We start from the raw sequence: 72089 nt of genomic DNA, 5'->3' as shown, positions 1-72089 counted from the left end.
AAAGGATATAAAAAAAATTACAAGTAACACACTGTCCACAATAGCGACTATATTCGTGAAGAACAAAAATCAAAGGACGATAACTGTGGTTTCCGATCACAAACAATATCAAACCAAATGTAATTAAAAAAAAAAGAGGGGTCCGTGAACCCGTTTTGAAGATAAATCATTTTGACTTAATGATTACAGTTTGACGTTGTGAAAATAACAATTTACTTTAGCAGCGTCATAACGTCCTCTGTAAATGTATCGTATGCCCTTAATTAGTTATTAAAGGTACCAGGATTATAATTTAGTACGCCATACGCGCGTTTCGTTTACATAAGACTCATCAGTGACACTCATATCGAAATATTTATAAATCCAAACAAGTACAAAGTTGAAGAGCATTGAGGATCCAAAATTCAAAAAAGTTGTGCCAAATACGGCTAAGGTAATCTATGCCTGGAATAAGAAAATCCTTAGTTTTTCGAAAAATTCAAAGTTTTGTAAACAGGAAATTTATAAAAATGACCGCATTATTAATATTAATGTCAACACCGAAATGTTGACTACTGGGCTGGTGATACCCTCGGGGACAAAACGTCCACCAGCAGTAGCATCGACCCAGTGGTGTAAATAGTTATCAAAGGTACCAGGATTATAATTTAGTACGCCAGACGCGCATTTCGTCTACACAAGACTCATCAGTGACGCTTATATCGAAATATTTATAAATCCAAACAAGAACAAAGTTGAAGAGCACTGAGGACAACTTATCAATGAGAACATTCCTTTTTTAAAAACAAATCCTTAATCTCACAGTAACATTTACAGCGAAGGAAAATGTTAATTCCAAGATCTGTTATTGTATCTTTCTTTTTCGACTGACAGGTACATATGTGTGATAAGTAATGTTCATCATTCCTTTCACAACAACAGCATGGTCTGATTTAATTTCTCTTAAGCAGGGGTCACACATTCACGATTTTTACTGCCGTCCTTGACAGGACCATTCCCGATTAAAATTTGTCAAAAGTCTGATCAAGATCCTGTGAATCGTGGATGGAAATTCAAACTTTAATTAAAATTTAAAAAAAATAAAATTTGAATCACGACAACAATCAGATATTGTTCAGAAAGCGTCGATATTCAACTGGTTCCAAGCGAATTTATCCCGATTATCCCGTTCTCAATCCGCTTTTAATCCGATTTGTATCTTTCGCCTGGTAAAATTCGACCGAGTCTGTCCCGACTGCGTCTCGATTCTACCGAATGTAATCCGACATAGATCAGACAGTTACCAGACAGTGAACCGACGGTGACGGAAGTTATCCGTTCGAAAACAGTCGGCACTCGGGATGATCAGGTACTGTCGGAACGTAATCCTATCACGGTCCGCTCTATCGCATTGCAAACGGCTTTGTCTGATCTCAGTCGTATTGTATTCTGTAATTGTCGGGACTCTGACGTGGGTATCATTGACGAATTTCGTATTAATAACGGGACTGTTCCGGAATGGTTTCGGCAAAAAACGGTTCGCAGTCGACAAGATATGGATGCAATCTGGACTCAATCGGCAGAAAAACAGCAATAAAAAATTTCTCTAGATCATTCCTGTTTCACAGGACACCGTCAAGTATACACAGAACATTGTTAGGATTTTGATCCGACACAACAGAATCTGTCACGACATAGGCACGATTGTATTCCGACTAGACAAAATCGGCTGAGTTTCCCCGAATGTTACGGGACGCACCTAACAGTCGGGGTGCATCGCCGAACTATTTGGATCCCTCCCGACCCGTAGGAATTTGTTACGAACTTATATCATCTTTCCCGCGAAAAATCGAATTGTTTAATATTTACATTTTAGTTGTAGTAAACAGTGAAGAATGTTTCAATAATGTTTCAATAGGAAAATTTAATAATAATCAATATGCTTAACTCGTGGTTTCTTACTTTGTATGTTACCATATGTTATAAATAATCAACATACGTAAATTTCCACAAATTTCTTTTATTTCATAACTCGGTCTATTCGCTCTATCAATTTGAACTTTTTATGGGATGGTGTTATATTATTATTTTACCAAACGGTATTTACCCGTAATGTATTCAGTAGCTTGATTTACTTCACACGATAATAGCTTCACTTTAAATAAACAAAATGCATGCAATTGTATACTTTTCATATGATTATGTTTGTTGAATTATTCATATAACTGTTTTAAACAAAACAAAATATTAATATTCATTTCATGAACTTGAAGCCCATTTTTACACATAGTGATTGTTGCAAAAATAAGTTGGCTAATTATTTGCTTTATAAGTTTGAAGCCCTTACATTATTTTTCACATGATTATGTTTGTTGAATTATTCATATAAATATTTTAAATAAAACAAAACATTAATATTTATTTTTTACACATAGCGATTGTTGCAAAAATAAGTTGGCTAATTATTCGTTTTTGAGTATATAAGAACTTTTTATATCTATCAAACAGAATTCTGTTTTCAACAATATATCAAATTTAAAGGAAAGTCTATGCACTGATAATTTGAGATTTGATGATTTTAAGTCACCTTTAAAAAGTGTTTCGCATATTTTTGAACACAAATAGTCATTGATGTCCGTAGCTGTAAATTTTGGTGCCCATAACTAATAATGCTCTTGTTTGTTACTGGTAACTTTCATATGAAGTTAAAAGTAAAATCAGAACTCAGGGGAAAATTCAAAGCGGAAAGTCTCTTATCAAATATCAAAATACAAATCTCAAACAGTTCAAACGAGTTGATAATAACTATCATATTCCCGACTTGGTGCAAGCATTTTCGTGTGTAAACATTGGTGGATTGACTTGGTTTTAAAGCCAGCTGAACCTCTTTCTTGTATAACAGTTGCTTCGAATTCAATAATAAATTTTGGTGGCTAGAAATGATTTTGCTAATTTTATGATAATAAAGAAATTAGATGAACTTCTTAATAATTAGAGAAAAATTCTGCCGAGTTATTTATAATCTAACTTTCTAGCTATTTTTTAAGCAGAATGAATAAATTGTAAAAGTTCTGAAAATTGCATGAAAACATAATTTGCCCTTTACAAACGAGTTTCTCGCCACGTTGTTTAATATATAGCTCCATGTCCACGTGTTTGTCTAAATTTTTCTATTTTTTTGGTGCGTGCTTTAGCGTGATTGACAGGGTCAATTATAACAGTTTATGATTGATTTCTGTGCGTGATTTATTTGATAGATATTACTCCATGACTTTGTTCTTCGAATTCACAGTTTTGGATCATTACAAGTTTACAAATACCTCCAACGAACCGGTGCTAGAGCCGTTTAAATCTTCGATTTTTAATGAGGCTAGATAAAAAAAAATCAATATTGAAGGTATCACTGTGACTTTGAAATGAAGAAAAGCAACAAAGTGAAGTTCCCTTAATTTTTGTGTCTTTTGTTATTCAAAAACTTATTGTGTGTCATGAATGAATACCCCGTTTCCTTTCTTCTGTATTAAACAAATAAGTGGTTGAGTAAAGCCTATATATGATAAACAGAATTAACTAGGGTAGTAACTGAGTATAAAACAAAAAACGACAAAACAAAGCAATAGTTATTACCGAATGACAATTATGTTATGACCCAAAATTAAATAATCAAATTTATTTAAGCAGACTGTCGGAGATCAGTATAGTTTTGAACACAAACGATATCTGTTTGATAACCTTTATCAACGAAAACTTTTTCATATCTTGTTATTATCTTTCAAAGTGATTTCCGTTTTTACATATGTTTGAACAATCCAGCAAAATCTTCTTTTTTGACTTTTTGATATATTGAGTGATGATTATGTGTTTTTCAAAAAAAATACCTTACTTATTTGGATATATGTGTGCATGCAGTTTTGGATAACCAAAATGCAATGCTATGTAGATATCATACACACAAAAGGAAAATTGTGCCCTTTTGTCTCTAATTAAGGACTACTTTTCAGTGATAACATTTCTAACCTACAAGAAAAATCACGAGTTGCAGACCAATAATCTTTTCGTTTTAAAGTAAAAAGTATATTTATAAGTATACCACAATGGTTTATACATTATCAAGGCCCTAAAAGTTTGACTTCATATGTTCATCGTATGATTTACGATAACAATACTGTCTGATTAAATTTCTCGGTTTTTTTAAACACATAATGCACCGATTTTGTTTCATGATGGAAAAGGATAAAACATACTTTGACCAATGAAATAAATCGTAGCTTATATTAGGTAATTTTGTTTGTAAACTATTAAAAAGATTCCAAATAGAAATAAAAACCAATTGTTCGGAGAACTATTGAAGGTCTTTCCACATCAATATTCACAGTTAAGAATAGAAGTTAGTTCCTGTTTCTCACAGTTAAAATTGTCATTTAATCATAAGTTTCTTTATACTGATGCGATACATAAGTGTTTCTATATACTTTTGAGTGAAATAAGGGAGATAGTTTGCTACTTCCGGTCAAATAAATGTCACTTCCGTTTATATATCATAGCTTCTTACACACTGATTCAAAAAAAATATAGTTTATACTTTTGCTTGTTAACCAGGAGATAATTGGCCACTTCCAGTATTAGTTTATCGAAAGTAATTTTTAGTCTTGAGTGATAGGTTTATGTATCTATCATGTCTATATTACAAAATATATTGGTTACAAGTACTTTTACATAATAAACTGCAAAAATAGCTACTTTCATTTTTCTCAATGTCATTTCCGGTAGTTATTTTTCAGGGTCATATGTGACCTAACCTTTTGTAAAAGGTCATATGGCTTCATAATGAACCAAATTAAAGTTATAATCATATAACCTTATATTAAGACATTTCAGGGGCACTAACTCCTATCAAATGCCATTAAATTGTATCAGACCAATTGTTACATATCTTCATTATCATAAAGCAATAATTTTGGCACTTGTTCTTTTATACATATCTTTTAAAGTGTTGGAGAAAATGCAAAAACAAGGAAAAGTCACAATTGAGAACTTGAAATTGACCTTTGACCTTGATCTCATTTTCTGAGTTAGGACATAGGGGCCTCAAATAAAAACATTCCAGAGTTATAGGGTTATAAGTTAATAACACATACCGAGAAATTTATTTCGTAAAGGTAGATAAATCATATAAAATTTTATAGAACCGCTTCGATCCAAATTAGCCAAAAATTTCTGAGGATGTAATGAACAATTTCTTAAAGAAATTTTGTCGATAGCTTTTTTTGTTACGAAGGAGATGCAAACATATGATAAACAATGAATAGGGAGATAACTCTTACAAAGAAAAGTGTTCGTCTTAGCAGGGTGAAATTTAAAAGTGCATAAACTATACGATACAATATGAGAAATGTCTAAGCGACATATTGCGTAACAAATATTTATCGCAAGAACAAAATTTGGCGACCAAGAATTCCAAATGGTACAGTTGAAATTTTCCCTTCGCAAAGTTTATGGAGACCATCCGGGGTTGGTTTACTGTTATAGAATATCCGTTTCAAAATTAAAGCGGATATGTTCCTTATGTCGTAACTAAAATCCCGTTCCCTTATTACCAATGTGACCTACCAAATTATACTTTTTACCTGGTATGTACTAAAATGAGCAACACGTAGGTGCCACATATAAAGCCGAATCTACTTTTCCTTCCGGAGAACTTGAGATCAGCCCCAGTTGTTAGTGGAATTTGTGTTGCTCCGTCTTTATTTTTCCATGTTGTAATTGGTGTACTATCGTTTGTATGTTTGTCGGTTATTTTTAACCATGTCGTTGTCAGTTTATTTTCGATTCATGAGTTTGAATGTCCATCTGGTATCTTTCGCCCCTCTTTTACACAAAGGGACTATTGCATAGTATATACAACATTGCAAACAAATGTAGATTTATTATTACCTTGTAAAGAATATAAGAACTTCAAAACATTTAAATTGACATATGAGTGTTTATTCTCTTTATGTAGCAGCGCAATATTATATACAGGTCAATATAGATATATCAGAACTTACATGTGCACTTTAAAATGTTCGTTTAATATTTACCCATTGACATCGATTCTTCTCCTTGTGGCTAAAACATTCAGCATTGAAAATACATTTCTAACATAATTCGATAGTATTGACAAAGGTGTGGTACTCCCATGAATTCATCAGATTTCAATCAAGTGAATTGATAAACAAAAGCAATACATCCGAACATTATTTGAAATGGAATGCGTATTTTCTAGATTTTGACACGTTACAGTGTCACCTTGTATATGTATTGAGGCTTTTACTAGACATGTTCGTAAAATATTATACCGCAACAATACTCAACTTAAATCTTAACCTGTTTGACATTAGGGACTTTCCGTTTAGAATTTTTCTCGGAGATCATCGTTTTTTTGTTTTTTTACTTTCAAGCACTAGATTGAGAATTTATAGTCTATCAAACACAATTCAAGTGACTATCAAAACGTTATTCCTTTTATTATAAACATACACTACAACTTATGTCGAAACAAAATAAGGCAACAGGTAATATAGAAGAAAACTAAATCCAATGAAACTTTGAAACGAAAAGTCCTTTATTAAATCACAGAATCAAAAGCTCAAAACGTTTATAGTTAATATAGCGCACACTTTTAATGTTATAGTGGGAGATATTATGGAAATAACTGTGCAAATCGTGATACAAGCATGTAATTTGGTATAAAAGGTTGACTATGATAATTACAAAAAATCAGCTGCTGGCCATCATTTTTTTTTCATTTTTTTCAAGATGGCCACCGATCATTTTGCAAATGGCGTCATATCAAATTGGCTATATTTCGTAAATCTTTGAAGCTGTTTTAGAGGTACAATCCTATGTAAGTTTTAATAATACATTAAATTACTGTTCCTAAAGTACGACAAAACAACACATAAATGAAGAAAAAGCGTGACTTCCGGTTCCAAAATGGCGGCAAACATTTTGAAAATGTTTTTTTTTAATAATTTCCAACAACTTAACCAGTGATATCACTTTCTTTGTTATGTTTAAATGCCTAGTTTGGTTAGAAAGATAGGTTGGTTATCTTATAATTATCTAACAGTTGCCAATACAAAAACATGTACAAGGAGTCAGAACGGTAGCATTTACAGTAACCAACACCATGAAAACATCTGGATTTTTTGCCTCCGAATTTCAAAAGTTGCTTACATTTTGGTTTTCAACTGTCATTGATCTTTCGTTCATCAAACCCATGACTTGGTACATGTACATGTCTAACACATAAATCAGCATGAGAAAAACATGTCCTCCATTGGTATGCTTCTCTTTTGACGTGCTCCGGAATAAAAACCTCTTGTAGGCGGAATTGCATCACAATGCCGCTGCTCCCGTCAAACAATCAACAGTGTGCCTCGTTTACAGCAAATGTTGATGTTGTTCTGTCATACATGATGCAAATAAATGCTTCTATGATGTCCATGTCTGTGTCTTCACACTTAAGTGAAAACAAACGTCCGTTGCATCTGAAAATACTTTCCATGTCTGCCAAGCTGACGTCTTCCCTTTCCCGCAAAAATCCGACAAATTGTCACATCCACTGAATGCATGGACGAAAGGAAGAGCAGCTACAAGAGGACCAAAACGAATGTGATATGTCACGTACAGGAAGCCATTAACAAAGAATATTCCTTCCAAAACCTATCCACAATTTGTTCCACCTAATTTTGCGAGTGCTGCAATTCTTAATACTACTACATCTGTGTCAGTACTACCTAAACTTACTCTTTACAATAATTTTCATATTCAGGCCGAATATGGACAAACATTCGCGTATCTGCTTCTTCATGATTACAATGGGATAGCTGGGACGTATCCTTATTGAAATTGCAAAGAATATTTTCACCATAAGAAACATACACATCTTTATTAGTCTCTTAAGAAGCAATCTGTCGGCAAGAAACTTGAAAAATTTCGTTTTGTTGTCATCTTCACAGAGAACCCTACTCCAAACCCTTTGCGTTCTACGGGAACAAACACCTGTCCTTCTAGCACAAGAACCTTGACTTTGTCTTGTCACAGCCTTTAAACTATTCAGTTAGTAAACATCAAATACAATGTCTACTCTTGAATACTTATCGATGCAAGCTGTTATGTAAGGCAGTATGACACCATTTGTATAATCTTTAAATATGTGTTGCCCAACTTGGTGGCCTGGAATTAACCATTGCTGCCCCAACAACGATAAAAGGCGTCTGAATTTGGATCAACAAATCGAGGAATGTTTCAAGTATACCCATTTGCAGCGATTTACTACCACAAAATGACATCTGAGACAAAGACGGAGGAGTAGTTTTTTTTTAAGGATTAAGAAATAATCCAAGTCAAACTGTCTACTGTGACAAGAAATGAAAAGTCTCGAAAATATATTGCAATCACTTTTAAGGTTCTCTAGACTTGTTTTTGACAAAGACGTTTCCAGTATCATTTTACGGCCATAATAGGAAGTTGTTCTTTTTGATCTGGTTATAAAAAGCAGGTTCTCCTTCGTTTTGCATTTGCTTCAAAAGATCATCGTCTTGTTTGTACCAACATCTTGGAGTTTGTATACCTTGTATATCTTACCTCCTGCTACCGAATCAACAATTTCCTTAAGAGAGTTTTTTTTTACAAATCTAACGACTCTTCTAGAAATGAATTTCCAAACCCGTTCATCAGTTTACAAAGCCTTCAAAGCTTTTCAAAGAAATCCTTTTGTGTTTTCGTAGAGTCTTCATTGTGTCGTTCACCTGTTGTAGAATGACTCAAACCACTAGATCTTCCAAATTTATCTCTTAGTCTACTGACTTCTGGTCTAGCTATCATCCGTTTGTCGAAAAGGTATCTTCTGTTAAACCTATGGCACCAACATCGCCATTCACAATTGCATTATTCTGTTTTTGTGCTATACATTTTTTTTGCAGGTCTTACGTACAGTGAAATTATCATTTTCAAATTCCATTGCCACCTGTGGGTGATGTTCGGGAAGGGAAGCCATATCTCGGAGATGAATGGGTATAACGATCGAGCATATTTTACATGATCATGACCTAAAAAAAAATACGGTATCATGCTTTATATGGACTGTTTGTAAAATACAAAATCTGACTCATGAATTGTGCATACTATCAAAAGCACTAGAAGTTCTTAATTTATAATTGAACGCCAGGAATTAAATTTGTATCGAGATGACTCTATTTCCTTAAACATGTTAAACCAGTCTATTAAATCATTGAATGTCACAAATCGAGTCATGACATAATAATAATTTCTGCGTTTAGCCTTCATAAGCCGACATTAACAATTCAAGCAAAACACATGCAGTTATCTGATGTGCGTGTCTAGTCCTAGATACATTTGAACTTACATAACAATAATCTACCGTTCTAGGTGTTCCAATATCGGCATCAGTGAGGGCACGTGTCCATCCACTATCACGCAATATATCACCCATTATTGTATAACAAGTCATTTCAATGTGCAATCCACCAAACATGACGATAAAGTTATTCTCTCCGTACAAATCAGGCCTTTCCCACTGCATTTGCGTAGCCATTATCAAAAGTGGCGGATCTGCTGTTACAATTGATGTTTCTCAGGGATTAACCACATGTTTCGCCTTATCCGTCGAATACCTGATCATTGAAACTGAATGGGCGTGTTTCCAAATAGTGGCATCATAGAAGTTACCCTTACTTGAACAGCTCTAGAAGAGACTCGATTTTTATAGTAATGAGATGAACTACGGTTTATACAAGTGTGCCCTATAAGTGCATGCAAATTGCTCATTACATGTATGTCTTTAAACATTGTTAAATGGTTTGCGCATACGAAAAATTGTTAAAATGCATGTGTATCATAACCTTGAAAAATGGTTTGCGCATACGAAAAATTGTTAAAATGCATGTGTATCATAACCTTGAAAAATGTTATCAAACCAATTCTTCATATCATTAAAAATCCAAGAACACTAAATATATAGTAAATAGTTCAAATGTGTTTGAATGACATTTGTTACATTTTCGCACATGCACAAACCCTGGATATGTCAAACATTCATTTCTAGTAAATACGTCACATGTAAGGAAGATATCCGTCAAACCTGATAATTGATTTTTTTTACTAAAATAAGGTAAAAGAAATTCAGAAAAATCAGCATTTTTAAACTGATAAAAACAGCAATTTTAGAAAAAGGCATTGGCCACCTTAAATTTTTTTTTTTTTTAATAGCCAGCAGTTTTTTCTTAAAAAGTATATCATAATGATGCTCTGTGCTAATTCTCATGCTTGTATCATCATTTGCACAATTCCCTCGATTTTGCTTGCTAATATCTTCCATTATTATGGGTAATAAAACAACCGAGTACCAACACTGAACCAAATTTGGAAATAACAGATTACTTATATAGTTCAACCGACAGTCGAGACATTAAAAAATAACAAAAGACAGGTATGGATTGCCATTTTGAAGTTTTTATTGATTAATAAATTGATTTGTTTTTGTTTTATGCCGCATCCTTGCAAAACGGCTATATAACGTTGATTGGAACTGAGAGTCAGGACAACAAAACGAATAAAGTAAATATACCTCCCTATTCCAGGTTAGGAGGTAATGAAGCAACAAATTGAAAAACTGATAGCCCAATTACATACACATTCTGTATTTTTATTTTAAAAATAAAAAAACCTGGCAACGAAACGTACTTAATGTATAAAGCGCACACTGAATGATGCAGGGGAATACCGAGAAGCACTAAATTGAGATTACATAGTATATCAAATACATTTCAGCTCACTTTTGATGATCTGTTGACTTTCGTACAAAAGCAATATTTGATTTAGGAACATTATAATAAGAAAATATGAGCAATAAAATTGAGAATGGATATTAGGAAACATGTCAAAAAAGAGACAACAACCCGACCAAAGAGCAGATAGCACCTGAATTTCCTTCAACATGTTCCACGCAGCGTGAAAATCCCGCTTCCGGATATGTGCCACAACTGGACCCCAAAATAAAAATGTGTACCAGTTCAGTGAAAATTAAAGTCATACTTAACTCCAAAACATATAAATGAACTAATATTAAAAAACATACAAGACTAACAAAGGCCAAAAGCTTTGACTCGGAACAGGCGCAAACATGCAGCGGATTTAAACATGTTTTGTGTGATCAACACTCCCTCTATATCTCTAGCCTAGGTAGAATAAAGAAAAAATCCGCATAGTAAAACTCAGTGTAAAAGAAGTCCGAGCCGATGTCAGAATAGGTAACAAAAAAGATAGCAAAATGACAATGATTCAAAAATAAACAAAGGACTACTAGCAGTTCCTTACATGCAAGGTCCAGACCTCAATTAAACTGAATGAACAACTAACTGATCCCATGACTAGTCAATTGTATCGTTTAATTAACAACAAAAAGATTATCAGGTTAATTTTATCTTTTTTTTCAACACAATGCACCGATTTTGTTTCATGATGAATAAGCCTTAATAATTATTTGAACCAATGAAATCGACTGTTGCTTATTTTTTGTGATTTTGTACTTTTCTTGAAAGCATACTGCCGAACTTCATTTTGCTTGTAGGTAAATTTTAAAAGCCTAACTTGTATCATCTTTCCCGTCAAAAAATCAATTTGTTTAATATTTCATCACATTTAGACGTTGTGGGGGACTATCTGATTCTCAGGTTTGTTTAAAATCATTCCCGTACATGTTCGTAGCATACATAAGTTTATCTTTTAGTTGATATCTATACATTTGCCTAACACGTGGGTTGTTTTTCTTCTGCATTTTACCTTATGTTATAAATAATCAACCTACATGTACATAAATTTCCGCAAATTTCTTTTTTTTTAAATCGGTCTATTTGCTCTATCAATTTGAAACTTTTATATTTTACCAAAATATTTTTAACCGTAATGTATTCAGTAACTTGATTTACTTCACCATGCTAATAGCTCCCCTTTTAATAAACATAATGCAAGCAGTTTTATACTTTTCACATGATTATGTTTGTTGAATTATTCATATAAATACTGTAAACAAAACAAAACATTTATATTCATTTCATGAATTTGAAGCCAGTATTTACATATAGCGTTTGGTGCATATTATGTACACCAACTTTGCAAAATTAAGTTTGCTAATTAATCGCGTTTTAAGTATATTCGACCTTGAATTGTATCTATCAAACAGAAATTTATTTTTAACAATATATCAAATTGTGAGAAAATCTATGCATTGATAATTGGAGATTGGATGATTTTAATTCACATTTAAAAAGAGTTTCATAATATATCATGCAGAGGTCAAATCATGATCATGGTTAACATACGTTGCAATTATCTGGATGACGTCAGTAGTGTAAATGAAAACAAATATTTCATTGATGTCCAAAACTGTAAATTTTGAAAACATTTCATAAATAGTAAATAATGTTCGTGGCTAGAAATCATTTTGTGAAGTTTTATGATTATGAAGAAATAAGATTAACGTCATATTAAGAGAAAATTTTAGCAGAGTTATTTATAATATAACTTGCAAAAGTCATTTTTTAAAGCAAATTGAATAATTTGTAATAATTTGTAAATTGAAAAATGTCTTACGATTTCATTCAGACATAACTTGCCCTTTACATACATAATATATAGCCCAATGTGTACCTCGGTAGACAAAATGTTGCTATTTCGTTAAAGCATGCATCAGCGTGATTGTTGGGGTCAATTATGACAGTACCTGATTGATTACTTTACCAGATTTATTTGATAGATATTACTCAAAGACTTTGTTTCTCGAATTCACATTTGATGCATCATTTCAATGTTGCACTGAAGTCCATCAAACCGGTGCCGGAGCCGTCTTTATCTTTAACTTGTAGTGAGGCTTTTATAAAAGAAAAATTTTGAAGGGTCTCACTGCACTCCGAAATGACAAAAGCATTAAAAAGATGTTCCCTTGTTTTTTTTGGTCTTCTGTTGTGCATAATTATACTGATTTTTTGTCATGAATGGATACCCCGTATCATGTTTTCTATATTTAACAAATATGTATAGACTAGGATAAACATAATTTACAATTGAATTTACTGGGTATCAAACGAAAGTAAGACACAACAAAACAATAATAATAATAATAATCGAAGGAAAGTAATGTTGTGACAAAAAATTACAAAATCGAATCGTTTCAGCAGACTGACGGAGATCTGTATAAATTTGCACACAAGCTGTATCTGAACCTTTATCAACGAAAATCTTGTTCATATTATGTTATTAACATTCAAAGATATTTTCTTTTTTAAATAGGTTCGATATATTCAGCAAATTCTGCTGACTTGACTTTTTGATATTTTGAGTGATAATTATGTGGGTTTTTTTCTCAAAAAAGTGTCTTACTTATTTGTATAATATGCATGCAGTTTTAGATTATTAAATGCGATGTGATATAGATCATTCACACAAAATGCAAATGCTACCCTTTTGTCATTAATAAAGGATTCTTTTCGGTGAAAAAAACATTTTTGAACTACAAGAAAAATCACGAATTGAACACCAATAATGTGTTCGTTTAAAACTAAGTTGTCTAAGCATAAGTAAACCAGAATGGTTTATACATTTTCAAGGTCCCAAAGGTTTGACTTCACATGTTCATCGCATTATTCACGATAACAGTATTGTCTGATTAAATGTCTTTTTTTTTAAACACATAATGCACCGATTTTATTTTATGGTGACCAATGAAATCTGCCATTACTTATTCTAGGTGATTTTGTATTTTGTTTAAACACACACTGCCGAACCTATCAATTTCTTTTCATTATATTTAAATGGCCGAGCTAGCATTATCTTTCCCGCAAAATTTGGCATTTTGACGTTTTTCGGGTCCATCGGTTTCTTAGATTTGGTTAAAACATACATGTGCATTCTCATAACATAAATTTAACCATATATAGGTTGAAGTGATGAATGTTTCACTATGGAAGTTTAATATAGTTTATTTGCCTTACTCAAGGCTTTGTTTTTATTTCGGATTGTATGGTACGTAAAACAAAATCGACCTATATAAATTTCCACAAATTGCATTTTCTATAAATCGACCGTTTTGCTCTATTTATTCATTATTTAATGAATAATAGCTCTAAAGAAAACGGTACTATTACAGTTTCCCAGTAATATGTTGGCCTTTTGTGTACCCAGATCAGGTGAGTGAAGTCAACTTCGGAGTGATGTGATTGGATGTAAGGATACAAAATATGTTTTTATTTATCTATTAATAACTGCAATGTGTATATTTACAATATAGATTTTGAAACCTATTAAAAAAAATTCTAGAGAATTATTCGAAAAGACTTCCAAAATTTCATAAATTTGGTGTAATGACGGTAGGCATGGATAACATAAACAAGCTCCTTTGGAAATTGGTCATGATACTATTTGGCTTCAATTTTTAAAACAGAATAGGAAAGTACTCACACTACACATAACTGTTTTACCCAGGTTTTTATTAAAAGTGATAAAATAAGAAAATGTTAGTATTGTCGCCATTGGCAAAATAAATAGTTCCGTTTTCTACGGAGCCCTGTTGGTCTCACACAGATTTTTTTAAAGTCCTGCGCTGAAGATGTGTAAAGTCTAGCGCTGGAGATGAAAAGTCTAGCGCTAGAGATGTAAAGTCTATCGCTTGAGATGTTAAGTCCAGCGCTGAAGATGTAAAGTCTAGCGCTGGGGATGTAAAGTCTAGCGATGGAGATGTGTATAATCTAGCGCTGGAGATATGCAAAGTCTAGCGCTGGAGATGTCAAGTCAAGCGCTGGAGATGTAAAATCAAGCGCCGGAGATGTGTAAAGTCTAGCGCTAAAGATGCAAAATCAAGCGCTGGAGATGTAAAGTCTAGCGCTGGAAATGTAAAGTCCAGCGCTGGAGATCTAAAGTCAAGCGCTGGAGATGTTAATTCAAGCGCTGGAGATGTAAAGTGTGGCGCTGGATATGTAAAGTCAAGCGCTGGAGATGTAAAGTCAAGCGCTGGAGATGTAAAGTCAAGCGCTGGAGATGTAAAGTCTAGCGCTGAAGATGTAAAGTCAAGCGTTGGAGATGTAAAATCAAGCGCTGGAGATGTAAAGACCCGCGCTGAAGATGTAAAGTTTAGCGCTGAAGATATGAAGTGTAGCACTGAAGATGTAAAATCAAGCGCTGGAGATGTAAAGTCTATCGCTAGAAATATGTTTTTAACTTTTTTTTAAGGACATGCAGTTCAAAACTTTGATTTTTTTATAAACACTTATCAAAAAACTTGAAAAAATAATAAAAATGAGGTCAAGGCTATGGGAAAAGCAACTTGCTGACAAGCCATTTCATACCCAATATGGTTGTCCCAGGTGTCTGAGATAATCAAGTTAATAAAACGTTTACATTGTAACCACCGCATTAACACTTGGCATTGCTACATAGTAGCTAAATGTGTCCCCCGCCAGTGGGTATATGTATATATTATCGGGATTTTGACAGCTAGATATAGTAAAATATCATCCCGTGAGCCAGAATGTAAAGTTTGGAGGCTAGTGAGCGTAGCAAACGAGCCACAAAGCTTTATATTCTGTCGAGCGGATTGATATTTTACAATATCTAAGTGTTAAAAATTCAGATAATAATGTGTATCACCCTTCATAGGCGATATTTCTGGGTAAAATCTAACAACGATCAAATTCTCCCAACGTTTTTGCGCGGGAAGCGGCACAATGTTATTTTGCATATCAATACTGGTTTCACCATCTGTATCATCATCCATATTATGACTTTACATTATATAATAAAATTTACCAATGATCTTTCTTTTTTTCATTTTCCACAGGTATTTTACATACTTGTATAGGGAAACGGTAGCGTTCGTTTTGGCAACGTTGAACAGAACTGATAAGAACGACGTCCAGCTAGTTTTTAGAACGTTTCATTCGGGAATTCTAAATAGTTTCGTTTAAATTGAAATCAAAATATGTAAATGAACATTTTTTAAATAACATATATATGTTATCAAAATTTTGACGTAGTAATTACTGTTTAAACGTTTTGAGAATCGCTTGATAAGTTCTGCTCTCGTTCGATAAGTTCTGCTCTCTGCACGTGCCATTTCGAGACAACTTTTACGGTTGCTCTCAGCAAGTAGATATAGCCGTAGGGAAGGGTAATAATTATCATTAGGGAGTTAAAAATGTTGGTTTAAGTAATCCACATAATCCACATAATAACCTACATAAATGCATCAATTATACAATTACTCTGAAAATGTTCTATTCATGAGCACAAACTTGCATACCAATTATCAGACCTATTGGTCAAAGGACTTCAAAGAAGAATCATGCACGGAAACGGTTTGTTTGGCAAAAAAAAACAAGAATCACGACGCAAATGCAATAGATTCTTCTGTTCATTGAGAAATCTTCCATACCAAAATTACCAATCGCCAAAGGACTTCAGAGGAGAAACACAGAAAAGGATGGCGGACAGACGCGTGTTATTGCCTATTAGATCAATAAAATACTGGTACAATTCAAAATCAATCCCTTTGTCTCGCCTTAAGAGACTTTGATCCAGGCCAGACAAATCATAAAACAGGAATTTAATCCTCCATTTTACACAAAGAATTGGGGATTGGACGTTTACAGACTCACGAAGATGTCTCGCTTTAATATGGACGTGGACACAGATGTAAGCTTATTACAAATCCAAAACTGGATCATTATATGCATCAAAATAAGAAGACTTGACCAAAATAAATGGATTGTGAGAATGAGGTCATTATCAGTTGACACCTGTCAAACTGCGACATGTACACTTTACAAGGAATTAACACACCACATAGTATTGACCTACCATACCTGATTACTTAGAAACTGACTTATTCACGGACACTTGATCCTTGTCACTGGACGATGACAATGACCTTAAGGTCAGTACCTTACAACACATTCGCAAACCACATATTATGGACCTATCATATCTAGTTACTAAGAGTCTAACCTTACCACGAAAACTTGACCCCGGTCACCGACAATATGGTCAAACTGACATAGTCGACACATGTTAGACAGACATGTACACCTTATGACAAATTCATACAGCAAATATTGACCTACCATACCTAGTTACTGCTGATGAAACTGACATAATCACAAAAACTTGATTGTGAGGTCAAGGTCAGTTGACATATGTCAGACTGACATGTACACCTAACAATGAATTTCACACTCCAAATATTATTGGCCTACCATACCTTGTTACTGAGAAACTGACCTAATCATGATAACTTGACCCTGGTCACTTGAACATGACAATGAGGTCAAGGTCAGCCGATATGTGACCGACTGACAAGCTTATGCCTCAAGTTACATTGGCACCAAATTTGGTGGTCCCAGGTCAAAAATTTCGTGAGATATATGCATTTAAACCAGAGGTTCTAGCGAGCCTGGTTAAAGAAGTAGTTAGTATGTTTTTCTTATAGCGTTCAATGATAAACTATATTTGGCCATGGAATCCATGTTGGATTTGCAATTGCCATAAAAATCACAAAATTGTCAAATTCAGGACCATCATTTGATCATTCCTGCATAAAGTAGATTCATTGTACCATACGGATGCTCAAAGAGAGCAGTTCACATGTTTTCCCTTATGGTTCTTTGTTCAACTGTCTCGGCCTGTGGCGACCATCTTGGTTCTCCAATCAGCACCGAATTCATTAAAATTATTAAGGACTATTATCTGATCATGTATCCATAAACTGGAATCGATATGTCAAAGTTTCTTTGTAAAAGTTGTTTGTACATTTTTTTTCCTATATGGTTCTATGTTAAATTGTATTTGACCATGGAAGCCCTCTTGTATTTACAGTCGACACCAAAATCATAAAATTTATCAAGAACCTTCATTTGATCATTCATGCATATATTGGATTCATTTTGTAATATGGTTTAATCGTTCACTTGGTTTACAGGAAAACGGTTTCTCAGTAGAAATAGTTTGTATTTTTTCCCATAGGGTTCAATGTTAAACTATGTTCGACAGTGTCGGCCATCTTGGACTTCCGATCGGCACTAAAATCATAAAATGTATGGAGGACCATTATCTGATCATTCATGCATAAACTGGAATCAAAATGTCACACAATGTCTCCGTAGACGTTGTTTGCATGCTTTTCCCGTAGGGTTCTATGTTAATTTATGTTCGACTGTAGCGCCCATCTTGGATATCCGATCGGCAACAAAATAATAAAATTTACATCTCCAGCGCTTGACTTTACATCTCCAGCGCTAAATTTTACACATCTCCAGCGCTAGACTTTACATCCCCAGCGCTAGACTTTACATCTCAAGCGCTGGACTTTACATCTCCAGCGCTAGACTTTATATCTCTAGCGCTAGACTTTACATCTCCAGTGCTAGACTTTACACATCTTCAGCGCAGGACTTTAAAAGACACTTTATAATCTGTGTGAGACTAATAGGGCTCCGTAGTTTTCCCTCTACTTATAATAAATATACAGCATTCATTGTATACTTTTAGTATGATAATAATTGTTGAATTATAAAAAGATTTCAAATAAAATGAAATAATAATATTATTCATTTCATGGATCCAAAGAATAACTTTACATAAGCTATTTAACCAAGAATTCTAAATGTTGAAGCTAAAATCATCCCTATATAAAATGTACGGACGCCATCACGAGTTAGTTGACCGTTATAAAATATCCGTTGCACAGATAATAGCGCACACTATAAACAAGTACATTCCTTGTGTAGTAACAACAATCCCGTTCCCTTTTCACGAATATGATCTACGAGTTAAGACTTATTACCGGGTGTGTTCTAACATGAGCAACACGACGGGTATGTATACCACATCTGGAGCAGAATTTGTCTACCCTTTTATTAGTACCTGAGATCACCCCAGTTGTTGGTAGGGTTTCTGCTGCTTAGTCTTTATTTTTCCATGTTGTCTTATGTGTACTATCGTTTGTCTTTTTTTCTTTTTTAGCCGTGGTGTTGCTGGTTTAATTTTGAAATGTGAGTTTGAATGTCACTCTGGTATATTGTACCCCTCTTTTACACACAGGAATTGTTACAAATGTTATACATCTTATTCTTTTTCTGTAGCAGTGCAATATTGTATACAGGACATTATAGATATACATTTGTACCAGGACTGACATGTGTCCTTTCAGATGTTCGTTTAATATTTACCCATTGATATCGATTCTTCTCCATGTGGCTAAACAATAGACAATCATCAATGAAAACACCTTTCTTAATCAATTCGATATTTTCATCATTGATCGTGTTGACAAAGGGGTCGCAGCCCTTATAATCAGATGTCAATAAAAGGAATTAATAATAAAAAAAACAATACAACCCATTAAATATTTTAAATTGATTGCGTTTTTTTCTAGATTTTGACACGTTACAGTGTGACCGACCTTGTACATGTATTGAGGCTTCAACTAGACATGTTACTAAAGCACAGGTACAATGTAGTAAGCCACAACAATACTCAACTTAACGCTTAACCATTTTGCCATTGGCTAAAGGACTTTCCGTTAAGAATTTTCATCGGCGTTCGCTATTTTGGTTATTTTACTTTTGTGTCTATAAACGGATTTATGTATGCATTTGGTTGGTTTTTTTTCTTTTGGTGGTAGTGGTGGGGGGGATAATAAAAAAAAAAGGCAATATCATCGAGATACCAGCAACACACAAGAAAACAAAACTGCCCTTTTATCATTATTGATGACCACTTTCAAGTGAAAATTATTTATTTTTACAATCAAAATCTCGAATCTGACAGCGACATTTTCCGTGACGGAAAATGTTTATCCCATGACCTGTTGTGGCTTGACTATCATTGTATTATTTTATCAATAAGTTCTCTAATTAGTATAAATTGAGCAAATGAATATTTCTTTCTTTTTAAACTAAATGGTCCTATGAATAGTCAGGTTCATCGTTTTCTTTTTCACAACATAAAGATTGTCAGATTTAATTTATCTTTTTTTTTAAACACAATGCAGCGATTTTGTTTCATGATGAATTTGCCTGAATACTTATTTGAACTAATGAAATCGACTGTTGCTTATTATTTTTTTGTGGTTTTGTACTTTTCTTTAAAGCATACTGCCGAGCTTCTTTTTGTTTGTTTGGAGATTGTAAAGGCCGAACTTGTGTCATCTTTCCCGCCAAATAAAGAAATTGTTTAATATTTCATCACATATATACGTTTTTCGGGGTATATAAGATGCTCAAGATTGGTTTAAAACATAAAACAAACACAAATTGATGTATTTTTTTAGTTGTAGGAAACAATGAAGATTGTTTCAATAAGGAAGTGTTATATCTATATATTTGCCAAACTCGTGCTTTTTCTTCATGTTTATTTTATATTCTGTTATAAATAATCAACCTATATAAATTTCCAAAAATTGCTTTCTTTATAAATCGGCTGATCTATCAAATTGAAACTTTTGATAAGATGATGTAAAGTTACTAAATTATCAAAATATAAAATTTAATGTATTCAGTAATTTGATCTGTCTCGTCTGGCTAATATATATATATAGCTCTACTTATAATAAACGTATTGGATGCAATTGTATACTTTTATATCCTAATGTTTATTTAATTGTCCAAATGAATATTTCAAATAAAACGACAAAACGATAATATTCATGTCATGGGTGCGCTGCATAACATAAATAAGCCTTGACGTAAAGAAATATGGCCGTGTATATTTTTTGTATCTAGTAGTGCACTATTTTTCACATGACCTTGTAGAGATCGAAGCGCTGGCATGTGTCCTTTCTGATGTTTAATATATATTTTCCAATTGCCATAGATTATTTTCCTTGTTGCTTCAAAAAGAGACAGACAGCATGTACATTTCGAAATTCAATCGATATAATTATCTTTGAGTGTTTACAAAAGAGTGGTAACTTTACAAAATCAGCAGATTTCAATCGAATTAGATCTTTAACAAAATGACTACAACTCGAACAATATGTAACAAGAGGAGCATTTTTACTCGAGTGTCCTAAGCCATTTCGACACGGAATAGCGTGGCCTTGTATATGTAAAAGGGTTTTTAATAAAAAAAAAAAAGGTCCATAAGTTAGAAAGCATCAAATCTTAACCCTTATCCCTCTCTGCGCCAGGGCAGAATCGTGATTTTTTAGGGGGAGAAATGACTTCTCCTTTCATCAGATAGTAGTGATATGTTGTTAATTTCTTTGAGAAAAGATGTGTTCGTGCATATTATAAGGGAAATAGTTTTATGTATGCAATTAAAAATATAACCTTTTATATGATCTTATATACAAAAAATATAACGAGTAAAGTGAATATACTGCTCTATTCTGGGTTTAGAGGTAATGAAGCTCCTGAATACCAAGATGAACTAAATTGAAAGAAAAAAAGGCCAGAAACGACATTTCAACCGAGAACAGCACCTCCAATCTCCCAATTACAGATAATCTCTACTAAATCATTATAAATTTAAAGACGGTGAAAACGAGCATTTGTAATGGATAAAGTAGTAATTACCTGTTAAAGGGAATAGGGAGCAGTCAAATACCAAAAAGGGCCTAAAATTGAGAATAAATAGTATATCAATTTTTTTTAGCTCACTGTTGATAATCTGTCGAAAATTGTACACGGGAAATATTTTATTTTGATAACTTTAGAAGCGAAAAATAGGATCAAACTTGTAATTTGTATCAAAACTGTTTTCCTTTTTGAAATAAGTTTCAAGAATACAACAAACTTTTTTATTTCAATTGATAATAACAGATAATGTACCAGGACTGATTTATTTGTGCTTTGAGTTGTTGTATTTTTTATTGGTCGACCAAATGCAATATTATCGATATAAAATCCCCATACAAGACAAACAAAATTCACTACCACTTTTCTGTAAAAACCCGCTGATCTTTTATTTTGTTTTGCATGAGTTTATTGTCAATGTTCTGCTAACAGTAAAATGTTTTCTAATCAGTATAAATTTAGCAAATGCATATTTTTTTATCTTTACAACTAACTGGTCCTATGATTAGTCAATTTTATCGTTTAATTCGCAAATTAAAACTGTCAACATCTTTTATCTTTTTTAAACACAATGCATCGATTTTTTTTCATAATGAATAAGCATAAAAAATTATTTGAACCAATGAAATCGACTGTTCCTTATTTTTTGTGATTTTGTACTTTTCTTTAAAGCATACTGCCGAACTTTATTTTGCTTATGGGAAAGTTTTTAAGGCCGAACTTGTATCCCATTCCCGCCAAATAATCAAATTGTTTAATACTTTATCACATTTAGACGATGTTCGGGAATATCAGATTCTCAAGATTGGTTTTACACATACACGTATATTCTCTTAACAACAAATTATTGATTTTTTAGTTGTAAGAAACAGGGACGAATTTTTCAATAAGGAAGTTTAATACCTATGTATTTGCCTAACTCGTGTTGTTTCTTATTTTGATTTTTTCTTGTGTTTTAAATAATCAACCTATATAAATTTCCACAAATTGCTTTCTTTATAAATCGCCCGATCTATCAAACTGAACCTTTATACGGGATGGTGTAAAATAACTAAATTATCATAATATCGTATAAGTGTAATGTATTCAGTAATTTGATGTGTCTCGTTTGGCTAATAACAATAGCTCGACTTATAATAAAACGTATAGGATGCAATTGTATACTTTTTATATTCTGATGTTTATTTAATTGTCCAAATTAATATTCAAATAAAACGCCAAAAGGATAATATTCATTACATTGGTGCGCAGCATAACATAAAATTAATTAGCATTGACGTAAAGAAATATGTTTGCGTATATTTTTTGTATCTAGTACTTCAATATTGTTTACATGACCTTGTGGAGATCCAAGGACAGGCACGTGTCCTTTCTGATTGCCAATTGACATAGATTTTTTTTCCTTGCTGCTTCAACAAAGAGACAGACAGCATGCACATTTCGAAATTCAAATGATATAACTATCTTTGATTACAAAGTGTCCTAAGTGTGGTAACCTTACGAAATCAAATAAGTTCTTTTTCAAAATGACTAGAACCCGAAAAATATGTTAAATGGGAAGCATTTTTGGTCGAGTGTACTTAACCATTTTGACACGGAATAGCGTGACCTTGTTTGTGTATACGGGTTTTTAATGGACAGGTTTGTAAAGTAGTAAGCATCATCACAACTTGTCTTTAAATAAATATTAACCCTAACCTCTTTCAGAGCCAGGACATAATCGAGATTCTTAAGAGAGAGAAATGACTTCTCCTTCCATTAGAGAGAAGTGAGAAGAGGTCAATTTCCTTGGAGAATTTATGTTTTCGTGTATATTATCAAGGAAATAGTGTTATGTATGTAATACAAAATATTTACTTGCAGCCTTTTATATGATATTGTATAAAAAAAAAAATATAACAAGTAAGTAAATATACTGCCAATTCTGGGTTTAGAGTTAATGAAGCACCAAATTGAAAGAGAAATAGCCCAGAAACGACATTTCAACCGAGAACAGCACTTCCATTCTCCCAATTACAGACAATCTCTGTATTTCATATTAAAACTTTAAGACAGGGAAACAAAACGTATGTTATGGATAAATTTGTAGCGTCTGTTAAAGGGAATAAATAGGGAGCAGTCTAATACCAAAAAGGTATTAAATTGAGAATAAATAGTATATCCAATTCATTTCAGCTCACTGTGGATAATCTGTTGAAATATGTACATGGGCAATATTTCATTTGGGAAATTTAGATTCGAAAAATATGAACAAACTAGTTATAAGTATTAAAACTGTTTTCCTTTTTAAAATAAGTTTCATGAATTCAATAAAATCTGCAATTCTTTATTATCTTAATTGATAATAACAGATAATGTACAAGGACTGTTTATATTTGCATTCAGTTGGGGTGGGGTTTATTTGTTTTGGTCGTCCAAATGCAATATTATCGAGATAACATCCATACATAAGAAAAAAACCTTAATCGATGACCACTTTTCAGTAAAAACATTTCTTCATTACAATCAAAATTAATGAGCATAAATAATAATTTCATTTTGAACCAATGAAATCGACTGTTGCTTATTTTTTGTGATTTTGCACTTTTCTTTAAAGCTCACTGCCGAACTTCATTTTGCTTGAGAGGTTAGTGTTAAGGCCGAACTTGTATCACATCCCCACCAAATAATCAAATTGTTTAATACTTTATCACATTCAGACGATGTTCGGGGTATATCAAATTCTCAAGATTGGTTTAAGACATACACGTATATTCTTTTAACAAAAAAAGCTTTATTTTATAGTTGTAAGAAACAGTGAAGAATGTTTCAACTAGGAAATTTAATATATATTTATTTGCCTAACTCGTGTTCTTTCTTATTTTGAGTTTACCTTATGTTATAAATAATCAACCTATATAAATTTCCAAAAACTGCTTTCTTAATAAATCGGCTGTTCTATCAATTTAAATTTTTAATGAGATGGCGTAAAATTACTTAATTATCAAAATTTAGTATAAGTGTAATGTATTCAGTAATTTGATCTGTCTCGTCTAGCAAATATGTATATATAGCCCTACTTATAATAAACCTAAAGGATGCAATTCTATACTTTTCATATGCTGATGTTTATTTAATTGTCCAAATGAATATTTCAATTAAAACGACAAAAGGATAATATTCTTTTCCTTATGAGCGCAGCATAACATAAATAAGCCTTGACGTATGTGCGTGTATATTCTTCGTATCTATTAGTGCAAAATTTTATACATTAACTTGTTGGGATCTAAGGATTGGCTCGTGTCCTTTGTCATTTAATTTTAACTCTAATATCTTACTGAACCAGGGCAGAATCGAGATTTTGTCAATTTCTGTGAGAAATGATGTTTTCGTGCATATCATTAAGGAAATAGTTTCATGTTTGCAATTAAAAAAGATACTTGCAGTCTTTTATATGATATTGTATAAAATAATATAAAATGAAAAATCTTAACAAGACAATAGTTAATATCTATTCATTCATATGATTTGTTCTGCTAACTTGAAATTCAGTTTTAACAAAAATATGTATTGCTTTCCTTGTAATACTATCATGCATTAAACTCATGTACATCTGCTGCATTTATTTTAATCCAGTAAAATATGACTCTCAGTTTGTAATATGACCTTAAATGACTGGGCAGTTAAATTTATATTATCACATGTATTGATTTTGAGAAACATTTACTAGTATATCGAATGACCAGAACATCAAGTCAGTTAAAGGGCGATAACTGTATCCTCCTCAGACAAGTATTGATAGAATTTTGAAGTATCAAATTATTTGACCTTACTACATGACGAAATAGTTCATGGGCTATATAAAATTCCTGTTCATAATTTCAGTACTTGTATTTACTTCTTTTCAATTAAAACTCATCTTGAAACCATTTACTTTGTATATTATACCAAACAGAACATGTATACACGCTTACTTGATGTGATAAAATATTACTATTATAATTTGCATTGATGTGTGATAAAAGGACCTTTTTCTTTTTCTATTGTAAATGCTAGTCTTTTTTTATATATACAAATGGATTTCTATGTTCGGTTTGATGTTTTATGAGAAATTGAGACTAATTGTTTTCATTTTGATCATTATCACGAGAATAACTGGGGATCACTCAAAAACAAACTCGAATTTTATAACTTGACAGTGTACATGTACCTACTGTGTACATTGTAATTTTCATCAGATTTGGAACATTTATTTGCACTACTTTTTGTTTATGCTAGTACCATCAATTTTACAAGGTGTTGATTGTGGTATTAAAATAAGTCATCAATTGTCAATGACTTCTCCAGCTTGGTTTCTTAAAGTAGCAAAACAAAATAAGGCAAAAGGTTACATAGCAAAAAAACGAAATCCAAGGAAAATTTAAAACGGAAAGTCCTTTGACATATCACAGAATTAAAAGCTCAAAACGTTAATAGTATATATAGTGCACACTTTTAATGTAAAGGGTAATAAAACAACCAAATACCTGTTTATAATCCAGACGAGCGCGCGTTTCATCTACATAAAACTCATCAGTGACGCTCAGATCAAAATAATTCATAAGCCAAACAAGTACAAAGTTGAAAATCATTGAGGACCCACAACTCCAAAATTTGCACCAACATTGGGAAGAACTAAAGACATGTATCGAATGTCAGTTTGAAGCTTTTATTGATGAACTAATTAATGTTTATGCCGTATTGGTGCAAAATGGGATATAGCGCATTGATTGAACTTAAAGACAGGCTAACAAAACGAGTAAAGTGAATATCCCGCCAAATTCCAGTTTAGGAGGCAATTGAGCAACCATTCACATTCTCAATTTTATGAATAAGAAAATTAACCGAATAGAAGAAAGAAAAATAGGTCAGAAAAACACATTGAAACCGACAGCAGTACCTTCAATCTCCAAATGACAGACAAACTCTTTGTTTCATTTTAAAACAGAGCAATGCACCGTGTATGATTGATAAAGTGCACTCTGCCTGTTAAAGGAATAGGGAGCACCCAACTACAAAAGAGGCACTCATTTGAGAATAGATAGTAAATCAAATACATTTCAGCTCAATGTTGATGATATCTGTTGGCTTTTATACAAAAAGAATATTTGACTTTATTATACGAACATATGAGCAATAAATGGAGAATGGAAAGTAGGGAACATGTCAAAGAGACAACAACCCGACCAAAGAGCAGATGACAGCCGAATGCCCGAATGTCATCAATTTGTATTCAACGCAGCGAGAAAATCCCTTACCCAGAGGTGTGCCTCAGCTGGACCCCTTAAAAATGTGTACTACATTCAGTGAAAATGGACGTCATACTAAACTCAAAAATGAATTAATATTAAAAAATTCATACAAGACTAGCAAAGGTCAGAGGCTCCTGACTTGGAACATGCACACACATGCAGCGGGTTTATACATGTTTTGTGTGATCTCATCCCTCTCTCTATACCTCTAGCCAAGGTAGAATGAAGAAACACATAACAATACGGATAGTAACACAGTTTAAAAGAAGTCCAAGTTCGATATCAAATAAGTAACAAAGAAAATAAGCAAAATGACAATGATTTAATAATAAACAAAGGACTACCTGCAGTTACTGACATGCAAGCTCTAGACATCAATTAAACTGATTGAAATATTATGTCTTCATCTTATAAAAACGGTTTTCCTTTTAACAATACATTTAAAGATTACAATAAAATCTGCTAAACCTTGACGTTGGGTTTTTCTGTTATTTATTTAAAACAAAAGTATGTGAAAGAACGGATTTGGTGACACCTTTTCAGTTACACATTACCTTATTACAATTAAATCTCGAATCTGACAGCAATATTTTCAGCAACGGAAAAATTTTCTTCCCATGACCTTTTGTTGTGTTTTGACAATCATTTTATTGCTTATATTAAAAAGTGTTCTCATCAATATAAATTGGGCAAATGAATATTGCTTTCTTTTTTAACTAACTTATCCTATGACTAGTCAAGGTCATCGTTTAATTCACAACCAAAAATTTGTCAGATTTATAATTTATTTTTTAAACACAACGACCGATTTTGTTTTACGATAAATAACCCTGAATTATCACTTGAACCAATGAAATCGACTCTTGCTTATTTTTTGTGATTTTGTACTTTTCGTTAAAGCATACTGCCGAACTTCACTTTGCTTGTGGGGAAATTGTAAAGGCCGAACTTGTATCATCTTTCCCGCCAGATAATCAAATTGTTCAATATTTAGACGTTTTTTTTGGGTATATCGGATTCTAAAGATTGGTTAAAACATAGCGTATATTCTCTTAACATAATTTGATTTTTTTTTTAGTTATTATATACGAAACAATGAAGAATGTTTCAATAAGGAAGTTAAATATCTACTTAATTGCCTAACTGGTTTCTTTTTTCATTTTGATTTTACCTTATGTTATAAATAATCAACCTATATACATTTCCAAAAATTCTTTCTTTATAAATCGGCCGATCTATCAAATTGAACCTTTTTACGGGATGGTGTAAAATTACTAAATTATCAAAATATCGTATGAGTGTAATGTATTCAGTAATTTAATCTATTTAGTCTGGCTAATATATATATAGCTCGACTTATAATAAAACGTATAGGATGCAATATATGTATATATGCTGATGTTTATCTAATTGTCCAAATGAATATTTCAAATAAAACGACAAAAGGATAATATTCATAACACGGGTGCGCAGCATAACATAAATAAGCATTGACGTAAAGAAATATGTTCGCGTATATTTTTTGTATCTTGTACTCAATATTGTTTACATGACCTTGTTGAGATCCAAGGACTGGCACATGTCCTTTCTGATTGCCAATTGACATAGATTATGTTCCTTGCTGCTTCAAAAAAGAGACAGACAGCATGTACATTTCGAAATTCAAACGATATAATTATTTTTGATTACAAAGTGTACTAAGTGTGGTAACCTTACGAAATCAGTAGATTTCAATCAAATAAGTTCTACAACCCGAATAATATGTAAAATGGAAAGCATTTTTAGTCGAGTGTACTTAACCATTTTTACACGGAAGAGCGTAACCTTATTTTTAATAGACACGTATGTAAAGAAGTAAACATCATTACAACTTGTCTTTAAATAAATATTTACCCTAATCTCTTTCAGAGCCAGGGCAGAATCGAGATTATAAAGAGAAAGAAATGACTTCTCCTTCCATTAGAGAGAAGTGAGAAGTTGTCAATTTCTTGGCGAAGTTATGTTTTCGTGTATATTATTAAGGAAATAGTTTTATGTATGTAATAAAAAATATATACGTGCAGCCTTCTATGTGATATTATATTAAAAAAAATATAACAAGTAAATGAATATACTGCCAATTCTTGGTTAAGAGGTAATGAAGCACCTGAATACCAAGATGCACCGAATTGAAAGAGAAATAGCCCAGAAACGACATTTCAACCGAGAACAGCACCTCCATTCTCCCAATAACAGACAGCTGTCTGTTAAAGAGAATAGGGAGCAGTCGAATACCAAAAAGGCATTAAATTGAGAATAAATGGTATATCAAAAACATTTCAGCTCACTGTTGATAATCTGTTGACATTTGTACACGGGCAATATTTTATTTAGGAAATTAAGATTCGAAAAATATGAGCAAACTAGTTATTTGTATTAAAACTGTTTTCCTTTTTAAAATAAGTTTCATGAATTCAATAAAATCTGCGATTCTTTTTGTTTTAATTGATAATAACAGATAATGTACAAGGACTGATTTATATTTGCATTCAGTTGGGGTGCGGTTTATTTTTTTTGTCGTTCAAATGAAATATTATCGAGATAACACCCATACATAAGAAAAAAACCTTAATCGATGACCACTTTTCAGTAAATACATTTCTTCATTACAATCAAAATCCCGAATCTGAATTAAACATTTTTAACGACTAACAATTTTCAACCGCTGATCTTTAATTTTGTATTGCATGTTTTGCTAATAATAAAAGTTTCATAATCATTATAAATTTAGCAAATACATATTTATTTCTTTTTCAACTAAATGGTCCAATGACTAGTGAATTTCATCGTTTAATTCACAACAAAAAGATTGTCAGATTAACACCCAATTTACAATAACCTTGACAAATCTCACTACTAGTCTTGTTTGTAGTCTGTTTGACTGTCGTATCTACTACTTGATTGTCTATTATTGTTCTTTGTATCCAAATGAGTTCTTCAGAAATTTAATTAGTAACGCTTCGAATACCAAATGATTAGTTGACTTGACCGTATAAACTCGTCAATTGGTTGATAAGTAATTATTATATTATAAATAGCCTCGGACTAAATTTTTTTTTAGAACATACTCACTCCTTCTCGTCCAATGAAAAGCCAGTTTGTTGCCCTCTATTTTTCATAGTACATGGTTTTCCATGCACTATGAAATACTATTCATGAATGACTTTTCATTGTAAGTTAATTATGAAAGTGAACACTTAATAGTTGCACTAACGAAGTGTACAATCTCCGAAGGCATTTTTCTTGGGAAAATAGCCTACTGATTAAAGATGAAAGAGCAAAGATTAAAATATAAACATTTTGGATTTTGCAAAATTTCATGCATTTTCTAATGGTACACATATATAGAATACCCCAAAAAAATTGGTAAGGATAAATAAAATGATATTTATTTAATATATATGTTAGCGGCAATAAGTGAAATTAGGCATTAAGCTTAAATCCTAGGCAATAAGCTAACGCCTAGGCATAAGGTCTAATGCCTAAATGATGTTAGGCATTAGTCTTAAATCCTAGGATTTAAGCTTAAATCCTGAAAAATGTGTGCAGGTATTAAGCTTTATGCATAAAATATAAATGCGAGTAAATAAAAGACCTTTATTTGTTTAAATAAAAAAAAAATTGTTACATAAGAACATTATGAGAATTAAGTTTATTGAAGAAATTGTCCAAAAATTGGTCCTAAAAGATTATATTCTTATGACAGCAATTATGATAAAGTAAGGACCGACTTAGGACATGTCTCAGCATGCACATCGAAGCTATCTGAGCATTATCTTAGCTAGGATATTATAACCGCTGTCCCAAGTACCGGTATTGGTGTAAAAGAAAATATCAAATTAGTGTAACAAATCTATCCAACAACTTTAATTCTAAAAACCGGTTCAATATTAGAAATTACTTGTTTTTTTAAATTTAAAGGTAATAAATAATGTTGATATTATATTTGTACATTTAAAACTCTTTGAAACAAAAAATAAGCCAAAAAATATAAATACGTACGTTTTATATTAGAATTGTATTATGAAAAGTTTCATATGAATCCTGAGAACTTCAAATAATTTATTCTATTACTTCAAAAGTATAATATACAGGGCCAAATTTCATCCTAAATATATAAAGAAGATGTGGTATAATTGCCAATGAGACAAGTGTTCACAAGAGACCGGAAATAGAATCACTAATACAATATGTTATTAATATTAAAACGCATCAAATAATAACTTAAAAATATGAAAACTTGATAGAAATTTTGTTGAAATCATTGTGTTATCACAAGTTGTGGGACTGTTTACATGGTTTAATATTAACAAAGAAAATTTACTTATCCAATAAAAAAAATAGAAAATGGTTTGAGCAAAAAAATCATATCTTAATTTTGTCTACATTTGAGCAGTTCATACCAGCTCTACAAGTGAAGTGTACAAATTTTCATATATAATTATGCTATAGAATCACCCCCTTTTTTATTGGATGCAATGTCTTTTTTCAATTTCAAATCTTTTAAATATTTGGAATACCACAAAAACATGAAAAACGTATGAGTTAATTCGTTTTTTTAACTGTTAAAATTCCTAATTAAACTTACTTTTGAAGATCTGTCAAATGCATGTTATATTTATACATGTAATATTAGAAATATAATTAAGAAACGACTTTATAACAAGAATAAGTCACCAAATAGGTATAAATTCCAGAGTTTACTTATTGCCTAAAATTATGTTCGGCAATAGGATGAATAATTATCATCAAATTTCAGGAAATAAGCTTAATGCCTGAAAATTTCAGGCAATAACTTAATGTCTAGGCGTTAGCTTATTGCCTAGGATTTAAGCTAAATGCCTAATTTCACTTATTGCCGCTAACATACATACCTAACATTTGAAGGAATTATTTTCTTTTTCTTTCAAAAAAACATAATGCCAGATTGCTGATATATAAAGCAAAGGATTGTTTTCGGAGAAACACAATACATTCAAATTTATCCATAAAAAGTAATCATTTAATGTTGAATGATCTGAATTCAAATATTCATACAGAAGGTTTTATGTTTATAAAAAAAAAGATCAAATTTCAAAAAGGGGATTTATATAACATTGTGTTGCTTTTTAAAATCAAAAAAATCTAAAAATATGTAAGTATTAAAAATTTTACCTGAAGCAGAAGAAAAACAATTTATCGTTTGCAAACTATGTCAGTGCTATGTTTTATATTTAGTTCAATAAAAAGTGAACTCTTATTAAGGTTTGAATATTATAATGGGAAAGGATAGTTTTGTAAGGTCACTCGAAAGTGTGAATATGTTCTAAATTGGTCAGACAATACTTGGTCATGTTTTATGAAGATTTAAGCCCTCGGCTTCGCCTTGGGCTAAAATCTTCATAAAACATGACCAAGTATTGTCTAACCTATAAATATTACTGGTTTGGGAATAGTAGTATTCACTTTTTGTCAGATTAAATTCCTCTATTAGTTCTTCATAACGTTTTGTCTCATTAAAGAACGCACCAAGTCTTCTTGTGAAATATGTTGTGTGTTTTAAGTACAGTACTAGTCCAAAAATATATCCAAAATTCAGAAAGATTGAACTAATCTGTCTTACGAATTTAACCAGTACACATCCACACTTTTATGGACAAGTCGAGAGATGTTCCGAAAACTGTAAATATTGCCCTTTTGCACATGGCCTAATTACTCTTTCCATATCAAAATCAGCCAAATACAACATCCAAAAATTTATTTCTCCTTTCTTTTCATTTCTACCCTAAGAAAAACGTAAGAAATGAACGAGGAAGGTAAAGAACAAAAATTAAGAAAAAAATACACTTTAATTGAAAGGATCTTTATTCGTAAAAGAATCACATGTACAAATTTAATTGGATGGATTTTAAGGATATAATTTTTTATGTATAATACTAGTATACAGCAAGTATATTTACAAATAACCACATCCCCTAAATATAGAAATAGCCTTCGACGCTGCAACTTGTTCTAGACCTTTGCATATATAACCATCTCGGTCAATTCACGTGCGTGCGTAATTCATATGACTATGCAAATAGTATCATAACTTTAAAACATTCTCATTCTTTTACATTGTCATATAGGGGTCTTTAATAGCTGACTATGCGGTATGGGCTTTCTCATTGTTGAAGGCCGTACGGTGACTTATAGTTGTTAATGTCTATGTAATGTTGGTCTCTGTGATATATAGGTTGGTATGATAAATCTCTATGACGGTGTCCAATAATAAATATAAAGGTATTTTCGACGAATCGTCTGTGGTGAAATCCACAATTGTTCATGACAAAAGCAATATTTTCCAAATCAATCTATCCATGTCAAGCATTAGAAACGAGACAAAATCCATTTGAAGTTCCACCTATAGCTAAACTATTGAAATTTCAATGCCAAAAGGCCCATGAAGGAGGTTATCGGTGTGAGTATATAGGTCACTGAATTACAGGCTACTGACTTATGACAGGCACATTCATATAGAATGTGGCATGTTTAACTATTTTAGCGGGATCCTAACCGTCCCCTAACCTGGGACAGTGGTATAACAGTACAACATTAGAACGAACTATAAAAATCAGTTGAAAAAGGCTAAGCTCATCAGATGGATACAAACAGAAATACTACACAGAGTGAACGTGACCGGGTACTTGTATATCCTATCAACAAAATGACACCAAGTACAGATCTGTCAGTCGGAGTACTCGCAGTTACTGACAGCTAGTGCAAAGCCACTAACAACTAATAACTAATTACTTCCATATCGATGGAAATTAGAATATGTTAGTCCATTTTGAAAGTCTGTACTCTTGAAATTTGAAATAAGCATATATAGTTTATTATATACCATAACCCGTCCGTCATTCGTCATTGTCGGTTTTTTTAACAGACCGGTATTGCAGTATGTATGGTATCTTTCACGGATAAAAAAAAACTGTTGTCCTTCCGATTATGGTTTACTTATATATTTCAGTGAACAACCAGTTGCTATTTTTAGGGGAAGGTGATTTTTTTTCGAAGGGAAATTAATTTTCAACTTTGTACGATTTTGACGTGCAAACTTTACTTTTTACTTGATTTCTACATTGTGTAAACGTTGAGGTAAATATATATTTTCATTCTGTTTGGGCGAGGTTATTTATTTTTAAGTCTTCACCATGCATGCCAGACTATTGATTTTCACAATTCTGCACCTCTCCTCAGAATATCAAGTGATCGTCCCCTAACATACAGATTAGAAATAATAGATTGAAAATAAAGGTGGTTACAGCAACTATAAGTAATCATACGGTCTACACCATTATGAGCAAACCAGAAACATACCCTGTAGTTAGTCAGAAAGGACCCGACATGTCAAAATGTGAAACAAACCAAACGAAAAAATTCAACTCCTTCTCGAAACAAACTTGCCTCCAATAGACAGTCTATTGTCGAAACAAACTGGCCTCCAGAGTTAAATGTGATCCATTAGCAAAAAGATTAGGCAACAAAGAGTAATCAAGTAATTGATGAGCTATATACACCAAACAAACTAATTTCCCGGTATTGGAAGCGTTACTAAATAGAATTCATTTGGATACAAAGAACAATAATAGACAATCAAGTAGTAAAGAAGAGAAGACAGTCGAACAGACTACAAACAAGACTAGTAGTGAGATTTGTCAAGGTTATTGTAAATTGGGTGTAATTTATCTTTTTTTAAACACAATGCACCGATTTTGTTTCATGATGAATGAGCATAAATAATGATATGAACCAATGAAATCGACTGTTGCTTATTTTTGGTGATTTTGCACTTTTCTTTAAAGCTCACTGCCGAACTTCATTGTGCTTAAGGGGAAAGTGTTAAGGCCGAACTTGTATCACATTCCCACCAAATAATCAAATTGTTTAATATTTTATCACATTAAGACGATGTTCGGGGTATATCAGATTCTCAAGATTGATTTAAGACATCCACGTATATTCTTTTAACAAAAAATTATTTATTTTATAGTTGTAAGAAACAGTGAAGAATTTTTCAATTAGGAAGTTTAATATTTATTTTTTTGCCTAACTCGTGTTCTTTCTTTTTTTGATTTTACCTTATGTTATAAATAATCAACCTATATAAATTTCCAAATATTGCTTTCTTTATAAATCGGCTGATCTATCAAATTAAACTTTTTATGGGATAGCGTAAAATTACTAAATTATCAAAATTTCGTATATTAAGTGTAATGTATCCAGTAATTTGATCTGTCTCGTCTAGCTAATATATATATATATATATATATAGCCCTACTTATAATAATTGTAAAGGATGCAATTCTATACTTTTCATATGCTGATGTTTATTTATTTGTCCAAATGAATATTTCAAATAAAACGACAAAAGGATATTATTCATTCAATGGGTTCGCAACTGAGCATATAAACATAAATAAGCCTTGACGTAAAGAGATATTTTAAACAAGTCCGTAAAATAGTAAGCATCAATACTAATCGACTTAAATATTAACCCTTATCTGTCACTAAGCCAGGCAAGAATCGGGATTTTGAAGAGGGTGAAATCCATTACAAAGTTTTTAGAAGTTGTAATTTTTTTTGGGAGAGGTGATGAGTTCGTGCATATCATTAAGGAAATAGTTTTATGTATGCAATAAAAAAGTATATACTTGCAATCTTTTATATGATTTTGTATAAAAAGTATAAACTTAAAATTCTGGGGTGATGTTCTCGAAGCTATCTTATGATTAGGACGTGTCCTAAGTCTATCTTCTGACAAGTCTTTGTCCTTAGTCGTGTTCTCGAAGCTCTCTGAACTTATGATATATCTCATGTTTCGTCCTAACTTTAGGACACCAAATAAGGTGTCTTAAGAGCATCCTATCTACATCCTAGTGTTTAAGGTGGTACCTAACACTACAGGGAGATAACTCTGTAAAATCACCTAAACGTTTTAATGACGTTGTGTTGTAAAGGAATATTAAGCTTCTCAATGATCGAAATTGGGGTTTGTCAAACTGCTATATAACCAGTGTAATTTTTCTGATAAAACGGTTGGTTCAATGCTTTTGAAATTTTTATATTTTTGTTAAAGGGTCAAAGTAATTACATTGTTAAAATATTATGAAAATTAAACGAGCCAAATTAATTTTAGCAAAAGTGTTGGGTACCACCTTAAAGTTTGGATTTCGCTTTTTGCTCATTATTTTACGTGAAAATTAACATGAAATGAAACGCCCTCTCGGTTATTAACTCGTATAAAAAGAAATTGTGCATGATTTTAAACTTTGAACTTCGTGTTTCACGATACAATTACACTACAAATTTAATTTTCATTTCAAAACAAATTGTTTTCCAGTTTAAATAACAATCATTTTTGATATAATTACATTGGTAATTATGCATTTAATTCTGTAGATGTTATTATAAAATTTGTAAACAATTTTATCAAATAAATTTCGTCATTAATAAATGTTTTATCAAAAAATTACTTTAGCGATTTAAAATATCGACTTAGGATATGTTAAGGACGTCCTAACATAAGATTCGTCTGAGATAGCTTCGAGAAACAACTTAAGAGTGTCCTAAGTTGATCCTAAGTTCATCCTAAAATTGGTCTTAGATGTGTCTTAGGACGAATCTTAGGATACTTTCGAGAACACCACCCCTGAACAAAAAGGTTCAGACAATGTAGTTGATATTTATTCATTCATATCATTTGCGTTGTCACCTTCAAATTAAGTTTTCTTTTAAATGTGATGTGTGCCAAGTAATATCTACAGTTAAATGTATATTATCACATGTATTGATTTTGAGAAACATTCTTATTGAATCAATGTCCAGAACATCATGTCAGTTGTAAATTGAGATTCTGGTGAAAGATTGTAAGCCTTATATATGTTAGCGACAATAAGTGAAATTAGCCATTAAGCTTAAATCCTAGGCAATAAGCTAACGCCTCGGCATTAAGTTATTGCCTGAAATTTTCAGGCATTAATCTTATTTCCTGAAATTTGCAATTGACGACGATTATTCATCCTATTGCCGAACATAATTTTAGGCAATAAGTAAACTCTGGAATTTATGCATATTTGGTGATTTATTCTTGATATAAAGTCGTTTCTTTATTACATTTCTAATATTACATGTATTAATACCTTCAAAAGTAAGTTTATTTAGTAATTTTAACAGTTCAAAACAGAATTAACTCATACTTTTTTCATGTTTTTGAGGTATAACCAAATATTGAAAAGATTTAAAATAAAAAAAGCCATTGTATTCAATTAAAAAGGGGGAATTCTATAGAATGGTAATAGTATTTATTTGAAAACTTGTAGATAGATAGTTTATTCTCATAAAACCATGCAAGTACAAAGGTTACAGAGAAGTTGAAAAATAATATACATAAAAAAACAAATAATGCATTTAAAATGCATAAAATTCAAAAAATTTCGGATGAGATAACATATTAAAGAATATATATATAGATTTTGATAGTCAAGTGTAATAGTTAAAATTGTATAAAGTAATACTTCCTATAAGTATAGGTATGGTATATAAATTATGGTTGTTAAGAAGGAGTGAGCTTACTATTAATACATCTTATAAAATTGCTGAGATTTCTAAGTGTCTTTGGTTTTTTTGAATTAAACAGTTTGTTGAATGCAATAGTGTTATGTCTTGGTATTAGTTCATTTGGGATAAATTTTCTTCTTTCATCTTGTAAAGCCGGGCAAACAAAAATATAGTGGTATTCGTCTCCGATATCACTTTTCGTACATATTGAACATTTTCTATCGCTTCTATCAATGTTATACCATCTCCCCTTTTCTATTGGCAGTGAATGATTCGATGTTCGGAATTTACAAAGTGTATATATATCTCGGTCATTTATGATGTTGAAATAATTCTCAAATTCAAAATGTTCCTTAAAGAGCCTATAAGTAATGCATTTTGATGTGCTCTGGATAGCTGAATTCCAACTTTGTTTAAACTGGTCAATTAATCTAAGTTTGATACTTTTTGGTAACCATTTGGTGAGGTCTGTATTTTGCACATAAAATAAATTTGTACACTTCACTAGTCGAGCTGTTTTGGAACTGGTCAAAAGTAGACAAACTTAAGATCTGATTTTTTGTACACCATTTTTCATTTTTGTTTTAGTGGATAAGTAAGTTTTCTTTGTTAACAGTTTAACAATTTGTGATAAAAAATGATTTCAACACAAATTTCTATAAAGGTTTCATATTTTTAAATTATTATTTGATGCGTATTAATATAAATACATATTTTATTGATGATTTTATTTCCGGTCTCTTGTGGACAGTCACGGCATTGTCTAATTGGCAATCATACCACATCTTCTTTTTTATATTTAAGATGAAACTGGGTCCTGTAGGTTTTTTTTTCTTTTGCAGTAATAGAATAAAATATTTGAAGTACTCAATATTTATAAGAAAAATACACGATTATATATTTAAAACTTTTTACAATTAGTTTGTTCAATTCTAATATAAAACGTAGTTATACTTTTTTATAATGTTTTGTTTCAAATAGTTTAAATGTACAATTATTATATCAAAATTATTTATTACCCTTAAATTTAAAATTACTAATTATTTTCTAATAATTAATCGGTTTCTAAAATAAAGTTGTTGGTTAAATTTATACAATATTTCATTTTTTTTCTTTTACGCCAATACTTAGGACAACGGTTAGGACATCCTAGCTAAGACAATCCTAAGATAGCGATGTGCATGCTGAGAAATATCGCAAGTTAGTCCTTACTTTTTCATAATTTCTGTCCTAAGAATATCTTATAGGATCGATAACAGGCCCCAGTTCTTATAATGTTATTATGCAACAACATTTTTTATTTGAATGAGTACATGTCTTTTAATTACTCGAATTTATATTTTAGGCATTAAGCTTAATGCCTGCACACATTTTTCAGGATTTAAGCTTAAATCCTAGGATTTGAGACTAATGCCTAACATCAATTAGGCAATAGAGGGACAGTCACAAGCATAGATTGAAAAAAACATGACAACGCCATGGCTAAAAATAAAAAGACAAACAAACAAATAATAGTACAGAAGAAACAACAAAGAAAACTAAAGAATAAGCAACACGAACCCATGCACCAAAAACTAGTGGTGGTCTCAAGTGCTCCTGAAGGGTTACCAGATCCTGCTCCACATGTGGCACCCGTCGTGTTGCTTATGTTATTACAAATTCGGTAGGTCAAATTTGTGAAAATGGAAGGATATTGTAGTTACGACATATAAGGAACATATCTGATATCATCAGTGAAACGGTTACCATAACGGTTAACCAGCTCGTGGTGGCGTCTGTAAAATTTACGAAGGGATGATTTTAACATCACCATCTGGAATTCTTGGTTTAATAGCTTCCCTGTTCGCATCAATCCTCTAAAAAGGAAATCATGATAGGAAATACAAGCCCGGGAATATACTAACAATTGGAAGATGTATACTCCGTATGCGTTCGCTGCTGGAATGTTGCTACATAGAAACGGAAAGTTCACAATTGGGAAGCTGACAGCATCTCTTTTGTCGTGAAGTTTGTTTTCAACCAACTTTCATTGTAAACTTCAAAGATGTAAGTCAAGATCAGACTTAAGTGTATCTGTAGTATCCTTTATTTCTAGTTCGGTAGGATAGACCCGTTCAACATAGTCACTAAAAGTTGTATTATTTAAGGAGGGAGCATCATCTATACAGTGGAACAGGTTAGAAGTTACTGTTAACTTTTTATCTTTCTTCCAAAGAAATTCCTTTATGAAGTCAGCCTCATAATAATAAGACAAGAAGAGATGGACAATTGGTTTCATTGAAAATCCGACAGTCTGTTGAAAAACATACATCCTCCAAACGTTAAAAATATGTTGTCCGTCAATAAATCAAGCAGCTTCATAATGTTTTAAGAAATTTTTTTTTGTTTGAATCAGAGTGATTGTTTACAAAGTAGGATTTATTCCTCTCCAAGACAAGATACATGTATCTACGTTCGCTATTCTTTTTAATGAAACAAAGAAATACCAACTCTTTCAATTTTTAATTTAATTTGGAACAGGGAATACTTGTGTAAAGTGTAGAAAAGTCAAATGTGTTTATACTATTGCGTGATGAGAGAGTCTTAGATTGTATGTACTCCAAAAGATTTTTGGAATTTTTTAGTATCCTTGTCCGATTCACGCCACTTCTAGAATATAGGCAGTTTCACAAACACTGACAGAATATGTATGACATATTTGCTACTGGACGTTAAATATACAACTCTTGTTCATACGAAAGGTTAAGAAAATATTCAGATTCGCAGCATCGGTGAAAGAACCACAACTCTGAAAAAGAAAGACGATTTTTTTTTGATTTTTTTTAATAAGAGTTGTATGTACACTGATCTTCTCAAATTTAATGAAATAATTATGGAAATTAATACATCATGTGAAAGTATCAAATAATCTTGAACCCAGACAAAATCGTTGGGAAAAAAAAACCAGTTGCATCCGTACACTTGTATATAAATCTAAAATCAAAATATGTCGGGGTTTCCTATTAAGTATAGGTGTAGGAAAAAGTAAAATCACAAAAATACTGAACTCAGAGGAAAATCAATTTGGAAAGTCCATAATCACATGGCAAAATCGCAGTTGGTCATGATAGAAATTGGTCCCGGTTTTTAATTTTTTTTTATTGTCTTACCTAATACAACCACGCCCTGATTTTAACAAAAAGTACGAATGACACTTTCGTCATTCAAAATTTTATTTGACAAAATTTATATGTTCCATTTGACTTGAAAATACTTGCATACTACATGTAAGGAAGTTAAGTATTAAAGAAATACAATTAATGTTCTTTTTTTAACAATCGCTTAATAATACCTTGAGGATGTTAGATTTTTTGTAAAATTTGTTATAGCCCACTTGTAATGTAAAAATAAATAACATCTCATAAAAGCCAGGACTTAGTATTGCATGCGAGATATCGGGTTCCTCTTTATTATATCAACACTTGCATATAGTTCTTCTTTTCCATCCCTAAAGTAATAATAAAAACATAATTACAATAAAAAAAAACATTGCGTCGGAACTAAACACATTTATTCTAAAAACAGTTGTTGGCATGACACGGGTTATGTTCCTCTCATATATGTTATGATGGTATGATACTAAACCCCTAACGGGAAGGATTGTGCCTGATGTTCATATGATGAAATCATAATCTTTCAGTCAGTTTAATTGAAGTCTTGAGCTGGCATGTCAGTTAACTGCTAGTAGTCTGTTGTTATTTATGTATAATTGTCATTTTGTTTATTTTCTTTGGTTACATCTTCTGACATCAGATTCGGACTTCTCTTGAACTGAATTTTAATTTGCGTAGTGTTATGCGTTTACTTTTCTACATTGGTTAGAGGTATAGGAGGAGGGTTGAGATCTCATAAACATGTTTAACCCCGCCGCATTTTCGCGCCTGTCCCAAGTCAGGAGCCTCTGGCCTTTGTTAGTCTTGTATTATTTCAATTTTAGTTTCTTGTGTACAATTTGGAAATTAGTATGGCGTTCATTATCACTGAACTTCTATATATTTGTTTAGGGGCCAGCTGAAGGACGCCTCCAGTTGCGGGAACATTGAAGACCTGTTGGTGACCTTCTGCTGTTGTTTTTTATTTGGTCGGGTTGTTGTCTCTTTGACACATTCCCCATTTCCATTCTCAATTTTATGTTGATTGAAAACATTTGCTCTTTATATTCTATAAATGAGTACACATACGTGTATAACTTGCATTGATATGTTTGCACCTGTCCTAAGTCATTTTATGTAGTTTATACGTGGTTTTCGTTTTTCGTTTTTATATAGGTAAGACTGTTTGTTTTCCTATTTGATTGGTTTTATACTAGTAATTTTAAGGCCCTTTATAGCTTATTGTTCGGTGTGAGCTAAGGCTCCATGATGTAGGCCTTATCTTGACCTGTAATGGTTTACTTTTATAAACTGTTACTTGGATGGAGCCTCGGAGTTTTCTCAATGCACTCATACCACATCTTCCTATATCTATTAAAACTTTTTATTCTATTTTACCGTTACAAAGTGGTGTGTGCATGGGTTAAAAGCTATTCTAATATGACGTCCTTATTACGCTCTGTAAACAAAGCCGTGTTCTAATGAGCACAAAAAATATGCTTGACACATGCGCAAGGACTTGCTGCTTATATTAACGTTATTTCCATCGTTATCCTTTAAAATATATACGTTTAAGCAGCTAACATAAACTTTTATTATATATTTTTATGAAACAACATATATTAATCCTGCTAGTAGTTTTTAAACTTATCAAACATGAAATGCAATGCACAGATTCCTCGAGGAGGAAACGGGAACAGCCAAACATTTTTACGGTAATTTCGTACGCTTCGACCTATAAAAATACTATATTTGTCCTATTAGAATCGAAATAATTCCTTCATGTCACGCTCAGTGTAAAATATCGACAAATATAATGCCTACCCATGTTAAAATGAGCATAGAGCATGACATGAAGGAATTATTTCTTAAATTTTCGATCAGAAATGAAAGCGTCAATTATATAAACAGATGTATTTCATAGTTCAGTTTCAAAGACAACTCTCCACAATACACCGAATGACACTGAATTGAACAACTATATGTCACACATCAACAAACGACAACCACTGAATTACAGGCTTCTGACCGGACACTTTACGTACTGTTTAAATTTTAGTTATGATTAGATTTAGAAAACGAAATTCCCGAACAATTTCTTGAATAATACTCGAGTTGATGGGATTATTAAAATACGTGACCACTTGAATTCACAATTCTTGAAAAAAAATTGAATTCAAAGAATGGCTTTGCTGAGCAAACTATCACAATCACATGCGATTGGAATAAGAAAAAGTACAATGCAATGCTTGGTCTGCCCTCTGCCACGCTCTACGTACATTAAAGAACCCTTGAAACAACACTTTAAAGGGCTTAATTTTAGCCTTTCTGCAAGACCATATTTCTTCTTACAAACGTACAAAATATTCCAAGTAGCAGTTGAAATAGTTGCTTATAATGAAGATCCACCCACTGTACAGAACATACACATTTACCTCGTTCTCAAAATAGATATGTCTAAAATATTTGCTACTGGACGTGAAGTAAACAACGTTTGTCCATACTAAATGTTCAAATAAGTAAATCTAATAATCGAAGCAGCGGTGAAAGAACTCTAGAAAAGAAAGAGTAATTACTCCAAGATATTTCATTTTTTGTTTTTATGACTTGTTTGTACATTTATATTCCCAAATTTTTTAACTGAAAAATGAAACGAATAAAATAATCTACAAGCTCCGATAAACATTATTCTTCAAGTTCCCAATAGTGTTAAACCCAGAAAAGTTTGTCATGACAGAGGACATTTAGCTTTCGTTGATACATGTGTACAAGTATAATAAATATGTGTTGGGTTCTTTTATGGCAATAAGTAGATATAGGAAGATGTGGTGTGAGTGCCAATGAGACAACTCTCCATCCAAATAACAATTTAAAAATTAAACCATTATAGGTTAAAGTACGGCCTTCAACACGGAGCCTTGGCTCACACCGAACAACAAGCTATAAAGGGCCCCAAAATTACTAGTGTAAAACCATTCAAACGGGAAAACCAACGGTCTAATCTATATAAACAAAACGAGAAACGAGAAACACGTATATATTACATAAACAAACGACAACTACTGTACATCAGATTCCTGACTTAGGACAGGTGCAAACATTTGCAGCGGGATTAAACGTTTTAATGCGCCCAAACCTTCTCCCTTTTTCTGAAACAATAGCATAACATCACAACATAGAAAAACATACGATAAAATATCAATTGGCAGACTTAACTCAATCAAAAAACGTATGATTACAATAAGGTCCGCTTTTAGAATATTTTGCTGTTTGCACAAAACCAAGTGTAACCTATAACAAGCACGAACTTCAAATCGAAAAGTATCGTTGTAATGTTTGCATTCAAAAAAAAAATTGACATTTTATTTCTGTTCTATTTGTCTTTGATATACATGAATAAGTAAGGCCTTGTGTTGTTAGTTGAAAAGAAAAGGAATACATTGTCTCTCTGTAAACGAAGTGTACATGTTAGATTTCATATCCTTTCATGGTAAAAGTATAAAAAATAATTCTCATGAAATTGAAAGCCATAAAAGCCTCTTCAACTTTAAACTTTAAAATTGGCACAAAATGAATCAACTTTTATAGCCAAGCGAATGTATATCTATAATATTTACTTTTTATCACAAATGCTAGCTGTTACAAGCTATAAACAAAACAGTCAGATGGTTTAATTTTTTTTATTATATTAATGTGAAAAATGAGTTTCCATTCGAAAACCCCACGAACACAACTGGCAGAAAATCTTGATCTTACCACGTCTGATTGAAACATGCAAGTACGTATACATGCCTGGTCTTCTCTTTTCACGCTCTTTGACATCGAAGAAACCTTGTAACAACTCTTCGAAGTGTAAGATTATAGCCTATTGCAATGTGAAATTTTCTTAAACACACCTTCCTTAAATTTTCAGAAGAAGTTGTAGACCTTTTTTCAAGACCCAGTAGAATCTACCTAGTAGTCGAACTGAACGTGTATGAAATATTTGCTACTGGGCGTTGAAAAAAAGCTAACGCCTTACATAAATAAGGCCGTTGTTTTTCTCGTTGGAATTGTCTTACACTGTTATTTTTGTGGCTTTTATATCTTTTAATTGTCGAAGACCGTACGGTGACCTATAGTTGTTAATATCTGTGTCATTTTGTCTCTTGTGGAGAGTTGTCTCATTGGCAATCATACCACATCTTCTTTTTTATAATAACTCTTGCTCATATGATTTTTAATTATACATTAAAAATCACAGCAGTGGTGAAAGAAAAATACATGAAACATTTGCTGCTCTTAACGTTAAGCAAACAACTTGTTAATACTGAATTTTATGTAAATACAAGAATAACAGTAGCGGCGAAAGAACGACAACTCTAGAAAAGAAAGACGGTTCTGTTCCTATTTTTTATCAAATTTATAATTTAAAGTTGATAACCAATGCCATGACTTTTACAAGTTCATTTCTTGTTCAAAATTTATAGAAAATAGAATTATATATACTTTACCTATACATAAACATAGTGCTGCACAATTTAAGACATATACTTAAAATGTCTTCCAATGTCTAATAAGGCAATATTGAGATTAATACATAAAATATTGTTTACGGCAATACTGAATATTTGTATTTGCACTTATTGAAAATAAAGTCAGTTCCTTAAAGGTTTCCTGAACCAAAAGGCCCAGGTCTGGAACTCATTCAGGCTCGGCATTCAGGGGCTATACCTGTGTTCTTATGTAGGGGTCCGACATACCTGACCTCTTTACTATCACATGGACTAAACCTATCGTAAACCCTGAATTCAAAGGAGACAGCCGAAAGATACAAGAGGGACAGTCAGACTCATACATCGAAAATTAACTAACAACGCCAAGGCTAACAAAGAAAAAGACAAACAGACAAATAACAATATACAAGACGCAACATAGAAAACTAAAGACTAAGAAACACGAACTCCACTAAAAACAGGTGTTTCCGGAAGGGTAAGCAGATCCTACTCCACATGTGGCACCCGCCGCAATGTATATGTACCCAGAAAAGATTGTTTTAACACCTACACGTACATTGTACATCAACGTCAGTGGTAATATTTTGATATATTATTAAAGACAATTATTATAAAATTAATGTATCTGCTATGCCTTTGTATGTATAAAAAAATCGTTATTATCACAGTAGGGAAACAATGTTTGAAAAAAAAAATTTACTTGTAGTCCACATTTTTTCGTCTTTATTCAAGACGACCACTGTTTTGCAGAAACAACTTATTGCAACTTCGCCCTGAACAATTTATTGTTTAACGCATTTAGCAAACAACAGTCTATATTAATCATTGTATTTGCTCATATTGGTATCTTCTCTCTTTTTTTTACAGTACTAGAACACACCCGTGATATCACGGGTCCGTGACTGAATTAAAGTATATAAATATGCGCAAGCCTTATTTTAGTATTAGTATTGTCATCTGATAAAGTCATGCCGATTATAGGATACACAGTTTTCTCTGCGTTCAAATCTTTCTGTTTGAACCCGTCGAACTGGAACTTATCAATTATTGGTTATATTAATTATTTGGAAAACAAAAGGTCCTGGAATGAAGTATTATTTAATCAACAGCATTGTCCTATATTAGTTATAAATAAAGTTCAATTCTTTGATTCGCTGTTTTACGTCATGCCCACTAACAAACTGAAAACTGTACCCATACGCCTTATTTTAGTCCAGATTTTTAGTATTCGTATTGTTATCTTAGAAAGTCTTACTGATTAAAATACTACAATAGGTAACAATTTGACAATTTAGTATTGTCAACCCTGTGATTATGACCCGTGTATATAGCATATTAATCCTGAATACACCATTTGGTGGTGCACCCGTCAGATGCGGAACGTACAGATAAGGTAATAGGTAACAGGTTAATATACTATTGGTATCGGTATCGGACTCGACCCGGAACTTCTTAATTATTGGCAATATTAATTACGTGGAAAACAAAAGGGCCTGAAGTGGTGTAATTTTTAATCTACACCTTTGTACTATATTAGTTATATATAAAGTTGTATTCTGTGATTTGTCGTTTTTACGTGATGACGGCTGACAAATTGGACCTCGTAATTTTAGTATTATAGATATCACAGTTAGTTCCCTTAGGACTGAATTTTATAATGCAAGATAAGTCTTTTTTCCAAACTTTGCTTCCCTACTGTGAACATGTATTTACAATAACCACTGAAGTACAGGCACCTGCATAAGGACAGCCACATACAGAATTTGGCGTGATAAAACATATATACGGGCGCTAAACCATGTTCCTAACAAAGGACAGTACCGCATATAAATAAACTATGAGATTAGCTGAAAAGTCATAAAAACTTATTAGATCGATACAAATCAGAAAAACAAGTAACAAAAATACAGACCGGATGTGGCAGGGTATTTATACATCCCTACAAAATAAAACATGAAGTACAGATCTGAGAGAACTAGCAGTAACTGGCAATTAGTTAAATACCAATTACAATTAATAAACAGAATCATGTATCTACAGTATTGGAACGAAACTGCACGTGTTTTCTTAAATTTCTGATAATTAGGGAGAGTGTCAAGCGGGACACCAGCAAATATTCTTAAAAACTGCTACAGGGAACAACTATATAACTTCTGTAATATAAGTAGCAGTTGGATTTATCAATTACAAAATTTCTTATTTAACTTAGATTTTAATGAGAATCGGTATAACCAAGCCAATTTGATTATTGATGCAAATTTATCATTACTTGTAAAAACAAGGATATATATGATCAAGCAAAACAGACTGAATGATCAAATGAACATTTCATCTAAGTGTTATTTATATAAATATATTGTCAATAATGTATGTTTACAGAATTTTCTAACTAAACATATGAACTTTAGAGTGTATTTAACTCGCCTTAGATTGTCTTCACATAATTCGTTTGTTGAAGTAGGCCGTTATCATGGAGTAAATAGGTTAGGCAGATAGTGTACTCTCTGTACTCTTTGTACTTTGAAAACCACTGAAGATGAATTCAATTTTGTTTTACAATGTGAATGCTATAGAGACATAAGGAGACAGTTTAATAAACCTTATTATTATAGACGTCCATCGTCGTTCAAATTAGTTCAACTTCTTGGCACTGAAAATGAAAAAGATTTGCGTAATTTGTGTAAATTCTTATTTAATGCACTTAATCATATCAGGACAAAACTGTTACCAATGAATGTACATGTAGTGGTCAATACTTGGTATGTATTTGCTTCTCTGATGTATTATGTCATGTTGTGTTATTAAAATGTATTTGTATGTATTGCTTTGATAAGCATAATGTGCTTAAAGGAATAAAAAAAAATGGAATTTACAGTTGCATGTACATGTAACTACACGTACATATTTACATGATTGATTGATTGATTGATTGATTGATTGATTGATTGATTGATTAATTGATTGATTATCTTTATTTCCTCCATATATGAAGATTTTACAATTTATATTATAAGAACAGAATCAAGAACATAACACTTAACATATTTACATATTCTAAATAACATCAAAGTATATAAACAGCAATAAAAAAAAAGTCTATAGGTAGTTACATAAATACATATGAAATAGAGTCGAAAACAAAACGTCTATAATTCACCAATTTCATACAAGAACAACATTAGTTAAGATCAAATATGTGACTATAAAGATCATAATTGAAGACCTGATATAGTTTATACATATGATCTGCTATGTGGCACATCAAGAGGCTCCATACATCAGCATTTATAGTTTGCATGGTATGATTCATACTTCCAAGTAACGACTCGACAATTTCGTCATCATCTTGATTAAAGAAACGAACGGAATCTTCTACGTCAAGAATATCAACAATGTTGTAGAACATTTCTGTCCGAATTTGTAAAAGAGATGTACAGCAAAGTATATAATGCATAAGTATATCCGTATTATATAAGTTACACAAGGAGCATTTGCCTGTTTGAATAGCTATGGCTCCTAATTTAACAAACGTCATAAATTTTGAATTTAGAGATGGATAAGTTACCGTTAGTCGTAACAAACGATGCTCCGTCAAACATGTATGTATTTTATGGTACCGCTTAAGTTCTAGTCGTCGTTCAACTGAGTGTTTCCATTTGTTTTCTTCGTATATGTCTAAAGTCTGTTTTACAATTTTGCTACACAGTAGCTTGTCTGGAAAAAATATTTCAGCCAGAAAGTTTTCAACAAAAACATCAAATTCATATATTATCAAAATTTTGATATAATCGTAAGTCAATGATATTTTGGTTCACCGGTTAATATTTGTCCCATACGAAAATTAAACATCCGTTTATGTATTGTTGTCGATTTTGCACGACACAGTCTCCCAAAAAACAAAAGTTTTATTTTATCAGTATATCCTTCGACAGACAACAAACCAACATTACTAATACAAGAGTCAGTCGGACTACGTGTATCCATCATTAGTATAAATCTTTGAGTTATTTCCAACATTTCAGTTTCACGGTAGGGTAGCTGACCCCAAGTTTCGCATCCATAAAGTGCAGTTGTAAGAATAACTCTTTTCAATATCAAGTGATTAGTTAAGGCACTCATCCCTCGTGGATTAACACCAACAGTATATAGTGAGTGAAGAGTCTGTTTTAACTTTTTACTGGATTTATCTGATCTATCGAAAGTTTTTCCATCTGAGCTAATAAGTGTTCCAGCGTAAGTACATGTACGTTTTCATTCGAGTACAATATTACCTAAGTTAAGACATGCTGCAGAGTCGTAATTGTTGCGAGTCTTTTTTTTGGTGGTGTAAAAGTCAAAACACTACTTTTCGATGCATTATATTTTAGCCACCATTTGAGCGCATAGCTGTTAACAACGTTTAATAATGTCTGAGCACCATTTACAGTTGCGCTAAATAAAGTTGTGTCATCAGCTAACAAGATTGTTGGTATGCTTATCGGGCCAACTAGTAGTCCATAATGTGTCGATAAGAGTTCACAAATCAAGTCATTGATAAATAAGGAAAATAACCAGGCAGACAACACACGGCCTTGACCTACTCCTTGTTCAATCCAAAACACTTGACTTGTTAGTCCACTATGCTGCACATGTGTATCAGATTCAACAATTTATAGTGGAAGATATTAGCAAGCAAAATGGAGGGAATTGTGCAAATGTTGACACAAGCATGAAAATTACCACAAAGCATCATTATTATATACTTTAAAAGAAACAACTGATGGCCATTAAAAAAAATCACTTTTTCAAGATGGCCACCGCCCGTTTTCTAAAATGACTATTTTTTTCAGTTTGAAAATACTGATTTTTTCTGGAAAACTTTTCGTTTACCTTCTTTTGGTGAAAAATAGCTGTCAGGTTTGGTATCTACCTTCTTTACATGTGAATAATTCACTAGACATGAGTATTTGACACATACAGGGTTTGCGCATGCGTGTAAAATCTATGATGCCACTGTTTAAAAACAAGCCAATTCAGTTGCAATAATAAGGTATTTGATAGATTAGACAGAAAATGTGGTTAAAACGAGAAAAAACATCAACAGTAACGGCAGATCAGCCACTTTTGGTAATGGATATTCAGTGGGAATTGCCTGATTTGTACAGAGAAGATAAGTTTATCGTTATGTAAGGTGGATTTCACATTAAAATGACACGTTATAAAATTCTGGGTGATATATTACGTGAAGGTAGATGGACACATGTGTCATGTGTCCTCACTAAAACCAATATTGCAACACCTAGAACGGCATATTCTTGTATGTATGTTCAAATGTACCTAGGACTAGACACGATCATCAAATAACTCTATGTGTTTTAGCTTGAAAGGTATATATCGGCTTAAGAAAGTCAAACACAGAAATTATAATCATGTCATGACTCTGTGACGTTCAATGATTTGATAGACTGGCGTAACAAAATATAGTCATCTCTACCACAGTTCAATTCCTGGCGTTCAATTTTAAAATAAGAACTTCTTGTGAATTTGGTAGTATGCTTATTTCATGAGTCAGATTTTGTAATAACAGTCCATATAAAGCATGATACCGTATTCATTTAAGTGTTGATCGTGTAACATATTCTCGATCGCTACCGACCTTCTCCGAGATATGGCTTCCCTTCTCTTAAGTCACCCACAGGTGGCAATTGAAAATGGTAATTTTACTATACGTAAGACCAGAAAATATTTTTCTTATAACACAATTGATCAGACAAAAACAGAATAATGCAATTGTAAAGGGCGGTGTGTTGTCATAGGTTTAACTGAAGACCTCATTTAGACGTATTGGTAGCTAGACCAGAAGTTAGTAGACTATCAGATAAATTTGCAAGATCTAGTGGTTTGAGACATTCTATAATAGATGAACGGCTTAATGAACACACAAGGGTTTCTTTAAAAAGATCAAAGGCAAATAATTTGAAGATCGTTTGAAGCAAATACAAAACGAAGGAGAACCGGTTTCTTATAACCAGATTAAAAAGAACAACTCCTATTATGTCGGTAAAATAAAACTGTAAACGTTTTTGTAAAAAAAAAGCTTGAGCTCTTAGATATCTTTTCTAGACTTTTATTTTTTGTCGCAGTGGACAAATTGATTTGGAATATTTCTTAATCCATAAAGATAAACTGCTCCTCCGTTTTTGTCTTCGGATGTCATTTTAAACAGTGGTATTAAATCGGTGCAAAGAAATAAACTTGAAACATTTTGTAATTTGCAGATCCAAATTCTGACGCATTTATCGTTGATAGAGCAGCAATGGTTAATTCCAGGCCACCTTGTAGGGAATCAATATTGGATGATCTTACAATTGTATTATACGGCCTTTAATAAAATCTTGCATCGATAAGTATTCAAGAGTAGATATTGTGTTAGATTTACTAAATGAATCATTGAAAGGTTAGATGTGAGAAGACAAAAGTTGGGTTCTGGAGTAGTTTTCTCTATGAAGATGACAACGAAACGAAATTTTTCAAGTGTCTTGCCGACAGAAATGCTTCTGTAGAGACTAATAAGGATACTTTCCAGCTACCCCTTGTAAGCATGGAGAAGCAGATATACGAATGTTTGTCCATGTTCGGCCTGATTATGAAAATTTTTGTAGGACGGTAATTTAAGGTAGAACCGACACAGATGTAGTAGTATTAAGAATTGCAGCACTCCAAAAATATGGTGGAACAAACTGTGAATAGGTTATTGCAGGAATGAAGACTTTTGATGGCTTCCTGTACGTGATATATCAAATGCGTTTGGTCCTCGTGTAGCTACTCTTCCTTTCATTCATACATTCAGTGCATGTTCCGGACACTAAGGGAATAGGTCAGTTTGGATGAAATATGAAGTATTTCAACATGTAAGGGTCGTAATTATTTCTTTGCTGAAGTATAAAGACACATACAAGGACATAAAAGAAGCATTTGTTTGCATCTTGTACGACAGAGCAACATAATTTTTTTCGGAGCACATCCAAAGAGCAGCGTATCAAGGAGGATTAGTTTGGGCTCAGCCTGATTTATGTACCAATTCATGAACACTGGGGTTGGATGAAAGAAAAAAATCGAGGACTTCTTCGGCTACCGTTATAGTTGCATCCTCCTGTCGGGAACTTTCGAAATGAGGAGGCGAAAAATCCAGTTGTGTTGTTGACTGTAAATGCTACCGTTCTGTCCTTCCTTGTACGAGTTTTGTTATTGGCTACTGTCCGATAATTTTAAGATAACGAACATGTCTTTCTAACAAAAGTAGGCATTTAATCTTAACAAAGAATTTGATATCACTTGTTAAGTTGATGAAAATTATAAAAAAGTACATTTTCAAAAAATTTTGAAACCGGAAATCACTCTTTTTTGTCATTTATGTGTTGTTTTTCCGTACGTTAGGAACTGTATTTTACGCTATATAAAACCTTACATTGGGTTATACTTATAACACAACTTTCAATGATTTACAACTGGATATCGGACGCCATTTGCAAAATGATCGGTGGCCATCTTGCAAAAATGGAAATTTTTGATGACCAGCACCTGATTTCTTTAATTATCGTTTAGTCCACCTGTATACCAAATTTCATGCTTGTATTTATTGCTTGTGTTATTACTTGTTAAGTTGATGAAAATTATTAAAATATTTTTAACGTATTTGCATCTAATTTGGAACCGGAAACCACTATTTGTCTTCAGTTATGTGTTGTTTTGCGTACTAAGGAGCTGTTTTTAACGTTTTATCATATCTTACATTGAATTATACATAACGCATCTTTCAAGAATTGAAATCCCTTGTAAAATTGCTTGAAAGTTAAAAAAAATCGAATTTTTTGACTCGTTAGCCGACATTTTGAAACCGGAAGTCACCTTAAGTTTCATTAATGTATTTTCTAGTCGTTATTTATGAACTGTCATTTTCTTTTTATCAAATCTAACAATGGATTTTACATATTTCACACCTTTCAAAGGATTAACAAATATTGGCTAATTTGTTATGACGCCATTTTCAAAATGTGTGGTGGCCATCTCGAAAAAATGATTATTTATTCTGGCCAGCAGCGGATTTTTTATAAGTATCATTTAGTTAACCTTTTATACCAAATTCCATGCTTGTATCACGATTTGCACAATTATGTCCATAATATCTCCCACTATTACCTTGAATTCCAATTTGGTTCAGTTTGTAAAGTAGGCCATCTTGCCACACTCGGTCAAAGGCCTTTTCGTTGTCAATAAAAATGGCATAAACAATCGAATTACGTTCAAGATAATAATGAATTGCTTCTTTCAAGGTGTAAATAGCTGGTATCGCACCATGTTCTTTTACAAATCCAAACTGGAGTGGATGTGGCATCACACTATTGATATCAACAAGGAGTTTATGAATACGATTCAAAATTATTTTATCAAACAGTTTTCCTAATGAAGAAGTTAAAGTAACTGCACGATAACTTTTTGGATTTGTTTTGTCTTTATTATTTCCTTTATAAAGAGGTATAATTATTCCATGTCTAAATGATAAAGGTAAGTATTCTTGTTCGAGAATTAAATTGTATAATACACTCAGATGTTTTAATAAGTTTTCACCATCATATAGTATGTGTTCATTTGATATATAATCTTGTCCTGGCGATTTACCGGCTTTCAAAGTTCGTACCTGATCCTTGATTTCATCTACAGTAATCGGTTTGTCGAGAGTATCAATATAACCTTTGTAACATGTCAACATTAAAATCACCACCTATAATTGTAATATAGTCTTCACTCATTCTATCATAATAACACGATAAAACATCTAAGTAATCTAGATATTTGAGAATAATTAGTAGACAGTAATAGAGTGCAAATTACATATATATCTTGAAAACCATCGATTGACAATATCGCACCACATATTCTGTCCTTTTGAATTTCTACGGGCTTAATTTTAAAACCTGATGATTTTCTAATCAATATTTCTGTCCCACCCGAGCCCCTTGAACTATTCATGCAAGAGCTAATAATACTATAAACAACATGAAATTCGTCAGCAATATTATGAAGAAAACATACATTAGTTTTATTCAGCCAATGTTCAGTAAAAAAACATATATCTGATTGCTTAAGTAAAGTTTGAAAGTACGACACACCGTACATTGCACCCCTCATGTTCCAACATAATAACCTTATCATGGCAAAAATATAAAATATACAAAATATAATATAGGTTTTAATTCCATCAATCTAATTAACATATTGATCTCTGATTACGTTATACTACATATATGAGCATATGTAGTATAACGTAATCAGAGATCAATATTTTAATTAGATTGTCATATGTAGTATAACGTAATCAGAGATCAATATTTTAATTAGATTGTAATTCCATGATTGTTCTGTTTGGTTGTTATTGTTAAAGTTACTATTGTAGGGTACGTATTCTCTCCAGTATACACCCGCTGGCCAGAAGTTTTCATTCAGCTCTACGATCTCAAAGTCACTCTCAACAATGTTTACACACATTATATAAGTAGTATATATTGTGTGGCAGCAGCAAATATTTTTGCCACGTTGACAAAAATTTTGCCCCCGTCAGCAAAAATTGCATAATATATTTGTTGGATAATATCAAAATATTGATTTTTAATTTGTAAAATATAAAAGAATGTTTTTATTTTTTTTTTCACTGCATTAAACAATTTTAATGCATTACCAATCAATTTAACATTGTTGATATGCTGGATATGGAAGTAGTAAAAGTAAATTGAACATTTAAAAAAAAATTTCATTTCATTAAACAATTTAACGCATTACCAATCATTTAAATTGTTGATATGCTGGATATGGAAGTAGTAAAAGGAACATTTAAAACAATTTGAGAGCTTTAATTTGATAAAAGTTTAATTGGTAAATATAATAATTAACCCTAACCCTAACCCTAACCCTAACCCTAACCCTAACCCAAACAAAAATATCATACATTATAAATTATTATTATTATTAATAAAACATGGATGAGATAGAATCATGTGAAAATATAGCCAGACTTGATAACATATTCGATATAATATATGCAAAGTCAGTTTTTGACATTCTGAAGAAGGAAAATCAAGTGGAACACATAAGTGGAGGAAATGCATGGGATTTTTTTTATCAAGTAGAAACAGATAAAGTGTACACCGATTTTGTTAATTTAGTCAGACAATCAAATATTCCAGATAATGTGAGAGTCTACTATCAACTTACATTTTTACAATCAACAGATTGGAAAAATACTATATTGAAAACACCGCACAGAGCATCTCGCATAATAGATAAAGTTGAAAAAATGATAGATTTGGAACCTATTTTTAACAATGGAAAATGATGATTTAGATGAAAAACTTAGGAATGTATATTACAATACAGCAAATGGGGGAGCATACCTAAGTGCTGAAAAAATTTATCAAACGTTGAAGACATCAAGAGATGGAAATGTACCAAGCGTATACAAGATCAGGAAATGGATGGAAAAAATAGACGACTACAATTTACAAAAACCTGTAAAACGTAGAATTAAAAGAGTGAAAATAATTGTATCGGAACCGTATGAGCAATACGATGCTGACCTTATGGATGTATCCAACATACAGAAATATAACAATAAGACACGTTTCCTGTTGGTTGTTATCGATATTTTCACACGGTTTTTATGGATTTATCCATTAAAAAACAAGTTTGGGAAGACAGTAGCTGATGCATTTGAAAAAATCTTCAAACATGGTAAAATCCCTTTGAAGGTTTCCACAGATGCGGGAACTGAATTCAAAAACAAAGATTTGAAACGTGTGTTTAAAAAATATGACATTTACCATCATGTCTATTTAAATTCCGACAGTAGTAAAGCGTCAATAGCAGAGAGGGTCAATTTGACATTTCGGAGGATGATGTTCCGATATTTTACAAAGCATAGAACTTATAGCTATCTCAATGTTCTACAAAATTTGGTAGCAAGTTATAATGCAACGCCACTTAGAAGTTTAAATAATACAGCTCCAAAAGATGTGAATGAGAAAAACAAATATGATTTGTGGGCATATATGTATATTAAAACTCCACCCAAAGAAAAACGAATCAGAGAAAAGAAAGAAACATTAAAAGTACAACGTAAAAGAGGGAAACAGTTTCATTTTAAAATCAATGACATGGTAAGACTGAGCCATTTGAAGAAACCGTTTCAAAGAGCTTATCAGCAACAGTGGACCTCCGAAATATTTAAAATATATAGACGATTTCTAATACATGGGAAAATCTTTTATAAAGTACAAGATTTTTTGGACAAGGAAGTTGTAGGCAATTTCAATTATACAGAGTTGCAGCGTGTGAAAAAGGAGGCTGACGCATTGTGGTTTGTTGAGAAAGTGCTTAAATGGCGAAGGCGGAATGGTCAACGTGAGGGTTATGTAAAATTCCAGGATTGGGATAAACGTTTTTGTCAGTGGATTCCTGAGAGAGATATTGTTGACTTATAAAATGAGCTTTTACATGGTCATTAACAGTAACAAAAATTTAGACATTTACCCACATAACAGACCACACAAATTCCGTACATATCTTCAGACGCCAATAGTGATGAAATCAAAATGGAAAGTCGCATTAGTTGATATTAAATTATCATCAAATAATGATCTATATATATATGCAAACATATGCGGTGATGTAATAGTCGATGGTAACAAACAACCCTTATTGAAGCGAATATGTTGCTGCTCTCAAACTGAATACTACCACTTTGATCAACTTGATTACATTCCAGTGGTGAAAAGTGAAATAAGAGACATTGAATTCTTTATTACTGACATGCAAGGGAGTCATGCATCATTTTTAAAAAATCCAGTGTCGATTACACTGCACTTCAGGTCGTATCCATACTTTGCATGATAATCATGGAATTGAACAATTCTCAATATGTGCTAGACCCTAGGACATGGATAATGTACTATGAAAATCTAGCGAATGACAAACATCACAATTCATATCTTAATAATTCATACAGAAGAACTATCCAGAGTGGTGGTTCCCTCACTAATTCAGCAGCTAGCTTCATGGAACCAATCACATTACCACAAAGTAAACCACATGCGCAATCACCCATTAAACTTGTAACACATGCACAGCAGCAGGTGGAAAATGCTAAGTCGGAAATTAGTCGAGCTGTGAAATAGATAAAACGCAAACGTGGGAAGTTACAAAACAGTAATAGAAAAAGCCATAGAGGGGAGCAGAAGAAAACGAAAAAGACAAAGAAAGGAGGAAGGAAAAATAAAACAAACAGTAAGAAAGGAAGTGTACAGAGTGTGAAAAAAAGATTAAAGAATCAGCTAATTGAAAAGGATAATTTCCAGTAAAATTCAAAATGGCTAAAATAAATCCTGAAACATTTCATGAGCTGCAACCAAGTCAGTTGTCTTTATTCAATCTACCAGGTCATCAAACTGCAGTCACAAGAATCACATATGAACATATTCGACCAGCTGCAACTTTTACAAAGACATCGCCAATAGAGTTTCACATATCTGGTGGAACAGAGTATCTAGACTTAAGTAAATCAACAATGCATGTACGTCTAAGACTTAAAAGAGGAGATGGAACCATAGCAGATAGCAGTGACGTTAATTGCGGGCCTGTGAACTATGTTTTGCATGCATTATTTAATCAAATAGATGTTTTAATTCAAAATAAAATTGTCACATCTTCAACAGGATTTTACCCTTACAAAGCTTATATGCAAACTTTATTGAAATATGGGAAAGAAGCTAAAGAATCGCAGCTCTCAAGTCAATTATGGATAGACGATCATCAAGGAACATTGGATGATGCAGATTGTAACACAGGATCAAATCTTGGGCTCTACAGAAGAACAGCATACATAAAAAATGGTAAAACTGTTGATCTTGAAGGAAACATTTTCCATCCCCTGTTTTCAATGAATCGTTACATATTAAATCAAGTAGGAGTTACTGTGAAATTCTACAGATCGAGACCAGAATTTTATCTAATGTCGGTTGATGAAGATGCTGATTATTACCTTGAGATTGAAGATATGTATCTATCAATAGCAAAGATCCACGTTCACCCCGGCATTGTATATGGCCACGATTCTATACTCAGGACAGTAAACGCTAAATATCCCATTGTGCAAAATGATGTTCGCACAATTTCACTTCCAGCTGGTCAAATAAGTTTTAACTTCAACAACATATTCCAGAATAATAGACCCAATAAGGTATTGATAGCCTTTACGGGGAGTCAAAACATAGCAGGTGACTACTCACTATGTCCGTGGACATTCAAACATTGCCACCTAAGTGAAATAAATCTTAAAGTTGAGGGAGTGCCAGTTTCCGGGAATCCTGTCAGAGTAAAATTTGACTCGTCAAGTGGAGAATCATCCATTGTTGCATTTCGCAATCTATTTGAGGTTGCTGGGAAAACTCTGCAAGACTGTGGTAATGGATTAAACAGAGACAGTTTTTCTGAAGGATATGCCTTGTATGCCTTTCAACTGGAACCAATTTTTGAAGGTTTAGATTATTTAACATTGAAAAGGAATGAACGTGTCAATTTGGAATGCACATTTGATTCTCCCCTCACTGAACCAACAACTATAATCATTTATAGTGAATTTAGTGGATATTTTGAAATAACTCAAACTCGAGACATCATAATTCAAGAATGAACACTATGCAATTGGAGTGTATGATTAATTGTGATGAACTAATGAAGGATAAAATTGTTGGTATATTTGCAGCAGATCAGATACCTAAGATAGTGAGAAATCGACCCATGGGATTTATTTGTAACACTGAAAATCATTTTGAGAATGGTGCACACTGGATCGCCTTTTTCATAAATGAGGAACGAAGAGGGATATTTTTCGACAGCTTCGCACACTCTCCCGATTATTATTCACGTCACTTCTTAAAATTCTTTGAACACAATGCGATATCTCTGGAAATAAATCAAAAACGATTACAGAGTGAGAATTCATCAGTATGCGGTCAATATTGCATTTTCATCTTATCACTCTAATGTAGAGAGTATGATCTAACTAACATTCACGATTTTTTCAGTGATAATCATCAAGCAAACGACATCTTTGTTTTCAATGTGATTGGTAAAACCTATTCACACTGCATATGAAAAAGTGTTTAAAATGATGAGACACATGGTAACAATCATCATTCGAGCAAGAGGTGATCATCATGAGTTTGGTGAAATTTCAAACACCCATGACTTCAATATGTGTCGGTCCAACGGGTTCAGGAAAAACTACATACATTAAAAGATTATTAGAGAACGCTCAGGAAATGTTTACAATACCACCTCAGAAGATATACTACTGTTACAGCATATGGCAAGATGTCTTCGATGAATTGAAAAAAACTGTCTCCAACATTTCATTTCAACTGGAACTGCCTGATGAAAGTGATTTTCTTGTTGATAAGGATATACACACATTATGGATCATTGATGATAAAATGGATGAAGTAGTGGACTGTAAACTGATGCAGAAGATTTATTGCGTTTTAAGTCATCACACCTTAACATCAATTATTTTTATACTACAAAATTTATATCAGAAGGGGAAGGTTATGCGATCAATCAGTTTGAATTCTCACGTCTTTTTTCTTTTCAAAAATGGTAGAGATTCACTGCAAATACAATCTTTAGCTCGACAAATGTTTCCAGGTCAAGTTCGCTTTTTCATGGACGTTTACCAACGTGCAATTAGCAGACCATACAATTGCTTGATAGTGGATATAGCACCAGGTTCAAACCCTGAATATCAGTTGCGCGCAAATCCTTTTCCGGGGGAGGACACGATTGTTTATCAACCAAAATGATTTTAAAAGAATCAAGTAGAAGCTTCCTTAAATTATTGGCGAACACTACACCTGAACAATCTGCTCAAATCATAAAAAGCACGGACCACAGACAATTACAACTATTAGTAGAAATAGTATTCAACTGTCTAAAAAGCGTCATACCATAGTCTGAGAGGGTTAAAAGGAATCTTTCAACTTTTGCAAAGTTCATTCGTGCTGTGGTAGTTAATAATATAACACCTCAGTTGAGGAGAAAACGTTTACTGAAGATAATTGTTATTATTCCAACATTGATATCATCTTTTTTCAAATACTATGACTCGGGAGTTAATACTATTACCCAAGGAGAAATATGAAAGATTGATGAATATGTCCAACCAATGTGAAATTGTTAATGTGAAAGAAAAAGAAAAGGAATATGATGGTAAAGATAGTGACAGTATAAAAACAGAAATAAACCTAGAAGAAGATGTAACCAAACAACATGGTAGTGGTCAGGTTTTGCAAAAAACAGAATTGAAAAATTTAAAAGAAACTGTAGATCGATCAAAATCAGACAATCAAGAGGAAAATAGGATGGATGTTGATGAATATGATGGTGCAGCAGAGGGTAAAGCTATCAAGATGTCTCCTGAAAAATTCTTAAGAAATGTGGAAAAATCGCAAAATCGCAAAAGATTAAAGAGTAAATGGTTATCATTTCATTTGTAATGAAGAAGTGGATTATTTAAAACTATTGGAGACTTCAATCAATCACTTGTATTTTTCTTTAAATTTGTCTATATTTATATATGTATATAATATATTGTCTATTTGTATATTTACACTGTGTACCTTTAAATTTAATTAATAAAATAAATATTTAGATAACATATGTTCGCCTATTAGTTCTAGTCCACGATCGCGTAGTATATATAAAACGTTGAAAGTGCTATTGATATCACAATTGTCATGGCTGATGATCATTTCTGCGAGGATTTATTGCGTCTTTATCCTGACAGTAACCCTCAATATCAACAGCAGTTGCGAGAGTTAAATGATCGATTGAGTGTTGATAATGACAACAGATCAAATCTTACGGTTAAGGTCTATTCATGTTATTATTGTAAACTTCTGTTTGATCACCCTTCCAAACTGAAGAGACACCAGAGAAACAGTTGTACATTTCCATGTCGACAATGTGATAGACATTTTGATTCAGCGGAAAATTTGTTTAAACATAGCAACATCGATCATACAACTTATCAGACTGGTTCAGGAAACACTGATTCAAATTCACATACTACAATCAAACATAAAAGTGTGGATAAGTCTGCTCTCTTGGGAATAGCACGAGCTCGTTTCATTTATCCGAATGAGGATAATGGGGAAAAGTATGATCTTCTAGCATTTTTATCTGGAATTAAGCATGAGGTAAAAACTCATTTACAAGAGATGTGTGTTGAACTCGGTCATATTAAGTGGTATATGAATTGTCTTGTGCAAATGATCAAGCCGAATGGAGGTGAAGGTGGTAATGATTTAAAGAATAATGCACATTTTATCTCGAAGACATCGAATCTAGTTGATAGAGCAAATATAGATGATGAACATGATATTAATGTGACATATCAAAAAATATTCAAAAGTTTTGATGAGTATATACGAAATGGGAGCGGTTGGTCATTAGATCATATTAAACACATTGAGATTAATACAGCTAAATATAAACCTTTAGGCGGTGGATCGTATATACCCCTACCAAGAACTCTTGCTGCAACCAGAGCGTTACTCAACATAAGAAACTTAGATGAAAAATGTTTTGTATATGCTATTATAGCATCCATACATCCTACGTGTTCAGGTGACCCTTCTAAAGTGCATCACTACATCCCATATGAACATGAATTGAACATGGAAGGTATACAATTGCCCGTTGCACCATCATTTGTGAGTAAATTTGAAAGGCAGAATAACATTTCAGTAATGGTGTTAGGATTTGAAGAGGGTGAATTTTTCCCCCTCCATGTAACAGGTCTAAGAGAAGCTCATCATGAAGTTGACTTATTGTATTTGAAAAGTGGGAATAAAAGTCACTGGTGTTTGATTACAGATCTCAATAGACTTTTATATCGAACAAAATGCTTGGGACGCAGTCATAAGTATTGCAGATTCTGTTTATCAGGTTTCACCAGTGAACATACTTTAGAGAAACATATAAAATACTGCTCAAAATTTGAAGCTCAACATGTGACATATCCCACCAAGGGGGTAGACGATATACTAACATTTCAAGATCACGCCAAACAGTTACAAACATCATTTGTTATTTATGCTGACATGGAAACATTTTGCGAACCTATGGTTACTGAAGAGCCAGAAGATAATCGAACCAGCACAACGAAATTAACAAAGTTGATACCATGCGGGTACGGTTATCAAGTTGTTTGCATCGATGACAGATACACTCAACCACCTAAAATATATAGAGGTGAAAATGTTAGTGAACACTTCCTTCATAGTCTTCTTGACGAAAATAAACGTATAAAGGCTATTTTGAACAATCCTGAACCCTTGTGCATGACTGTTGAAGATGAGGAAGATTTTCAATCAAGTACACATTGCCACATTTGCATGGAAGAATTTACAGATTCCACTATCCGCGTTCGAGACCATGCACATGTTTCAGGTAAATTTCGTGGCGCTTCATGCAGAGATTGCAATCTTAATTTTAAAGAACACACATTCGTGCCAGTTATATTTCATAACCTGAAACAGTTTGATGCACATTTAATCTGTTCCTCGATAGGTATTTTCAAGAGTGAAGAAATTGGTTGCATAGCCACGAATGCAGAAAAGTACATCAGTTTCAACCTATCCAATCTGCGCTTTATCGATTCATACCAGTTTTTGAATTGTTCACTAGAGGAATTGGTATCGTCAATGTCTAAGGAGAATCCGAAAGAAACATTTAAACATTTTACAAAAGAATTTGATGATGATAAGCGGATTGCTCTTTTGTTGAAAAAAGGAACATATCCTTACGAATACATTGACAATGCAGCAAGGTTCAATGAAACTGAATTACCCTCTATAGACAAATTCTACAGCAATTTATCAGAGAAAACAATTAGTCAAACCGAGTATGAACATGCGCAACGGGTATGGAATCAAATGAATATTAAGAATATAGGCGAATATCATGATCTTTATCTAAAAACTGACGTTCTATTATTAGCTGATGTATTTGAAACTTTCAGGAAGAAGTGGATAACGAACTATTCCCTCGACCCTGCAAATTATTACACTCTTCCAGGGCTTTCCTGGCAATCTGCATTGAAAATGACTGGTGTGAGACTTGAGCTATTGACAGATCCTACAATGTGGCTCTTCTTTGAGCAGAGTATACGAGGAGGTTTAACAATGGTGAGCTGCAGACATGCAAAAGCAAACAATCCCTACTTGAGCAATTATGATCCAGCTTTACCAACTTCATACTTGATGTATGTAGATGCGAACAATTTATACGGTTTAAGCATGAGCATGCCATTAGCTGTGGGGAAATTCCAGTGGTTGTCAGAAGAGGAAATAAACGATTTCAATGTCTTAAATGTATCCAATAACGCTGACATCGGATATGTCATTGAATGCGATTTGGATTACCCAGATAACTTACACGATCTTCACAATGATTTTCCTCTTGCAGTTGAAAAAGGAGTGATAACAAATGAAATGCTTTCACCTCATTCACGTCATCTGTATGAGCAAGCAAATGATGATGGGAAAGAATACCAACCGAGCACCAAATTGCTAGCTACTTTGAAAGATAAAAAGCATTACATCTTGCACTATGTGAATCTAAAGTTATACCTCAAACTAGGTTTGGTTTTGAAGAAGATTCACAATATAGTTTCATTTGAACAGCGTCCATGGTTGAAACAGTATATTGACTTCAATACTGAAATGAGGAAAAAGGCTACTAGCAATTTCGAGCAAAAACTTTTTAAAAATGGCAACAATGCTATTTTCGGTAAATCAATGGAATCGTTGCGGAAACATATCAACTTCTCTCTCTGTCATAGGTGGGATAAGTTTCAAAAACTTACTGCAAAATCATCATTTAAAAGCTTTAAGATATTCAACGACCACTTGTGCGGCGTGCTACAAACCAAAACAAAAATTTTCTTCAACAAACCAATTTACCTAGGACAAATGATTCTCGATCTGTCAAAGGCGCACATGGTTGATTACTACTACAACCACATGAAAAAACTATACAAGGAGAATGTAACATTATGTTACACAGATACTGACAGTTTCATTATGCATGTGAGAACTGATGACATATATAGAGACATGTCGTTAAACAGTGAGCTATATGACTTTTCAAATTATCCAGCTGATCACCCTCTTTACACCAAAGACAGGAAATCGATTATTGGTTTATTCAAAGATGAATGCAAGTCCATTCAAATGGTGGAATATATCGGACTAAGAGCAAAAATGTATAGTTTTATCACCGCAGACGACAAGGAAACTGTAGTAGCAAAGGGTATTAAAACCCGAAATGTTAGATTCGAACAATATAAAAACACCTTGTTCAATTGTTCTCCACTACTCTCGCATATGTACACTTTGAGAAGTTTCAACCATCAGATTCACATGGTGAAGGTTGTGAAAAGTGGACTATCACCATATGATGACAAGAGACACTTGCTGGATGATAATGTGCATTCGCTAGCATATTTTCATAGAAAATTAAAAGAAAAACATTAATACAATTGTAAATTGAAAAAAAAATCCATATCCGTAATAAATTCAAGAAAAAGAAAACACACTGTACAATAATTATATAATATTTTATTTCATGTAAATAAATATATGATTTTATAATAAAATATATCAACATATTTAAGTTTTATCCGTTTGCTATCAACCTGGGGAAGTGAAATACATAGGGCAATGGGGAGTAGCATGGTAAAATGGCGACTTTAACTTAAAAACCCCAATGAAAATACATAACTTTAAAACCCAAATGGACCTTCAAACAAACTTCAAACATAATGACAATAGGACAATGGGGAATAACACCTTCAAACATTAAGGCAATAGGACAATGGGGAATAACACCTTCAAACATAGGACAATGTGAAATAACACCTTCGAACATTAGAACAATGGGGAATAGCACCTTCAAACATTAGAACAATGGGGAATAACACCTTCAAACATTATGTCAATGGGGAATAACACCTTCAAATGGGGAATAACACCTTCAAACACACCAGTGAAATACATTGGACAATGGGGAATAACACCTTCAAACACGATGAAAATATTACAAATAAATTTTAGATTAAAATATAAGAGACATATTCTTTGGTAAATTAAACACAATTATGAAAATGGGGAATTACACCTTCAAACGCACCAGTGAAATACATTGTGCAATGGGGAAAAAGACCTTCAAACACGATGAAAATATTACAAATAAATTTCTTAAATTTTAGATTAAAATATATGAGACATATTCTTTGGTAAATTAAACACGTGAAAATCGCATGTTTAATATTTTCCTTAAAATATCGGAAAAGTTCTCCCTATTGAACGAAAGTCCGAGTGAATTTAAAACAGACCCTGGGACGTTCTTTAAATGAATGAATATCTCTTCAGATGTGAAATGGCTGCATTCCCTTATCATTTTATTTAATTGATATCTTTGATCAAAAATTTCCTCGGCAGCATTAAACACATCTAATTCGGCAAATCCAGGATTTAAAACAAATTGAAAGTCTGCATAATCCATAAAAATAATTAAAATTGGTGAGGGAATTTTACAAAAAAATCTCTCATTTGAATATCACATTTTGTTGTTAATTTATTATAAATACATGCAACAGATAAAGTTCTTAATGAAGGTGGAGCTGACCGCTTTCGTTTTTCACTCAGTGTCTTTTTTTCTACTTCTTCTCCCATTGTCCTTTTTCTGTTCTGATTGGCTAAAAGAAATAAATAAGATACATAAACTCTAGTAAAATAGTTTTCACATCATAAATCTACAGATACATGCATGAAAACAAATGAACAAAGTGCGACACCTGTATTAAGAAATTGGATTTCATAATGGAGATTTCTAAAATAAATGAAAAGGATGAATTGAGTAGTGCAAATGTGGAAGAATATTCACTTAAAATGACAGATGAGCATGATTACAATTTTATCAATATGGATACAGCTGAAATCAGTGACCAGTTTCCACAACTGCACAGGCTTGGTGCAAAGATGAAAATTGTCGGATTGTTATTCTGTTCGATAACTCTAGCAGTTATATTAATAAATGGACCATTAAACAGTGAAAATGATCCTCCATTCATATCTGATGATGTTAAACGAAACAGTAGCGGAAACGATTTATTTTGTAATAAAATGGACACTTTTGCTTTATCTGAAGATATTTTTGTAAATACATGTATATTGAATAGTGAACTGTTTGTATTATTGAGAAATGATCCTCTTAGAAATGAGATCGCTTTAAATCAAAGGCAATGGTTTTATCTTAAAGCGAGTATTTCACATATTGATAAATCAATCTTTGATTGGAAAAATGTTGCTAAGTTATGAATGATTTCTATCCTAACTATTGTATATAAGAACATATTAGAAACAGAATAAAAATTTGATCACTTACTGGTGTTATCTTCACTCGCCATCTTCAACTGCTTCAGAAAGTATGAATCCAGCTCCAGCTGTTTTCTTTTTCTTCTTTAGCCCCTTGAACGGGCCAGATTCTGCTGCAACAATCACCTTTCTGACGTCCGACTCTGACACTCCCGCCTCCTCATCGCTATCGCTGATAGCAATCACCTTTCTCTAAAATAAGAATATCATAATATAGAAAATCATCTTAAAATTTTAAAGTTATTTCAATGTTTTCAATTTTTTTTTTTTTTTTTTTTTTTTTTTTTCTTTTTATGGTACATTTAATTGGATAATTACTTTAAATTCATAAACTTGAAAATTATAACTACTTATTTTGATTTACATAGAAAAAAAAAAAAAAAAAAGTTGTTTTACCTTTCTTTTCAAAGTAACTTTTTTTACTTCTTCTTCTTCTACTTCTTCTTCTTCTTCTTCTTCTTCTTCTTCTTCTTCTTCTTCTTCTTCTTCTTCTTCTTCTTCTTCTTCTTCTTCTTCTTCTTCTTCTTCTTCTTCTTCTTCTTCTTCCTCTTCAACAACTATAACCTTCTTTTTCCTGCTAGGTTTTTGCAGCTAAAAAAATTAATATATAATAAAAACAATTGAACGTGTAAGAAATCATATAAATCAACGTTTGCTGTGGGAAAGAAATTCGTATTTATTAGCGGTTGAGAAATTTACCTAGAAACAAAAATGTTGAAATATCTGCAACTGAACGTTTATCAAAACATTTTTTACTTGCTATCAATAACTTTGAAAATTAATACTAACAGTGGTGAAATCAACCCAGAAACAAGTGAAATATCTGCAGCTGAACGCAAGCCGCTTGTAAATACTCTCTATCAATAACTTACTTTTAACTAAAACGTTTGTTGTATATTAAACCTATAAAGTATATATTTATGTTCAATTATTTGCTGTTGAAGGATAATTAGAACGTTTATCATATAGTTTTTACTCGCTTTCAATAACTTTGAAAATTATGTGTACTTACTAGCAGTAGTGAAATTTACGAAAAAACATATAAGGTGAAACATCTGCAGCTGGTGCTTTTATTAAACACTCGCAATATCTTACTTTAAAATAATTTTGTAGATCGCTCCTATTTCTTAGAGAATAAAATATATATCACGCTCAACTATTTGCTGCTGAACGATAATAATTTAGCTATATGTTCATGTAAATATTTACTGCTAAATATTAGAAATCACTAACCTGTTTTTTTATTTCTGCCTCAGCTTTTAAAAGAACTGGCTTCAGATTGCATAGCTCTTTAAACTCATCAGTCCCAAGAGTTATGCTTCTGCTACTTGTTAAACTGCCTATGTGGATATAAACATATCCCTTGTACGGTGTAACCGCAATGTTCTTCTTTCTTCCAAAATTCAACTCAGCCCGCTCTACTTCTCCACCAAATCCCCTCATGTACTCAACCTGGTTCATCATTTTTATCGCTTTATGATAGAATTGAGTGTACCGCGTTAATAAAGGAATAAAGCTTCCGTTTCATTAAATTTGAATAATAGTTTCCAACACTTATTTACTCCTAAAGGCTCGCCAACCTTCCATTATCCATGTTACACCATTTTATTAATTCATATTACATCTCATTACTATTTTTTCTCTCTATATATAATTTTTCCTTCATTAAAACAAAACCTATTTTCTTTTCTTTTCTTTGGATCATATTTTCAATGGTAAATCGAGTTGGATTTTGACGATTATTTTTACATCTCATTACTATCTCCTTTTTTTTCTCTCTCTCTCTCGCTCTAATTTTTTTCATCGTTAAAACACCTTTTTTCTTTTCTTTGGATCATAGTTTCAATGGTGAATCCTATCTCCTTTTTCTCTCTCTCTATTTTTTCCTTCGTTAGAACATAAGCGACTTTTTTCTTTTCTTTGGATCATCTTTTCTTTGGATCATATTTTCAATGGTGGATCATATCTCCTTTTTCTCTCTCTCTCTATTTTTCCCCCTACATGCTACTTTTTTCTTTTCTTTTCTTTGGATCGTAGTTAATTGTTTTGCTCATGACTTTTTTGCAGCTAGCTAATTTTTCCCATGTGTAAATATTTCATTTGATAAGATTTGAGATTGAAGCTTGTGGATTACCATCTTTTATAATTAATAGTTGATAAAAATGTTTTAAGCAAAGTTTTTGTTTTGCAAATTTCTAGATATGCTCTTTTCTTTTCTTTGGATCATTGTAAATGGTGAATCTTGTTTTGTTCATGACTTTTTTTTCAGCTAGCTTCTTTTTTCCTGTGTAAATATTTCATTTTCTTGACAAGATTTGAGATTGAAGCTTGTGGTTTGACCTCTTTGAAGAGTTGTCTCATCAGCAATTAAACCATATTTCTTTTATAATTAATAAATTTAAAGTAGATAAAAATTAATTAAGCAAAGTTTTTGTTTGCAAATTTCTAGATGATATACAAATGGTGTCAACTGGTAATCATCCACATTGATTGGGGTAGCAATGCAGTGGGAAAAGTTTAAGAAAAGTCTAATTTATTAACACATATCAAATACAAATACTTTATTCCATGAAACAACATAGTAAGTTTCAAAACAAATCAAGTTTTCTGCACTATTTATATAACAATTGTAAATAATATAAACAAGAGAACTATCAAATGAAATTTGGTTATAAAAAACTTACATCATTTGTAATGCACCATTTTTTTCACATAAAACATGTTATAGAAAGCACCATGACAGCGGTTACAAATCAAGAATTTTTATATATTTATCTCTAGGTTTAACTTAATCATATAGCACTATAAAAAGTAATAAAAACAAAAGAAAAAAAGTTTAAGCAAACACAATATGATAAAATATGCGATAATATGTTGTAATTAAATTTGGATGCTGTAAATTCTCATATGAAAAAATTCCAAAGATGAAAATGATGATAAAGTAAACATAAAAACAAAAAGTTCTCCAAACATTATATACATATATATATTATTTACATATATACAATAATACCAATCATATTTGTTTTTTAATTTAATTTATTTCTATTACAAAACTAAACATATGTAAATGGAAAACTAAAAAGAATAATTTAATGAAAGGAATAGATTAATAATGAACTTTAATACCAGAGAAAGTAGATTATTTAATGAAAAGAATAGATTTATAATGAAATTTATGGTTTGAATGAGCATGAAACATATAAACTAAGGTGAATTTATAAAAACAAACTACATGTATACTACTATTTACAATATAATAAAATGAGAGTAGAGAAATGCGAGTATAATCAAAATCTTTTCTTTAATTAAAATAAAGTGTAACTAATCCAAATAAATCAAATGAAAGAAAATTGAAAAGTTTTGGTGATATAATTTTTCATAATATAAGTAGATTTGTAGAATACATCCTCATCAGTGATTATTAAAATTTAGATAACAGTGTATAAATAAGTTTATAAAATTTAGAAAAAAGATTATAAAATTTAGAAAAAAAAAAATAAAAAAAATATAAAATTTAGAAAAAAAATTTAAAAAATTTCATAAAATTTAAAAGTTTAGAAAATTAATCATAGGTTAGTCTCTGTGGCCGAATAGATATCCTGTTTGATCTTCTCAATATTCTTGGTGGTTGTTGTTGTGCTGGGGCTACTCGTCTGTTATTTTCACGTGGTGGAAAAAAATAATTTATAATTTCTTGAAGCCTTTCATAAATTGCGATGAGGATATATTCTACAAATTAAAAAGTAGTAAATACAGAGATAGATATTAACTTAAACAGTTTTTTTTGGTGTATTAACAAAATCTGCAATTTCTATTTCGGATAGTGAATCTGCATCGACATTGAAGGAGAATTGGTGTTGGCGGAAATTGGTTTTTGCAGTTCTCTTCTTTTTGCAGATGCAAAATAACATCAGCGACAAGAGCATAACACATGCTAGAGATGCTGTAAAGATAAATTTGAATATGTCACTTACTTTAAAAATTATAAAATATATTGATATATATAAATAGATTAGACCATTGGTTTTTCTGTTTGAATTGTCTTTATAGCTTACTGTTTGGTGTGAGCTTTTGCTCTGTGTTGAAGGTCATACTTTGATCTATAATACATTGGCACTCATACCGCATCTTTTTCTTATTTATAAATAAGTGTTTTTATTAGAACATGTATATATTTTTATTTTATTTATTTATTTTATTTTTATATTGTTTGTCAATCAAATAAATAAATTAAATTTAGATACTTACCAAAAATCATTATAAGAATGATCTTAATATTATCTAGACCCTTGTCTTCCTCCTGTGCATGTGGTGTTGACTTTGTCAAAAACTGACTTTGCATATATTATATCGAATATGTTATCAAGTCTGGCTATATTTTCACATGATTCTATCTCATCCATGTTTTATTAATAATAATAATAATTTATAATGTATGATATTTTTGTTTGGGTTAGGGTTAGGGTTAGGGTTAGGGTTAGGGTTAGGGTTAATTATTATATTTACCAATTAAACTTTTATCAAATTAAAGCTCTCAAATTGTTTTAAATGTTCCTTTTACTACTTCCATATCCAGCATATCAACAATTTAAATGATTGGTAATGCGTTAAATTGTTTAATGAAATGAAATTTTTTTTTAAATGTTCAATTTACTTTTACTACTTCCATATCCAGCATATCAACAATGTTAAATTGATTGGTAATGCATTAAAATTGTTTAATGCAGTGAGAAAAAAAAATAAAAACATTCTTTTATATTTTACAAATTAAAAATCAATATTTTGATATTATCCAACAAATATATTATGCAATTTTTGCTGACGGGGGCAAAATTTTTGTCAACGTGGCAAAAATATTTGCTGCTGCCACACAATATATACTACTTATATATGTAGTATATCCTCTTCCTTCACGCTTCTTAAGTAGTTTTGAAAAAGTTATTTTCACACCTTTTTTTTTGCTGCAAACGATTTTACGGCTCCATTTACAAGTTTATATGGTTTGTCAGCTCGAACATTATAAAGTACAATACGTCTAGTCCTTTTTCGAACTACTCCCCTAAATACTGAAGTATCGCTGTCTGAAACTAATGGTTCAATTGGCTGTCCTTTGTTCCCTTTTGGTATTTGGTCATTACCTGATAATACAACACTAGGTTTGACAGAACGTGATAAGGTTTTAGAGTTTGATTAAAACGGTCATTTGTGATTTCACTATCATTATCCGTGTACGTTGGGTAATGTCACTGTTCAGGAGTCACCATGCTCACGCTTTCAATTTGTGCTTCATTTCCAAACTGGTCTGTGTCATTTTCTCGTGTTATAAATTCGGTATTAGGATTTGATGATAATTTTGAATCTTTAACAACGTCAGAAAATAGTTTTTTCTGCACCATAGACATCTGTTTACATTTTCCATCGATTGCTTCTAAACGAT

The 72089-nt window shown here is 32.1% G+C and overlaps 4 protein-coding genes and 1 long non-coding RNA gene across 5 annotated transcripts; 3 read left to right on the top strand and 2 right to left on the bottom strand.

The window, feature by feature from the left end:
* Positions 1 to 55480: 55480 nt before the first annotated feature.
* On the top strand, positions 55481 to 56635 carry LOC134701652 (uncharacterized). The gene has a single exon (XM_063562790.1). It carries the CDS (start codon positions 55481 to 55483, stop codon positions 56633 to 56635), a length of 1155 nt encoding a protein of 384 aa, XP_063418860.1.
* Positions 56636 to 57519: 884 nt separating this feature from the next.
* On the top strand, positions 57520 to 58842 carry LOC134701651 (uncharacterized protein F54H12.2-like). Its single transcript, XM_063562789.1, has one exon. It carries the CDS (start codon positions 57520 to 57522, stop codon positions 58840 to 58842), a length of 1323 nt encoding a protein of 440 aa, XP_063418859.1.
* A 2101-nt stretch (positions 58843 to 60943) lies between these two features.
* LOC134701650 (uncharacterized) lies at positions 60944 to 64952 on the top strand. The gene is made up of 2 exons (XM_063562788.1): positions 60944 to 64001; positions 64888 to 64952. The coding sequence occupies exons 1-2, from the start codon at positions 60944 to 60946 to the stop codon at positions 64950 to 64952; spliced, it is 3123 nt and encodes a 1040-aa protein (XP_063418858.1).
* LOC134701572 (histone H3.v1-like) lies at positions 64816 to 68249 on the bottom strand. The gene is made up of 4 exons (XM_063562705.1): positions 67883 to 68249; positions 67046 to 67240; positions 66660 to 66841; positions 64816 to 65970 (listed from the first exon to the last, which is right to left on the bottom strand). The coding sequence occupies exons 1-3, from the start codon at positions 68111 to 68113 to the stop codon at positions 66671 to 66673; spliced, it is 597 nt and encodes a 198-aa protein (XP_063418775.1). The 5' UTR covers positions 68114 to 68249; the 3' UTR covers positions 64816 to 65970; positions 66660 to 66670.
* A 946-nt stretch (positions 68250 to 69195) lies between these two features.
* Positions 69196 to 71535, bottom strand: LOC134701621 (uncharacterized). The gene is made up of 2 exons (XR_010104164.1): positions 70901 to 71535; positions 69196 to 70595 (listed from the first exon to the last, which is right to left on the bottom strand). It is a non-coding gene; the product is annotated as an uncharacterized LOC134701621 (long non-coding RNA).
* Between the last annotated feature and the right edge of the window lie 554 nt (positions 71536 to 72089).

Source organism: Mytilus trossulus, unplaced genomic scaffold (genome assembly GCF_036588685.1).
Source record: "Mytilus trossulus isolate FHL-02 unplaced genomic scaffold, PNRI_Mtr1.1.1.hap1 h1tg000247l__unscaffolded, whole genome shotgun sequence".
Lineage (NCBI taxonomy): Eukaryota > Metazoa > Mollusca > Bivalvia > Mytilida > Mytilidae > Mytilus > Mytilus trossulus.
The sequence above is the reverse complement of the archived record's forward strand: the minus strand, read 5'-3'. Positions and strand labels throughout refer to the sequence as shown.

Excerpts from the sequence above, each read along its gene's own strand:
- LOC134701572 (XM_063562705.1), bottom strand. The coding sequence starts at position 68,113 with ATGATGAACCAGGTTGAGTACATGAGGGGATTTGGTGGAGAAGTAGAG. Across the intron at positions 67,241-67,882 it reads AGGCAGAAATAAAAAAACAG|CTGCAAAAACCTAGCAGGAA; the intron begins GTTAGTGATTTC and ends TAATTTTTTTAG. Across the intron at positions 66,842-67,045 it reads AAGTTACTTTGAAAAGAAAG|AGAAAGGTGATTGCTATCAG; the intron begins GTAAAACAACTT and ends TTCTTATTTTAG.
- LOC134701651 (XM_063562789.1), top strand. The coding sequence starts at position 57,520 with ATGGCTAAAATAAATCCTGAAACATTTCATGAGCTGCAACCAAGTCAG.
- LOC134701652 (XM_063562790.1), top strand. The coding sequence starts at position 55,481 with ATGGAAAATGATGATTTAGATGAAAAACTTAGGAATGTATATTACAAT.
- LOC134701650 (XM_063562788.1), top strand. The coding sequence starts at position 60,944 with ATGGCTGATGATCATTTCTGCGAGGATTTATTGCGTCTTTATCCTGAC. Across the intron at positions 64,002-64,887 it reads TGGCAACAATGCTATTTTCG|TTTTATCCGTTTGCTATCAA; the intron begins GTAAATCAATGG and ends AACATATTTAAG.